The sequence below is a fragment of the Marmota marmota genome, unplaced genomic scaffold (genome assembly GCF_001458135.2).
Source record: "Marmota marmota marmota unplaced genomic scaffold, marMar, whole genome shotgun sequence".
In the NCBI taxonomy this organism is placed as follows: Eukaryota; Metazoa; Chordata; class Mammalia; order Rodentia; family Sciuridae; genus Marmota; species Marmota marmota.
In genome coordinates this window covers 14,997,859-15,067,535 of record NW_026000026.1, presented here as the reverse complement: position 1 = coordinate 15,067,535, position 69,677 = coordinate 14,997,859, and the positions used below count along the sequence as shown (strand labels likewise).

The window sequence follows — 69,677 nt, the reverse complement described above, 5'->3', positions numbered from 1 at the left end:
CCCAAGGTCGTGTCCCCTCTCCCTGCCACTAAAATTTCCTGCCTGACCCCACCCTTGCCCATGGTCATCACATGAGGAAACGGAGTCAGGGGTAAAGATGGGCCATTGTGAATTACCACTGCAGGGTTTCTTGGGTTGAGTCACCAGGTCTGCCTTCTCCCCATCTCACAGTTCAGAGACCTCACAGATGATCCAACAAGCCTTTCCTTCCCTAAAAATGCAAGTGCCTCTGTCTGAGATGCCTTTTACATGACCATGACAAGTTCAAGCTCTTTACTGAGCACTTACTATGTCCCAGCTGCAGGGAAGGGCTTGACATAGCCTAACCCCTCTGACCTTCAGAACACACCTGTGAGGTAAGTGCTCCTGTCCTCATTCCCATTTTAGAGAGGAGGAAACCAGGAAGAGAAGCAAAGTGACTCACCCAAGGTCACCAAGCAAGTCCTGGGCAGTTGGCGGTACAGTGAATTTTCCATTCTCCCCCGCAGCTTCCTCCATGTTCTTGGCCTCCCCAGGTACCGCTCGGTGGTGGATCTCGTGAAGTCTTGGTCAGAGGAGAAGCAGCATTTCTTGTTTCCATCCCCAAAGGACTGTACCCCGCATTGCCCCTGGCACTGCAGTGGCCCTGTCTGCTCCCACTACACCCAGGTACCCCTCCTTCGGGGCTCAGGGCAGACACAGAACAAGCCCTGGTACCTAGAGGGAGAAGGATGGGTGGAACAGAAATGAGAATTCAAGCAGGGACCTTTGGAGATTCTGGAAAGTTCTGTGCATGTTGCATTGAGGTGAACCTTGTTTTATTCTGAGTATCTTGGGAATTTTCCATTTTCTTTCTTTTTTTTTTTTTTTAGTTTTTCGGTGGACACAACATCTTTATTTTATTTTTATGTGGTGCTGAGGATCAAACCCAGCGCCCCGCGCATGCCAGGCGAGCGGGTTACCGCTTGAGCCACATCCCCAGCCCGAATTTTCCATTTTCTAAGATTCTCACTATATCTCTTCCCCCCGCCCTTGGTTCTAGAAATCAAATCAAGGCTCTGTGTCTGCTAAGCAAGTGCTCAACCACTCAGCTACATCTCCAGCCCTTTTGTTTTTTGAAACGGCCCCATTAAGTTGCCGAGGCTAACCTCAAACTTGTGATCCTCCTGCCTCAGCCTCCTGAGTCTCTGGGATTGCAGTTGTGTGCCATCATGCTCTGCTTTGTGTCTACTATCTTCAAAAAAGGGAAATGTCCCCAAATATTCCAAATACTATGGAACATTTTGAGAGATAATATTGAATACTGTGATACTAGGCAGAACGATACAATGCTATATTTGTTGTAATAGTATAGAAGCTTCCTACCATGTGACAGTTGGCTTCTTTCAGCTCCGTCCGTCTCTCTGGGACCCATTTGGAGTTAAATTCAAAACCTAACTTTGAGACCCTCTACAACATGACACCTAACCCAAATGTCCTTTCTAACTTCCTATGACACATTATTACTTCCACTTTACTAATGAAGAAATCAAGGCACACAGAGATAAAGAGATTTAGTCAAAGTCACACAGCAGGCAATATTGGGATACTAATCCAAGTGTATTTGATTCCAAAGTTTGTCTTGAATCTCTAACAAACACATCAATGATTTTCAAAGGTTGGTCACTAGGAGAAAATAAATAAATAAAATGAATAGAACAACGTAGAAAATATTAGCTTATATTGCACACAATAAAACTAAACATTGGTTCAAAACCTTTTGTTTCAATTGTGTGTATGTGTGCATAACAATATGAAATTTATTCCTTATGGTTGGGTGTAGTAAAACAATATTTTGAGAAACATTATATTATAGTCTGAATGCCTCTAGCCCCCCCCACCCTGCCTCTACCTTGGGACATGTGGCCAACTCCCCAAGAAGACCTTACCTAATGCACCCACTGGACTCAATCCCAAGGGCCATGCACCCCAAGGAACCTGGGCCCCACCCAGTCCCTCTCAGCATCCCTTGTCTTTGTGCCTCCTCAGATGGTGTGGGCATCCTCCAGTCGGCTGGGCTGCGCCATCCATACCTGTGCCAGCATCAGTGTCTGGGGCAGCACCTGGCATCAGGCGGTGTACCTGGTCTGCAACTACGCCATTAAGTAAGTGCCCATGCCAAAAGGGGGCTCCGGAACAGGAGGGGTCCTAAGAATTCAATGATGAGAAAGATATACACAGTATCCCTTCCTCTTTTCTACATACCCCATACAAGTTTGGTATTTCAGAGGCCACTAATAATCTTTTTTCTTGCTGAGCGCCTTGGCGCATGTCTGTAATCCAGCGGCTCAGAAGGCTGAGACAGGAGGATCGTGAGTTCAAAGCCAGCCTCAGCAATGGCGAGGTGCTAAGCAACTCAGTGAGACCCTGTCTCTAAATAAAATACAAAATAGAGCTAAGGATGTGGCTCAGTGGTTGAGTGCCCCTGAGTTCGATCATTGGTACCCTGCCCCCCAAAATAGTAATAATCCTTTTTCTTCACCCAAGTTTCAAAATCCCTTGGGAGAGGCAGAGACCCCCTCCTCCCCATGCTCCAGTTACACTCAAGGGCTAATTATGTAGCCACATCTGCACAGTGTTCTTAAACACAAGGTTTTCTCACATAATTTTAACAGGCACTATTTCGTTGATTTAGTTTATGCAGAGGATAAAATCAAGTTTCAAGAAATGAGGTGGCTCAGCCTGTCACCAAGACCAGAAGCCAGGACCAGAACTCAGATCTGCTTCCTCCAGGGGAAATGGGGGAATAAGGAGATCAGTGCTTGCAGGGACTCTCCTTTGCCAGGCCTGATGCCCTGACCCGTATGTGTTGCCTTGTCCCCGATGCCAATCCAGTAATGAGGACATGGTTTTAAGAAAAAGGAAAAAGAAAAAGCAAAGGAGAAGCACAGAGGAGTCCTGCCCCAAAGACAATGATTTTGTCCATCTACGGGAATAGGGGGCTTTTATAGAGGTCATTCAGAGAAAATGAGATTAGGGAGGAGAGATCAGGAAGGAGAAGTTCAGGGAAAAACAGATCAAGGAGGAAAAGGTCAGGGAGAAGAACATTGGGAAAAAGAAAAAGGTGAGTTTCAAAGCCACAAGGGGTGTAGTCAGCACCAAAGTGAGCACCTGTCACACATGCTCACAGCCCTCCATCTGATCCTTGCTGCACCCCCAAGAGGGAAGGGCCTTCTGGTGGCTTTGCAGATGAAGACTTGCCCAGGGTCAGAGAGCCCCAGTGGCTGGGCTGAGGTTTTGAAGTCTATGAGCTCCTGTCTCCTAACCCTTCTTCCCTGGGACATTTTCTCTTCCAGGGGCAACTGGATCGGTGAGGCTCCGTACAAGATGGGGAAGCCATGCTCTGCCTGTCCCCCAAGTTACCAAGGCAGCTGCAATAGCAACATGTGCTTCTCTGGGCTCAAATCCAACAGGCTCCTGTGGACCTGAACTCTCCTGGGGCTCTGGGGCACCAGCTGGGCCCCATCCTCCAAGGGTTGCCCCCAAAGACAGTGTGGAGGAACAATTATTTCAAAATGTTTTTGCTAGTGCATTATAATTATACAGTGGCATTCATTGTGACATTCAGACATGCACACATCACAACTTGATCAATTTCATTCTCTAGTTCCTCCCTCCCCAACCCCCTTGTTCAACTCTACTGGTCTCCATTAAATTTTTAAAATCGGTGCTTTATTTTTATACCTAAAAGTGAGATTTGTTGGGATATATTCATACATGCGCAAGGAATCAAAAAAAAAAAAAAGAACAGGGACAGGAATTGGGTTCCCCCCAATGAAGAACTGGCTTTTCCCTCCTAGATTCCCTTTGCTCAATGTCCAGCCTATGTCAGAAGAAAGGGACCTTCTTGCCTTCCTCCTCTCTTTAGTCACAGCTTTCTTTTCTCAGGTCTCAGGGGAGACCCTCTTTTAGAACTCGAATCTCAGAGAGCTGGGGCCGCGTGGAACAGAACTACTAGCTCATTTTGACTCTCTGGCTTCCAACCCAAGACTGTCCACCCAACGAAAGGCACTTATTTGACAATCTTTATCTTGAAACCCACCTTCGCTCATCCCTTGCCAGCAGCTTGGGCTGTCTTGAGGGTTTGCTCTTCCCCCCTGTGCCACGTGTGTTTGGGGTCCAAGATTTTGAAAACCAATGAAATTAGTTTATGGACACCCCCTCCCCAGGCCCACAGGGTCCAGCCCCCTTTGTCAGATGGGGAGGTTCAGAGAGGGTGGATACCAAGCTGGAGCTCGGCTTCCCCCCTCCTCAGGTCTCCTGGACTGAGAAGCAGAAGCCACAGCTGGCCAGGAGCTCTCTTTCTGGGCCTGTCCTTTCTCTGTGTCTCTGTCTCAGCCTCATCCCTCTTTGTGGGCTCTGCCCTGTTTTTCCTATCCAGTCTCCGCCTCTGGAGTCTCTTTTTCTCCCCTACAATCTCATTCTCATTCCAATAAACCATTTCCCTCTCCGCACCCATCCCACCCAGAGATCACAGCACACAAAGGCCCTTTTGTCTCCAAAGATAGTAAAATCTCCTCCCTCAGGCCTTGTCCTCCAGCTGGGCCCAGCCCTGAACAGGCTCAGGGACGGAAAATAGACCCTTTCTGCACAGGCCCTACATTCACCTGGATGGAGCGTGTTTTCTTCCCTCTTGATCATCCCTACCAGGGCTGGACCTGAATACGCCACCCACCCCCTCCCCGACGCTCCCCATAGTAAAGTCCTTAGAGATCCGAGGCAGTGGACCTTTCTGACCTCTGAGCTTCCAGGAGGATCAAAAGACAAGGGAAGGCGAGTGGGTAGGAGGGGTTGGAGTGGCGCGAGGGGAAGCAGCCTACAGGAAGAGCAGGGGAGGGGCTGACAGCCAGGGACCTACTAGCAAAGGTCAGATCCATGCGCTGGGGTAGGTAGCTATGTCACCCCATTTTGCAGAAGAGAAAAATGGGGCTTAGAGTGAGTCTCAGTTTTTCAAATTCTGGAAAGGATTGGAATAAGGGAATCAATGTTGCAGGTTCATTATTCACAGGTAATGTCCTTCTTCTTGGGAGGGGCGGAGTTTAAAATGTTCTTTCTTTTAAAAAACAATGGTGATAGTAAATACTAGATTTAAAAATATATACATGGACCCTCATAAGGGAGAAAAATGGTTTTCCAACTCTATATCAATTTCCCAAAATGTTCTGGAGGTGTAAGTGACAGGGAACCCTCTGGGGTAAGTGGCATAATAGACTCACACAGCAAGTAAGGAGCAGAAGTGGGATTTACATTGAGCCTCATCTGCTTCCAAGGCCTGTGTTGTCCTGGGTCCTGAGTACCCAGATAAGGAGAATGACAATCCCTGGCATTTATGAAGTGCTTGGATGGGAGTCCCCTGGGCTCTTGATCCCACTGCATGATCACAGCCACTTTAAGTGACAGGTAGTGTTCCGATCCCCATTTTACAGATGTAAAAACTGAGTCCCAAGAAGCTACATCTGATTCTATTCCCTATGAGGTAGACAGGCCATGTTTTAAGCCCCCACCCTCCTGCCTCTCAGCTAAGAGACACCTTGGCGTTTCACAAATGTACAGACAATTCAGCAAAAAAAAAAAAAAAAGGCACTGTAGCATTGGAATTCAAGATGATCTCCCGGATTCACCATTTCTGATACACCTTTAGGAAGAGCCTGGGCCAAAGGAGGACTGGAGCTGGGTGCAGTGGTACTGTAACAGAGGTTCACTTGATGCTGTGACTATATTTATTTTTTTTAGTTTTCAGCAGACACAACATCTCTATTTGTATGTGGTATGTGGTGCCGAGGATCGAACCCTCGATTCTCGAACCCTCGATTCTCGAACCCTCGATTCTCGAACCCTCGATTCTCGAACCCGGGCCGCACGCATGCTAGGCGAGCACGCTACCGCTTGAGCCACATCCCCAGCCCCTGATCGTCACTTTTCTGATCTCTCCTCCCTAATCTCACTATCTCTGAATCACCTCTAATAAAAGCCCCCTATTCCTGAGGATGGGCGGAATCATAGCCTTGGGAGAGGAGTACCCAAGCAATAAACCTTCTTTTTTTCTTTTTTTAGAGAGAATTTTAATATTTATTTTTTAGTTTTCGGCGGACACAACNTTTTTTTTTTTTTTTTTTTTTTTTTTTTTAGTTTTTCGGCGGACACAACATCTTTGTTTGTATGTGGTGCTGAGGATTGAACCCGGTCCGCACACCGCCAGGAGAGCGCGCTACTGCTTGAGCCACATCCCCAGCCCAACCTTCTTTTTTTCTTTTTCTAAAAACCATGTCCTCTTAATTGGATAGGCATCAGGGACAAGGACCAAGCTTTCAGCAACAGTACTCCTTGTAATCTGCCAGCTTCTTGGGAGGCTGAGACAGGAGGATCACAAGTTTGAGGCCAGCCTGGGCAATTTGGTGAGAATGTGTCTCAAAATGAAAAATAAAAAGGACTGGGGGTGTAGCTCGGTGATAGAGTGCCCCTGATTTCCATCCCCAGAGTGGAGAAGAAAAAAAAAAGTTTTTAAATACACAAAGAGGAAATGAGCAAGTTGGCTTCTTTCATGCTGCTGTGCCTTGGACATTGCGGACTCAGATCCACAGAGGGGAAAAGGACTTGCCAGTCTGGCTTATTGCAGGGCTTTCCCAGTGGAGGGGGAAACCTTGGTGTAGAGAAAGATAACATTTGAACCTCTGCAAAATGTTGAAGTGTTTGAAGACCTTCATGGCCACTCTCATCTGATCACTCATTGACACAAGTCTATTCTGCAAGAGGGTTGACCCTGGAGCCAGACTGCCTGCATACAAATTGTACTTAGTGGCTGCATGTGGTCTCAGTGATTCAGGCTTATCTGTAAAGGGGGACACTGATAGTTTCTGCCTCATGAAGTCATTCAAAACATTGCACAAATGAATACACAGAAAGCACTTTAAGTGCACCTGGCACATAACTAAATGAAAGTCTCAGCTCTGGCCAGGCATGGTGGTGCACACCTGTAAGCGCAGTGACTCAGGAGGTTGAGGCAGAAGGTTTTAGGCCAGCCTCAGCAACCGAGCAGGTCCAAAGCAACTCAGTGAGACCCTGTCTCAAAATAAGAAATAGAAAGGACTGGGGATGTGGCTCAGTGGTGAAAAGCTCCCTTGAGTTCAATCCCCAGTACCCCCGACCCTCAGCTCTGAGCATAGTGGCCCTTAATATACACAAGGGGTGGGCAAACAACAGCCCATAGCCAAATCAGGCCCATTCTGTAAATGATGTTTTGTGTTGAAGTGTAGCTGTGCTTCCTGGTCCTTGCTGCCCACAGCTCCCTTGGTGCTTCAGTGGCAGAGAGGAGGAGTTGACACAGACACTGTGTGGCTCTCGGAGTCCAAGACATCTACTACATGGTCCCTTGCAGAAAAGGTTTGCTGATCCCTGAGATCAGTAACAGTCCAGTTCTCCAACAGGGGCTGCCAGGCAGTAAACGGAAGATGAACATAAATGCTTTATTGGAACTGAAATGCTACCCAGGAGAAGAACAGGGAATTATTTTATTTGTTTTTTAATATGATGCATTTATTTATTTACTTATTATTGATTTTATTATTATTTTTTAAATGCACGACAACAGTGGAAGGCATTATAATCCTTATTATACATATAGAGCACCAGAACAGGGAATTGTAAGATAAGAACACAGTCTAAACTAGAGTGGATGGTCTGGTGGGTCTTCCTGCAGAGGGATTTATTTTTAAACAGACTGTATTTCTTTTTCTTTTCTTTTTAAAAAATATTTTAAAGTTGTTGATGGACCTTTATTTTATTTATTTGTATTCGGTGCTGAGAATCGAACACAGTGCCTCATGCATGCCAGGCAACGTGCTACCACTAAGCCCCATCCCCAGACCCAAACGTATTTCTTTTAGAACAGTTTTTGTTCACAGCAAAATGGGGAGGAAGTGCAGAGAGTTCCTGTGCACCGCTCATGTTCACCTATGCATAACTTTGCTCCATTATCAACATGAGAGGCGTGATTTTGGATGAAGAGAAGCTTGTCAGGCTCTGGGGAAGAGAGGGCCGTGTGGGTGGAGGGCTGGGGAGAGGGTGCCCAGCAATTCCAGGGATGAAAAGATCTCCTGGGTGTTGGGGGAAGAGAGTGAGATGACTCACCCTCGGGAGGGAGGTGGTGGCCATCCACAATCTTGGAACCTCAGTCAAGGGCAATGGCCCAGCAGGTGGGGATTCTAGCCCTAGAATGACATGATGGAGTTTTCACTGCATAAGAAAGATCTGACCTCATCAATAGAGAACAAATTTGGGGAGGGCCAGAGAAGATGCTGGGAGTGGACAAGAGGCCTTTCACGAACTCAGGTAAGAGGAAGATGGCTTGAGCCAAGCTGAGAAGGAGACCGAGAGCCCAGGTGTTAGGAATGGGGATCAGGGCTGCAGACACAGGTGCGCCCCTGAGGAAGGAGGTGAGGGAAGTGGACGGACCCAGGTGAACTGTTGCCTTTGCCAGTGAGGCTCTGGGAGGTCTGGTTTAGGCTTCTGTTTTCTCTACAAGGAAGGTCAAGTGGATTGAAGTGGAAAAGTGTTGAGGAGAGCGAGGTCTGACATGGAGGTAGAGAGGGAGACAGATGGAGGAGCAGGGAAACCCCGTGGGAGTTCTGGGAGTGGAAGGGCCCTTCCCGGTCAGCGATCATGAGCTGCTGATGGGCCATCCCTCCTTGGTTTGGTCTCAGCAGCAATTGGCCGCCTGGGTCCAGGTTTGGAGGTGCAGGAATGACATCTGCTTGCTCATGGCCATGCCACCAGAGTCTAGTACAGGGCCTGGGATGGATGGTTCCCAATAAACCTGCCAGAAGAATGGGAGCCCAAGGGTTGTCTCCTAGCAATTCTCTGCACCCACCCTGAGACACCAAGAGCACCTTCTCAGGCTCAACTCCTCATCTCCATGTCTAGTGAGGCAGGGCAGGGCCTGCGTGCAGCCCCCAGCACCCAGCAAGACACATTAAACTCAGCGCTTCCCCCTTCTCTCCTCTCCCTCAGCCTCCCCCTCTCCTGCATCACGCCACGCCCACAGTTCGGAGCCATAAAACTCCACCCAACCTGGACTCTCACCTCAGGGCCCTCTTGCCCAGTTCCTTCCCTCAAGTTGAGGACTGACCCCCTTACTTCTGGCCCCAGGAGCTCCTACCCCCAGAGAGCAGGTCTGGGGCCTGAGTGGACCTCAGGTCTGGCCAGGTCGCCGTTGCCATGGCAATAGCGACAGTCCCCAGCCACAGGTTCCCTAAGTGACTGGTTACTCTTTAACGTATCCACCCACCTTGGGTGATTAGAAGAATCAATAAGATAACCGGGTGGTAGCAGCTGGCTGTGCTCACTGCCTTCCTGGTGGACGGGCGCCTGGTGACCGCGCTGCTGCCGTGTGGGGGTACCCCCGCTCCTCCATGCCCCCCGAGTGTCCAGCTGGCTACACTAGGCCATGGTCAGTGTGAATACGCCCCTCGGGGCTCCCGTGGACAGCACTTATGGTGAGTGGGGCCAGCGGCTGGGGCTGGGGAGGACTGGACAGGGTGGGACTGTGATAAGGTTTTGAAGGCCGTAGATCACCCTCCGATGTGTTTCTGACAAAGTGAAGGTCCTCCTAGGGCTCTTCTAGAGTGGCGGGAGCCACGGAGTTGGCGCAGGAGCCGTGGAGTTGGCGCCTGGCTTGCTTCGCTAGGGTCTCCAACAAGGGCATGGCCTGTGGGCGGTGGGAAGAACTCGGTGGGGCGGCTGGAGCTCTGGGCCTGGATTTGGTTCATGCTGCCTAGGAATACATCGAGGGGTCCCAAGACGCCACAGAATGACCCAGACCAAGAACACTAGCTCACAGAGAACCGAGGCCGGGCCCAGCTCAACTTGCCACGCGTGGTCTTAGCTGGGGTGGGGACTTGAGCGAATGATTCCAAAGGGAGGGTCAGCTTGGTTCCTCCCTATCTCTGGAGAGAACCCCAAGGGAAAGAGACATCAAGCCCTGCCCAACGTGGGGTGTCAGGAGCTGAGGATGTTCTCGTGCCTCAAGGAGTGTCACTGTGTTGCAACCAACAGTGGGGTCTAGACTAGAGGTGCCCAAATGTCCTCAGTAGACGGAGTAGAGGTTCGTCTAAGATGGAATGTCATCCCATTCTTGAAGGAAAAAGAGCAGATCTGTGTGCAGATGGGGAAGAACCTCCAAATTCCAATAAGTGGAAAGAGCACGCTAAAGACCAGGGTGTCATTTCTGATTACAAAGCGCATATTGATGTATGTGTGTGCACATGCGCTTGTATTTGCACAGAAAATTCCATGGGAAGACACACAAAAACTAGTGACAATTTTATTTCTGTGGAGGAAATTCAAGAGAATGTTTTTCCTGTGGGGGGCATGTTTTAAAGTTTAAAAAAATTAGGTGCATTTTATACATCTAGTTGTCCCCCCTACCCCATATGTAGAGCTTGACCCTTGGAATGCAATAAAAAGCCATTCTAGTTGTATGATGGAGGTCAAATTGCTCAGCACATCTATGCCTCCATTGATCTCTCTGGAGTAGGGACAATACTGAAGTCCTTGACTCTTTCATCACACAGGGAGGTTATAAAACCCCGGACACCACCCTCCTTAGAAGGAATGATTTAATGTCATCATTAACTGATGACAGAGGCTCTGAGGGACTAACTCAGAGACTTGTCTCTTCACCAGCCTTGGCTAAAGGACTGAATAGCCTGCGGCCAGCCATGACCTGCAGCAGCTATGACCTTGAGAAAGTTACTTCCCCTCTCTGAACCTATTTCCTCTTCTGTAAAATGAGATAATTCATGTATTTCATGGGAGGAGGGGGATTAGAATAGATAGCATGGTCAGAGGGCTGGGCTTTCATTGTGAGTGGTGTGTGTGTGTGTGTGTGTGTGTGTGTGTTGCTAAGAATCGAACCCAAGGCCTCGTGCATGCTAGGCAAATGCTGTATCTCACTAAGCCACATTCCCAGCCTAGCTCTGCATTACTTAATACTTAAATGTCAGACTTGATGGAACCCAGGACCAGGGGAATATTCAATTTGTTTCCAAAGGTGAAGGAGAATCAGCTCCTGGAAAGGACAGTCCAGGCCATTAGCCTAGGCTAGGGGTGAATAGAGGGCCTCCAGAGTCCCTCCCAAAGGGTAATTCAATAACATCATAACCAATAACCTCTCACTGTCTCATCTATCTACATTGGAAGATGTCCACATGTCCTCTTATCCTGGCCCCTGTCAGTGATCACCAAAGAGCCAGAATTTAATGAACAGTTGTTAGAGTGCTTGGATGGATGGATGAATAATGATGGATGGATGGATGATGAACGGATGGTGAATGGATAGATGAATGCATAGTGGATGGATAATGGATGGATGATGGACAGATGGATGGATGATGAATGGATAATGGATGGATGGAAGATGAATGGATATATTGATGAATGATGGATGGATGATGGATGGATGGGTTGATGATGGATGCATAGATGGATGCATAATGGATGGACAATGGATGGATGATGGATGATAAATGGATGGATGAACAACGATGGACCTTAGCACGCTCAGCTTGCGTCATTCTTTATTTATCCTGGGGACAGTCCTGTGCATGGTGGGTGTCAAGCAGCATCCCTGTCCTTGTTCGCCAGAGGCCAGTCATGTCTATCCCCATCAGTTGTGCCAATTGAAAATCTCTCCAGCTGGCCAAATATTCCCCAGAACGTGTGACAGCTGGGAGTTACACAGGAGCAGGAGTAGTGGCTGTGTTGTCTGCTACCATTGAGCACCCTGGGGCTCATGTTTGGTGACTTTGCTTTGGGTGCCAGGATCTGTCCCAGAGCCAGGTCTGGGGCTTCCCTGAGCAGCTGTGAGGAGAAGATGCCGGGTGGTGCGTTCTGCATACCAGCCTTATTCCTGGGCATATTATTTTCTTGCCCTTGTTTTCCTTGCTTATTCCTTTTGGCCCTTTGGTAGATTATCATTTCTATAAGTGCCTCCAATCTCCATGAGAACAATATCCATCGTTGTCTTTTTTGTCAGAGGTTTCTATAGCTTCTGGCCTTAAGTAGCCTTCGGTGGAGGTTAACTGAGTGGATGAATGAGGAAAAGAATGGATGATGTGTTAGTCAGCTTTTCGTTGCTGTTGGCAAATACCTGAGAAAAATAACATAGAGGAGGAAAGATTTATTTTGGCTCACGGTTCCAAAGATTTCAGTTCACAATCAGCTGGCTCTGTTGCTTTGGTCCTGAGGTGAGGTGGGCTCTCATGGTGGAAAGGCATGATGAGGAAGGGTGGTCAGATCATGGCAGCCCAGAAGCAGAGAAAGAGAGATAGAAGGGAACAGGACCAAATACACCCTGCCAGAGAAGGTCCCTGTGACCTCCTTCCTCCAATGAGGCCCCTTCTTCTACAGTCTTCACCATCTCCAAGGAATCTATTTAAATTATTAATCTATCAAGTAGATTAACTACCCATGAGGTCTGAGGCCTCATAATCTAATTATTATGAGTTCTACCTCTGACACATGAAACTTTGGGGACATCCCAGATCCAAGCCATAACTGATGAATAAATGAATAGATGCTGAGGATGATGGATGGGAGGTTGATGAGTGGAGTGATGGCTGGGTGGGTAGATGGATGGGCAGAAGAGGTGGGGAGTTAGGTGGACAGGACAAAGAAATGAGTAATTGGGAGGATGAAGGGGTAGGTAGATGGGCAGATGGATTAACGAGTAGATAGGTAGGTGGGTGATTATGGAGGATGATGGATGGTAAGTGGAGAGATTTGGACACGTGATAATTGAAAGAATAGGTAGTGGATAGAGGGTGGTTAGGGGATGGATGATTCGCTGAATGATGTAATGGGATGGTGGTAGGTGAAAAGATGGATGGATGGATGGATGGATGGACGGACGGACGGATGATTGAGCTGAGATATCCTGGAACAGAAGGACTATCAAGAGCTCAGGACAGGCCAAGTGAGGAGACAGAATGATTTGGCCACAGGGCAATAATCTTTTGTCAAGAGAGTTCATTCTACTTTTCCTTTATCTTTCTTTCTTGTGTGTGTGCGGAGGGGAACTAGGGATTGAATCCTGGGGTGCTCTACCACTGAGCTACATTCCCCAACTCTTTTATTTCAAGTCAGACTCTCACTAAGTTGCACAGCCTGGCCTCAAACTTGCAATCCTCCTGCAACAGCCTCCCAAGTTGTGGGGATTCCAGGGGTGCAACACCATGCCTGGCAGGAGTTTATGTTTGTAAGTGCCAGAGGAGGCTGGTTTTCTGAGGTGTAAAGACCTAGTCCCTTCGCTCTACACCATTTGACTTCAGGCCAGAGCAGAGGTTCTTGTTATAGGCCATCTGATCAGTGACTCTCTGACTTACAGCTATGTGACGGTGGATTCTTTGAGTCACGTTTCCGTTTCCCAATTTTTTTCATCTTGTTTGTTATGAGAATTCCATGAGCTAATGAGGGAGAGTGAGTATTACTACAGCCTGCTTCGTCCCTGCAAAGGGTGGTAGGCCTGGAATTGAAAAGGACCACAGGTGCTGGCCAGCTATGGGACCATATCCCATCTCAGGCCATGGATGTTCCAACCCTTCATTGCTAAAGCACCCTCTCCCCACTTCTTCCCCATCTCCCTCTCCACACATCTTCCCATCCCACCCAACTCGGCCTTCAGTGGTTCACAAACCTAGTTGCTCTTGGGAAACATTCTTAAGCCAACCCATGCTGGGGCTCCACTTCAGACCTGGTGAAGTAATTCTGTAATTTTGTGTTGCATTCCACCTGTGATTTTGGGTATTCAGGTCAGCTGCAATAGGGAAATGGTTGGCTCTCTTTGTAGAGAGAGGAATGGACACCCCAAATATATCCTGTCTGCACCCAGAAGCCTCCCACGTTGATTAACTCATTATTTGCTTGTTCACTTCTTCGTCGACTGTCCACCGGGACGGTAATCCGCAAGACGTTCTGGAAGGCACGGAGGCAGCATAGAAGAACAAAGTTTGCCTTGGAATCTGGGACTGTGCTCAATTTGGTGGGATCACAGACAAACCAGCAACCACCAAGGCAGAGGACTCTGAGAGGGACAGATAGGGCACTGTGGGAACACAAAAGGAAACTTGAGGAGGAGAAAGGACAGAGACCTCTTGTCCCTGGAGGAGCAGACGGATCTCTAAGCTGAAACCTGAAGGTTTAGCAGGCGTCATCCAGGAAAAGAGAGGAAGGGCAAGAGTGTCCCCAGCTGGAGGAACAGCGGTTGCAAAGGCTGCCTGGCCACACTGCATGGATTTTATTGATAATTGAATGCAATTAATTCCATCGTCTATGGAAAGTGTTCCGGTTGTTTTATGATTGATTTACCTTGTCCTATAAACATCCTGAGATGCTCCAGTACAGGAACCATGCTGCCCATTTTATCCGATGCACGGGCCTCTGGCATAAGGATGAGCTTGCAGAGAGGAGAGAAGTGTGTTTCCATGGGAACCCTTCCCAAATAACACCATGATGTCAGCGAATTTAAATGCTTTGTCCATCAAGATGGGAAGTCTTATTCCATTATACACACAAGAAAATCGAGACTCAGAGTTGCAAAGTGAGTTTCCCTGCATCACACAGCAAAAGGCTGATTAAAATCTAGTGCGACCCAATCATCATTCTTCCAGATACACATCTACCCCTCATAATGGCACCCGAGGGACTGTGTGACTCAGTGCTGCACCTCAGAGCCTGGCGTCGGCTGGGTCACCTCCTACCTGTGTGGCTGTGAGTGGGTTCCTTAGTCTTCTGTGCCTTGTGCTCTTCACGTACTGACTTGGGGGATATGGCCAACATCTCTTTCGTAGGGTACCGGCAAGGACAATATGGTTCGTATCTGGGAAGTGCTGAGTGTCTGCAATAGAAAGTGCCATGAATGCCAGGCATACCTGTCATCCCATAGAAAGTGCCACTCCCAGCTACTTGGGAGCCAACCGGGGAATGTAGTGAGACTCTGCCTCAAAATAAAATTTAATTAAGAGCTGGGGATGTAGCTCAGTGCTTGCCTAGCTTGTGTAAGACCCTGGGTTTGATTCATAGTATTGTAAGAAGAAAGTGCCGTGTATATTTGAACTTCTGCATTAGTATTACCTCCACAGAGTGTGCACCTGCTGTGTACAAGGTATTGTGTGACTGTTGTATGCAAGCATCTTTCTAGGTGTTGTGGAGCAAACAGTTCTGAAGGAGGGACAGGCAACTGACTCTAGGATGCAACTGTCCATCTGCAGAATCAGGGCAAGGCCTCTCTCCAAGCCTTCAGATGCTGTGTGACATGTGCAAATTTTAGATTAAGTGCTTTAATAAAAATAGTACATAGGTAGTGACAAATCTATAGAACACCGCCAATTGATGAATTTAGGCGAAAGGATACATAAGTGCTCACTATACTAATCTTTCAACCTTTAGTAGGATTGCAAGTTCAAGGCCAGCCTGGGCAATGTAGTGAGAATCTGCCTCAAAATACCTTACTCTTACTCCTTTCAAAGTAATTTGTTTTAGAAGATGAAACTGTTCAAAGTTGTTAGACCTGTGTTGGTCACAGTGGTGCATGCCTGTAATCCCAGCTACTCAGGAGGCTAAAGCAGGAGGTTCACAAGTTCAAGGCCAGCCTCAGCCTTTTGAGAGAAGACCCTCTCTCAAAATAAATTATTATTATTTTTTTTTTATAGGGAAAGGGATGCAATTCAGGGGTAAAGCACTTGCCTCACATGCAGGAGGCCCTGGGTTCCCTACTGAGCACAACAACAAACAATAAAAGGAAAAAAAAAAAAAAGATAGACATAAAAATGGAATAAAATAAGACAAAGCTAGAAGATTTAACTTAATATTAAGGTCTTTGGATTGTAACTCTAACACAGAGGTTGGCAAACTTTCTCTAAAAGACCAGACAGTAAATATTTTAGATTTTGCCGGCCAGAGGAATCTGTGGCAAATATTCAGCTCTGAGTTGTAGCACAAAAGCAGCCACACACAATAAGTAGATGAATGAGTGTGGCTATGTGCCAATAAAACTTTATTTATAAAGCAGGCAGCGTGCCACATTTGGCCCAGAGGTTATACTTTGCTGGTCCTTGCTTTAATATATTGAATATTATTTACTTAAAGGCCCTTGAAGTACAGTTTTGTCTTTAAGTAGATATATTATTCCTAGTATAATTCAGCAGTCTGCATTAGAAATTGGGGATCTGTTACCATACAGCCTTCCAAAAACTTAATATGCTGGACAAAATCATTTTGGCCTAGTTGCTATTCACATGATTTACTGACTTGCTTTATTTCTTTAAAAAGTACCATTCTTAAACTCCAAAGCAGAAAACATGTATGAATCATAAATGCATATAGCTGTATGAAATTGCACAAAGGTGACAACTTCTTTTTAAAAAAGAAAAATGTAAAATAAAATATATTGTGGGCATCCCATGTAGTAAGAGTAAGGTAAGAATAAGGTATGTGTGTGTATGTGTGTGTGTGTAAAACTTTTGTTTCATCCGTACATGTCTGTGGGTATATATGTGCTTATGGTTGTGATAATAGCAAAAACCTGTAGACTCCTTACAGGGGCTTTACATGAACCAATTCCTAATTTTCAGAATGACCCTGTGAAAGAAGTGCTGCGGTCTTCCCTGTTGTACAAATAAAGAAATGGAGCACAATGAGGAGGTCCTGCAGTCAAAATTATGTGGGCTCACCCAAGTGCCCACTCAGGCAAGTGGGTCCCAGGGACTCACTGTGCCGCCACCCTTTACCGCCAAGGTACCTCAAGTCTGGGAAGCAGAGTGTGTTTCATCCTGAGGGTCATGGTCAAAAGGCTTAACAGTCACTGGACAGAATGTTCCCCAAGGTTCGTTTCAAATTTAAAAATAGCATACCCTCCTGTAAGTGTACCCACAGGGTACAGGGGCTGATTCTAAGTAGTAAGTGCACAAATGCTTTTAAATCTTCATGAATTCCTTTTATAGTATGTTAGAAAAATTCATGGCTAGCCTTTGAAGGCATTAGAATTACGAAATATCCTTCAAAAATGAACAAATGTCTTCAAGGAAAGAAAAATACCAAGTCAATAGTCACTGGTGAATAGAATACAGGCACAGCATCTCTGGGCAGAATCATGACGAGGAGAGCAGAGCTAGACCCGGGGCCAGAGCCTGAAATTGGCACCCAGTTTCTGGCTCAACCATTCTCCAGCTTTTGGGTTTTGTTTGTTTAATTGTTTTGTGTACATGTGTTTTCCTCTTTCTTTCATTTCTCACTTTTTAAAAATCACTTATGTAGTTCTCCAGCACTTACTCTGGCCAACCACTGTTCTCAACACCTTATAAACATTAACTCTTCCAGGCCTCACAACTGCTCATGGAGGGAGTCATCATACCATTTCTCAGGAGAGAAAACAGGCTCAGAGAGGTTAAGTAGCTTACCCCAAACCACACAGCCTACTCAAGGCAGAGCTAGATCTCAAGCCTGGGCACTGTCCTAGGAAGGGTGACACTAACTGCTTTAACAGACATACGACGAGTTGCAAGATGAACACTTCTTTCCTCCCCACAGCCTACCAGGGCTCCAGCGCCTTCCTGCCTAGCTAGGAGGTGGGTTTTGTTTTAGTCTCCACACCACACTGTGATAGGTGGAATTTTCTTTACAGTTCTGGGCTCTGTTTCCTTTCTCTGAAAATGGGGTAAACCTTGCCAGTTCTGCTCACCCCTTGGGACAGCTCTGTGATGAGGGGATGGAGTTGGAGTCTTCCGCAGACCGCTAAGTGGCACACTGGACGCCAAGCCAAGCGTGGGAAGCACTCTGACATAGTGAGGATTAATTGAGGTGATGTGTGGGAAGACCTGGCCTCAAAGCAGATGGTGACAGCTGCCGTAAGGGTGAGGATAAGGACGTGGACAGGCAATTGAAGATAAGGAACGCTGATTCATCACAAATTGGGATATACTTATCCAAGATCCTTCCTAATAGCAAGCTAATGCATTCTACCTAAAGCCAAAAACCAGGAAGCAGCCGGACAGCCATGACCTTTAGAGATGAGAGGAAGATACAGGGAAAGAGCCCAGAGCGCTGGCCCTGGTGACACAGGCTCAGGAGACGGCAGGTGCGCGCTGGCTGTTAGAAGCCTGGGAGAATTCTCTTTCCCAATTGTGACCATCCAAAGGTCAGAATGAAACTGTATTTCAAACACCTGGGAATGTACCTGGAAATAAGAGCCTGGACAGGAAGCCATGGAGGGAGGGCAGAGTTGGAGGACTTGAGGGCATAACTGTTCCAAGCCCCTGCAGAAGACACTCGGGCTGCGCCACACTCCAAATAAGTCCTGAGCTCTTTTCTTCCACCCAAAGGGCCCCCTGGGCTCTCTTGTTGTTCTCCCTGCTACCTCCTCCCTTCAGACACCTCACCCGCTCCCCGGCTCTTCCCAGGGATGATTTCTTCTCATCCTTTGGGTCTTAGTTCAGATGTCCCCCTCTCAGAGGCCACCCACAACTAAGCCTGCCGGCCCCAGCCCATTGTCATCAACCCCATTATCCTGCAGCTTCGAAAATTTCCATTCCACCCTCTGCTCACCCTCTCGGACTCTTTCGCTCTAACTCAGCAAGGGATCAGGCTGTCGTGTTCCCTGCTCATTCCCAGTGTGGACAACAGGCTTGGCACACAGTAGGCGCTCCATAAATATTTGTGAGGGGACAGTTGAGTCAGGCTGCTGCCCAGCTGGATGGCCAGTGGTCTGGGAAGGAAGCGACGGCCTCTGCCTGGGCCCTGCCCTGGGTAAACAGGCCTCCCACCCAGACAGCCACTATTTGACAACTGTCTGCCGTGGGACTGGCCAAGTCTGGCCACACGGCCAAGGCCCCAGGATTCCCTGGGACAAGCAGCAGAGGCAGCCACACCTCAGGGAGGGCTTGTGAAGGCACAGGTTGCAAAGTTATCCAAACAGGCCTGAGGAGGGGTGGAGGAGGAGGTGAGCCGCCAGGGAGCAGTACCCAGGAGCTGCAGGAGGCCGAGGCCCAGCTGCCTGTGGGCTCAGCCCCAGGAGTAGGAGCCCCAGGGTTTAAAGGACAGCTGAGGTTCTATTTTTCATTGTTTAAATCAAATTTAAATTGACTGTTAACTTCTAAAAATCCCAACTTCCAGTTTCTTTCAAAAATTGGAAGCTCTGCTACACTGATTCCCCATACCCATGAGACAATGGTCTGTGGAACTAATTTCAATTAGGTGCGCGTGTGCGCGCGCTCTCTCTCTCACTAGGGATTGAATCCAGGAGTGCTTAACCCCTGAGCCATATCCCCAGCCCTTTTTATTTTTATTTTGAGACAGGAAATTTCCCCTCAGTCTCCTTATCTCTAAAGGCTAAGTTCCCAGGGCCTCACTAAGTTAGTTGCCCAGGGTGGCTTTGAACTCATGATCCTCCTGTCTCACAGCCTCCTAAACTGCTGGGATTACAGGCAGGTGCCACCACACATGCCCAGTGGATGCAATCTCCTGCTTCAGGGAGCCGCTATTTTTTTTTTTTTTTAATGTGACTACTAGAACATTTAAAGCTACATTTGTGGCTCTCTGTTTCTGCTGGATGGCTCTGGTCTAGTCCCTTGGATTCCAAGGCAGTGACCACCGACCTGCACTTACCTCTTCTGTTCTTGAAGGGACCTGTCCCAGCCAAACCCCTGGGGCCTGTGTCTCCAGCTGGGTCTCCCCTCCCCACACTTATCTCTAGCGTCCCCACCCTTATTGCCTGACCACCTATTATCTATCCTCTGGAAGATCCAGGTCCCAGAACTTCAGGCCTGTCTTCTAGAATACTCCACTGTGGGGAGTCTGTCCCAGCCTCCTTTGTGATCTCCTTATCAGATATTCACAAAACAATGGTCAATCTGAAACTTAATTGCACATCCATTCTGTCTCCAGCCTGCCCAAGATCCCAAATCCAGGGACTCGGAGGGTGGAGTTGGGGTGGAGAGAGGATTATTTAAGGTTTCCACTCTGTTTACAGGAAAGACCGGCCTTAGCTCCTCGGAGGAGAAGGCTTAGGAAAGAGGGAGGGGGAGGAATCTTGGGAGTGGTGGACCCACTTCCAATGAGAAGGCCCTGGGAGGGGCTGAGAGCTTGTGCTACAGGGTTAGGAAGAACTGGTTTAGAGAACTGCAGAGGTGACTTGACCTTTCTGACCCTCAGTCTCCTTATCTGTAAAGGCTGCTTCTCTGAATTTTTGGAATTCTTCTGTCATGAACCTGCTTTAGTTAAGTGACAAAAAATACAGTGACGTTCTGGGGCTGCAGCTTGGTAGTAGAGCACTTGCCCAGCATGTGGGAAGCCCTAGGTTCAATTCCTAGCAAATAACAATAATAAATAGCAAAACAGTTATTTTTTAAAAATTTATGTAAGGAGGAATAAAATTAAATGGATAGGGCATCCCATATTGATTATATTTTTATTTTTTTATGACTAAGCAAAGAATTCCCAGTCCCCCTCCTCCCTACCAGTGCTGGGGATCCAACCCAGGGCCAGAGATGAGCTAGTCAAGTGTCTGCTATTAAGCTACACCCCAGCCCTGGTTTATTTTTTGGAGGATACTGGGTTTTGAACTCAAGGACACTCAACTACTGAGACACATCCCCAGCCCTATTTGTATTTTATTTAGAGACAGAGTCTCACTGAGTTGTTCAGCATCTCAACTTTGTTGAGGCTGGATTTGAACTCAAGATCCTCCTGCCTCGGCCTGCATAGTCACTGGGTGTAAATGAAGTGCACCACCACAACCGGCCTTGGTTATTATTTTTTTTTAATTATTTATTTATTTATTTTGGCACTGAGGATTGAACCAAGGGCCTTGTGGATGCTAGGCACGTTCTCTGAGCTACATCCCCACATCCTGGACTTGGCATCTTAGTGTTGGGCTCCAACCTGGGGACTTAGAGGTGAAAACAGGTGAGGATTCTGGCGGTGTCCTCTTTGCATGCCCATTTAAACTGAGGCTCCAGGAAGAAAGGTGACCTGGCAAAACCAGACCGCAAGTGGGTGGCAGAGCCAAGACTAGGAAGGCAGGTTTTTCCCAAGTGACCACTCAGACAGAAGGAATTCTTTTTTATTATTATTTTTATTTTTTAGTTTTCGGTGGACACAACATCTTTATTTTATTTTTATGTGGTGCTGAGGAATGAACCCAGCACCCCGCGCATGCCAGGCGAGCATGTTATCGCTTGAGCCACATCCCCAGCCCGACAGAAGGAATTCTACTGTGAGTTGCTTGAGTTCCACAAAATGGCCAGAACCTTTCTGACATAGAACTTTTCAGAGCCAGGAACTCATGACCAGGCCTTGGTCAATGCAGGAGAGCCGCCCCCCCAAACCCTCCTTCCCCACAGTCCAAAACATTAACTCCTGATAAAGCTCTCCCTGCCCCAAACAGAGAAATGTTTTCTCTTCCATATTTTCCCATTTTTTTTTTAGGTTGTCTAGATATTTAAAATCATAAGATTACTGAATTGTATGTTGCTGGTAATCTGGAAGACGGTTGATTTTAGTGTGAACGTTGATATACCCGCCACTCAGTTCTGTCAAATCCTCCTGGAGGGTCACACTTTCTTTGGGTTTATTTTTGTTTGTCTAAATGAGAAATGATATGTGACACAGAATGGAAGCCCCTGTCCCCACTCGATCCCGTCACCCCTGCCACTCAGCTCCGAGGCGACCACTGTCAAGGTCTGGTGATTGTCATTATAACCAGACACGTTTTTGGACTTTGACTCTACATGCTGTACATGAGCAATAAAAGGAGCACTTTGCATGTTTGGGAAATTTATTCAAACGATGTGTTGCGGGCAGCCTTCAGCAATGTCCTGTGATTCACCCCACATAATGGCTTTTGGATCTTCCTCTACTGATCCACCTAATGCAGTCACTCATTTAAAATGCCTTGTATGTTTATTTCATTTTGTGACAATGGGGTTGTTTCCATTTAGTCATTATCTTTTTTTTTTTAACTGGGGATTGAACCCAGGAGCGCTTACCCACTGAGCCACATCTCCAGCCCTTATCTATATTTTATTTAGAGACAGGGTCTCGCTGAGTTGCTTAGGGCCTCCCTAAGTTTCTTAGGCTGGCTTTGAGCTTGCCATTCTCCTCGGAGGCATGTGCCACCAGGCCCAGCCAGTTTGTCACCATCTTAAAGCCACGAACAACATTCTTCTGTCTGTGGATGAGAGTTTTTCTCTACGGCACTGCACAGTAGTGGGGCCTCTGCATCTCAGGCAGCGGGCCTCTTCCTTCCCATGAGATCTTGGTACATACCCCTCTGTCCACCCCACACCTGTCAGCAGTGTTGAGGGTTCTCCTTGCTCCACATCCTCAAAAGCAAGATGACGAAGGTAAAATGATGCTTCACTTTTCCATTTGTATTTCATCTATTGCTAGAGAGGGAGGGAGGGGTTCTCTCTGTCTTGGGGTTTCTTCCCCTTCTGAGATTGTCTTTATCTTTTCCTGCTTTCTTATTACATTATTTGCCTTATCAATTTGTAGGAGTTATTACTTTTATTATTTTGTCTACTGGGGATTGAACCCCAGGAGTGCTTTACTGCTGAGCTACATCCCCAGTTCTTTTATTTTTTTATTACGAGATAAGATCTCACTAAGTTGCTGATGCTGGCCTCCAGCTCACGGTCCTCCTACCTCAGCCTCCTGAGTCACTGGGATTACAGGCCTGCGGCACCACAGCCTGGCAAGAAAGACCTTTTATACATATGTTTTTAAATAGCACACTACAGGTAAACTTCAGCATGGCCGACACACCGTTCACTGAAATAACATTGTTCTCAACATAGTGTGTGAGTTATTCACTCTTTTTTAAAAAAAATTTGTAGTTGTAAATGGGCAGCATGCCTTTATTTTATTTATTTATTTTTACGTGGTGCTGAGGATTGAACCCAGTGCCTCACACGTGCTAGGCAAGCGCTCTACCACTGAGCTACAGCCCCAGCCCTGAGTTATTCACTCTTGATACTAATCCTTTTTTAGTTATATTAATGGCAAGTACCATTGAACATCTGTAGCTAATCTTTCCACTCCATTTATTTATTCACTTATTTATTAATGTACCATACTGGATACTGAACCCAGCGGCACTTAACTCATGAGCTATACCCCCAGTCCTTTTTTATTTATTATTTTGAGAAAGGGTCTTTCTAAATAGATGAGGTTGGCCTCAAACCTGCAATCCTCCTGCCTCAGCCTCCTGAGTGACTGATATTACAGGCGTGCAGCACTGAGCCTGGCTAGATGCTTAGAGTTTTAATGTAGTTATATTTTAGCTGATTTATAAAGTCATTAAATATAGTATTTTCCTGTATGGTTTGTGCTTTTTGTATATCTTGTCCACTCACTATTCCAGTGCCCTGAGAGCAAGAAGATATTACCCTAAATATTTTCTATAGGCATGAAAACTTTCATTTTCATAATTAGGTCTTTATTCCACAGGGATTGGGTTTTGTGTGTGGTATGAAATGAGAATATTAGCTTATTCAATTTTCTGTTGCTATAACAAAATACCCAAGACTGAGTAATTTATAAAGCACAGAAGTTTAGTTGGCTCAGAGTGCTGTAGGCTGGGAAATCGGGCATGGTACCAGCATCTTTTCAGTATCTGGTGGGGGCCTCCTGGCTGTGTCACCACATGGAGGGGCAGAGCAAGTATGCTTGTGGGAGCCTCTCTTGCCCTCAGAAAGCCACGAACACCCACCTGCATGAGCTCATTTAATCCTAAAGGCCTCACATCTACATGCCCTCAGCCTGTGCATTGCTACACATGAACTCCTGAAGGACACATCCAAACCAGAGCAGAGGACATTTTTTTGTTATCTGAAAAGCCACTTGGTCCTGTACCCTTTACTGAATAGGGCATCTTAATTGCCTGGTATGCAGTACCTACCACCACTTCTGTCTTCCGTTTTCCAATATGTATAGACCTTCTGGGCTCTCCCCGCTGCTCTATTTATCTATTTCCAGCAACAATATTTATTTATTTATTTATTTTTTTAAAGAGATAATTTTTTTTTTAATATTTATTTTTTAGTTTTCAGCGGACACAACATCTTTGTATGTGGTGCTGAGGATCGAACCCGGGCCGCACGCATGCCAGGCGAGCGCGCTACCACTTGAGCCACATCCCCAGCCCCTGCAGCAACAATATTTAAACAATTTTTTTTAAACTGAGCTCAAGTTTGAACTTCTTTTTTTTTTTAAATTTTTAATATTTATTTTTCAGTTTTCGGCGGACACAACATCTTTGTTTGTATGTGGTGCTGAGGATCGAACCCGGGCCGCACGCATGCCAGGCGAGCGTGCTACCGCTTGAGCCACATCCCCAGCCCAAAATATCTTTTTTTTTTTTAATTTATTTTTATCTGGTGCTAAGGATCAAACCCAGGGCCTTGCATGTGCTAGGCGAGCGCTCGACCACTGAGCCACAACTCCAGCCCCTTAAACAATTTTTAAAAGTGAGTGAATCTACAAGTACACCAAAATGAAGTTTCATTTTAAAAGAACCAAAAAAACAGTTGAAATTAATTTGGGGGAGGTGGGTAGTGGGTATTGAACTCAGTAGCATTCAACCACTGAGCCACATCCCCAGCCCTGTGTTTGTATTTTATTTAGAGACAGGGTCTCACAGAGTTGCTTAGCACCTTGCGGTTGCTGAGGCTGCCTTTGAACTCGTGATCCTCATCCTCCCAAGCCACCGGGATTACAGGCCTGAGCCACCTTGCCCTGTGCCACCTTGCCCTGCTTATATTTTATTTTGACACAGGATTTCGCTAAATTGCTCAGGGCCTCACTAAGTTGCTGAGGCTTCCTTTGAACTCCTGATCTTCCTGCCCTCAGCCTCCTGAGCTGCTGGGATTACAGGCCTGGGGCAATGCGCTTGACAAGAACTTCTAATTTTAATCAGGTCCAACAGCTATGCAAATGGTGCCATTGCTATATTTTAATGGCAATGCCTTACCCTCTGTGCTACACTGTGTCTCTCCTCTTTCCCAGGATCCAGGCCAGATGGCCTTTAGCTCTCTGATTGTTTCCCCACCTTGCCCCATCCTAGGAAAATTTTATGTGTCTAATTATAAAATCAGAACCAGGTGCAGCTGTCCCTTTCTGGTCCTTTCTGGGTAGAATGCAGGGGGCCTCAGCTCTGGAGACCCGAGCACTATGTCCTTGTCACTGACACCTGAGTCTAGGTTTGGGCAGTGGTTTCCAGGTGTAGCCTCTTACCTGCTGCTAGGGCAGCTCTGCCCGCCACACTGTCTGGTGGTTTATTTTTGACCACTGCGGAGGGTTTCTTGTTCCTCTCCATCAAGTTCAAACACTTTTCCTGAGTCACTTGGCTCTTGACCCTGCTTGCTCTCCATAGCAGTCACTGTGCAGGGCCAGTTCTGAGCCCTTCCTGTAGATCAACACCTATACCACTCACACTCCCAGTCACACGCTCATTGTCACTCCTATTTTGAAAATAAGAACAAACACACAGAACTGGAGGTCTAGCTCTCGGAATAGCTCACTGTGTGCGCTTAGCATGTGTGAGACTCTGGTTTCCATCCCCAGTGCCCCAGTGTCTTTCCACAGGTGGCTTCCACTGAACTGTGGTCAGTTTGTATGTCTGCTCAGAAGGGAGATGAGGCAGTGTGGGCTTGGCTGAGACAGGTTCTGTGTCTCCTTGGGAAAGTCATCCAGGGAAGGGTGGCTGGAAAGGAGAGGAAGTAAAGGCAGGATCCATGTGGGCGGGGCCTCCCACAGTAGTGCCTGCTTATCAGGTTATCAGGAGGATTCTTGGCAGAGTTTTTAGAGTGGGGTCTGAGAACATCTTGCACCAGAAGCGACTGGAAGCTCACAAAACATCTGCTGCCTGGGCCCGCTGCTGACCCCAGAGCCTGAAGGTAGGACCCCAGGGATTCGGATTTTCAATAATGGCCCCAGATGATTTGTTTGGACACTGAAATTTGAGAAGCTCTGAATTACTGGAAGAAAATTTTCTTGTACATCTAAGAGGTCTAGCACAATAGTTCTCCATCAGGGGAAATTTTGACCCCCAAGGGATGTTTTTAAATATCTGGAGAATTTTTTTTTTTTTTTTGGTGGGGGGTTCACGTCTGGGGAGAGGGGCAAGGTGCTACCGGCATCTAATGAATTGAGGCCAAAGATGCTGCCAAGCAGCCTGCAAACCCAGGACAGCTCCTCCATGCACCCATGCATGAAGCTGACAGCATCAAGGAAACTCTGGTGGACAAACAAGTGCTTCTCACTTCTTGAGCCCTCCTACGTGTAGAAGCACCTATGATTTCAATCTCCACCTTCCAGAACTTCTATAAGCATGAACTCCTTTCTGTTGATTGCCTACTGTTCACCAAGGACGTCAGCATATGATTAGTAGTCTCTCCTTCAAAATCTTTTTCAGAGGGCTGGGGCTGAAGCACAGTGGCAGAGCACTTGCCTAGCATGTGTGAGGCCCTGGGTTCGATCCTTAGCACCATACACAAATAAAATAAAGGCATTCTGTCCTGACCTGGAAATAGTTAACACACAAGTAACCAAACATTTGTGCCATTTCAAATCAATATAAAGTGCTAAGGGGAAATAATAAGTACAGAGATAGAGAATAAAGAGGTGAAGGATGCAGAGACTCTGCATAAACATATAGGAAATTCCTCCCAGATACAATAAAAATTAAGTCCACATCTGAAGGATATTTTTTCACCCAACAGGCATGCAAAGGACCCAGGAATCATATTCCAGGCAGAGGACAAAGAATGCGCAGAGACCCTGAGACAGGAAGGGAAAAAAAAGTGGGGGTGCAGGAGTGGGATGGAATAAGGTTGGAGAGGTAGAGAGGTTAAAAAGGAGGTTGTGTCCTGCCTTAGTCTCTGGCAGGGGTTTTATGAGCTTTATTATAAATGCAAAGGAAGTTGTAAAAGTGTAAGTAGAGGAGGATCTGATCCAATGTAGGCTTGTACAAGATCACCCCTGTCCCAGGCTGAGGAGTGGGTGGTAGGGGAGCCCGAGTGGAAAACAGATGTCCAGAGATGATGGGCGTTTCTGCCACCAATGATTCAGTTGGAGATGGAAAGATGATGAAAACTCTAGATACTGTTGGAGGTGGAAGAACTGGGTTTTCTGATGAAGGGAGAGATAGCAGGTGAGGCGGGACACAAAGATAGTGACTCCTAGTATTTGCCCTTGGATTATTGATGGGGAAGGGTGACTGGTATTTCGTGTAGATATTACTATTGTTCTCATAACAGCTGAGGAAAAGGAAGCAAACCTCCCGCTGCACAAAGCTTCAGTGTGTCTGACTCCAAGGTCCAGTTTTTCCACTGCCCATACCCTCCAATTTCCATAATGGAGGGGTGACATTTAATGACAGCAATGTCATTAAATATGCCTCTGAATGCAAACGTGGGCTTCCGCTGGGAGCCAGCACGAAGCCTGGGACCTTCCTCCAAGGCGCCTGCGCACTGGCACCAGGTGCTGGGAACTGAGGTTTCAGGAACCCTGGAAGGGCAGCGCGGAGGCGGCTGGGGAACCGGTTTTTACATCTTGCATCCTGATTGGTGCAGTAGCGACGAGCTGTTATTGGTGATTGTGTCGAGCTGGCTTCCGCGGGTTTGGAGAGACGTAGACCGACTGGTCTTGTGATTGGTGGGTCTGTGGCGCGGCTCCGCTGTGGTCGGTAAAGGCTCTGTGACAGCTACCAGCTACCTAATTCTGAGCGCCAGTTCCCGCGGGGGCCACTAGGGGGAACCCGGGGAGTGCCAAGCGCGGCAGAGGCGCGTCGCTGTCGCCTCCTCCAGGTCGCCCTCCGGCTTGGGGCTCGCAGCAGGTTCTGCTGCGCCGGGGGTGGGGCGGGCCAGGGAGGGGAAAGTGTGTCAGGGCTCCCAGCTCTGGCCAGGTGGCCACGCTTCTCTGCACAGCTCCTTTGGCCTCTTCCCCTGGCTCCCAGCCCCGTCAGGACATTGGCTGACCCAAGGGGTGGGTCTGCGGGTTCGCGCAGGTTTGCGAAGGCCCAGGTCCAAGCTGCAGACCGCGGAGTCTATCGAGTGAGATTCAGCAGCCCCTTTCCCCGGCTGGCACCCTCTGCCCGCCTCGGAGTCTCCCTCGTGCCCGTTAAGATCCTCAAAGGGCTTTTCCTAAGCAACACTGGGATTAAAAGTGGTGCAGGTGAAATCTTGCTGTCAGATCCAAAGACGCCCCCTACCTGTCCCGGTGTGCTGTCGCATCGTGCTGTGTCATTGTTTAACCACTATTTGAATGTACTTGGTTGTTTATTTACTTGATTTCGGTCCCCACTCCGCCTTTCCACCATGACCCAAGCTGTGTGCCAGGGGAGGGGGGATAGAGCTTCCAGAAACAATCCACGACTCTCATTTGGGTTTGAGATAAACCACAAACTTTTAAAGTATGAGTATGCCCCATGCATTCTTTGGGACCTACTTTAGAAAAGCATTCCGTTTTTCTGGACTTGCAGTTTGCCTGGGCAGCCTTGACCTGGCTTGCTGGTTGCAGCCCTGTGAGGCAGGGCTCTTGCCCAGGATCTTCGCTGTGGCATCTCCTGGGATCGCACACGGGGCAGGTGCTGAATCAGTGTTCAACACTGGGGCCGACGATTCCTTGGTTGTTCGCTCTTTCATTCAGCCAACCGGTTATATTAAGCGCCAATCTGGGTCCTGGGAATGCAGTGGTAAAGGGGACACTGCTAGAGGAGGAGGCAGACAAGCACCACCTGATTAAACTGTGATGATGGAAAGCTCTGGGGCTGTGGGAGGATGGTTGGCAGGACTTGCCAGAGAATGACCAAGATGGGACTTGGAGGAGGGACAGGGTGGCAGAGAGAGATGTGACAGCTCTCTGCCAGGGACAAGGGTGTGGCGTGGGGTCTTCAGGTGATTGGGGAAGGGCAGCAGAAAGAGGTGAAGACACTTACATTCACTGAGTGTCACTACCCACCACACAGACCCAAGAGTGACACCAGGGTGGCATTATGGTGCCCATCCTAAAGATGAGGAAACTGAGGCTCAGAGAAGCGCAGTGCTTGGCCTGAGGCAGTCTGAGACGGAAAAGCTGAGCATCAAATTCAAGTCTAACAGACTCCCAAAGTGGCACTCTTCTAGAAAAGTTGATTGAGGCCCAGAACCCCAAATGGAGGATAAAGAATCTGTCTCAGAAAGGTGACGCAGGCTCCCATGAATGCATCTCACCTGTTCAGCAAAAGAACACAGACAGCAGGAGGGCCAGACCCAGGCCTGCAGGCCCGGCGTCTCCCACTGTTTGGGTTGGGTCTCTAGGGGCCCCTTGCAGAGGCCTGGGGCTAATTCCTTGCGTGGGTCCTGGACAGGTCTTCGGTCTCCATGGAGACCGCCTCCCACCATCCCTGAAATCTCATTGTGACCAGTATTAAGGGATTAACTCTGCCCAGCAGTCCCCACAGGGTCTAGGGTGCCAGGGTGGCAGCAGGGGTTGACTCAAGGATGAAGAGGTTGCCCACTGTGCGGGACCCCATAGCACCGGGAGGAGGATGTCGGACGGGGGCCAGGGCTTCCCCCAGGACCCACCAGGTATGGTCCTGCCTCTGCATTTGCCTGGAAGGAATATGGGGTGGCAGGAGGGAGACACAGAACTGGGGGGAGGAGGCTGGACTTTGAAGCAGTGTGGAGACTTTTATCCCCAGCCCCCATCCAGGAAGGCCAAGGGCCCTGATAGGTGAATGATATTCTGGTCAAAACAGGATTCAGATTCCCTCAATGAGGAGAGGGAGCCCCCAAAGATGCCTTTAGGGGTGCTTCAAGGCTGCCCAAAGACCAGCTGTCTAATCTTCATTTTGCAGCTGAGGCGCAGAGAGCGAGCTTGACTTGCTCAGTCAGTGCTCTGAGCAGGTCAAGGATCCAGGGGGACCCTGAATTCGCCTGCACAGAAAATGTGGGCTAAGCTGTCCTCACCACTTCTGTCTTGAATTCCAAATCCTGCCCTCCAGGAATGGGTCCCCCAGGGCTCTGCATTGGCCGTCCCATTGGCCAGGCTTCCCTTCCTCCCTGCCCCTCCTCCTTTGGACCTTGCTGCTGCCAGCACACTCTGAGCTTGTAGGTTCTACAGTGCTGGATGGCAGGGCCACCAGGCCATGACGTCCCATCCAGGGGACACCCCTCACTGGGTCCCTATTTGGATGACTTATTCCATACTTTAGCCTGTCTTTGGGTCTTCAGGGCCCAGAAACAGGAGGGGCCCTAACAGCCCACCCCACCCCACTTCCCTTATGCCCGGGAAGGCCAGGTCTGTGCTGCACCAATTTATGCCTGGCTCCCAAACTCCTGAGGCCCGGATTCCTGGAAGGCCACTTCAGTTCAGGGGACAGACATGGGCTCTGGAGCCAAGGAGAGAGAGTTCAAACATGACTGACTTGGCTTCCTGGGAAAACAACGCTCCCTCCCAGAGCCTGTTTTCTCCCAAAGCTGGCTCTCAACTGCTATGGGAAAATCTGCAGGCCATAATGGTCAAGGAAACAGGCAGGAGGCAGGACAGTGTGGGAGGCAGGGCTGACGACCTGTGATCTTATAGATTCTTGTACTTCCGTGAAAGACTTTCAAGAAAGATCCATGAGAAAGTAGGAAAATGAGGAAGGGTGGTAAAGAGGTGGAGAGCTCAGGCAGCAGCAGGCAGAGCGGACCGGGCTTCTCAACAGGGTACCTTTTTCACATCTGATTCTGAGCCATGTGAAGGTCCTTAATGATTCAGAAATAAATGTGCAATGTCTAACAAATCAGATCATCATCATCATCATCACCACACAACTTCAATAATAGGACAGGTGGGCAGAGAAGATGGGCATCCAAGGAACAGAGAAAGCCTGGCTCCATGTCCCTGAACTCTTGGCCTGGAAGGGCCTTTTACTTGATACCAATATTTTATTGACAGTAACAATAACAGCCATTGGCACCAAGAATCAGGGACCATCTCAGGATGTCATCCGCTGACTCAGCATTCTGACATTGTGAGGGAGTTGTGGGTCCATTTTACAGATGGGGAAACCAATCCTCCCTGAAGTTCTGAATAGTAAGCTGCACTTAGTTGGAAAACTCGGACCTGTGTCAAGGTCTTTCCACTTCAAAATGTCAAGCCTTCTGTGATGGGCCTGAATCATCCTGGATGATCAGAATCATCCAGGGATTTCAAAAACTACTGAAGCCGAGCACTACTCACTGCTACCCTGAGATTTGATCACTGGCGTATCACCCAGCCTGGGCCTCAGTGTTTTGCTTTAGGGCTGAGAATGGAACAACTTGCTCTCTGCTCTACCACTGAGCTACCCGAGCAGCTGAGCATCTGTATATTTTTTTAAGATCCCAGGTGATTCTGTTTCACTATCTAGATTGAATCTCTGCTTTATGCTAGACACAACTTCCCAAACAGGAATCCAAGGCCAGGAAGGGATGGGCTTTGTCCGAGGTCACACAGTGGCTGGAAACAGAGCTGGGGCAGAGCTCCTAGTAGCTTACATGGATTCTTTGTGCAAATAAGAAAAAGACATCCCCCTCCAGGCAGGCAAAGTTCATGGGCTTTGGAGCAAGGGCTGGATTTCTACCCCCACCCAACCATCTTGGCTAGAGAACATGCGTGTGGGGAGCAGCTTGTACAACTGTACACAGTGATCCTGGCCTAAGTCTCAGGACTTGCAAATCTTTCACCGCAGTGACCTCCAGACAAATCCCTGAAGCCCCTCAGGAGGGATCCAGAGAGGCTAAGGGCGACTTTTATCCCTGAGACGAGGGCCTGGACTGAGCAGGAACTTCCCATCACCCTTCAGGCCCCATGAGGGCAGGCTAGGCCCCATCTAATTCCCCAAGGTCACCCCTGCAGATAAAGTCAGGAACATAAACAGAAGAGATGAACATAAACAGGAGAACAGGAACGCCCCCCTGGCAGCAGGCAGGCAACCCACAGGGCGGCTCCGCCCACACAGACTGGGTCCTGGCTTTCCTCCTGATGGCTCAGCCTCTGGCCATCCTCTCTACCTCAAAGTCAGCAGCTCCTGCAATGCCCTGATCTCTGACCAGAGGGACTTCCATGCCCCTCTACTGACCAGCTTTCCTTGAGCCCTTACTATGTACATTCCTGGAAAGGCAGGGTGCTTTAGGGTTAGGAGCACAGATTCTGCAATCAGTTTGGACTTGAATCCTAACTTATTTCTTATCAGCTGAGTGGGCTTGAGCGCATGACTCAATCATTCTGTGCCCATGCTCCATAAAATGGTGATAAAAACACTGTCTGTGTTAGGGTGGTGTAAGAATTCATGAGCTAACACACGGATGGATAGCCCCCCGAAACAGCTGCATGCACCTTGGCCCTCATTATCAATGAATGCTTTTTACTCCATTCACCCTCCTGACAACCCTAGGAGTTAGGTAGGTATTGTTCCCAATTTACAGGGAAAGAAACTGAGGTTCGGAGGGACCGAGAGTCAGGGCAGGGTTGGCCAAGAGGGGCTGTGACAGAGTCTGGTTTGCAGCTCATGCTGCTGGTCCTGCTCCTCAGAGGACCACAGAACACACTCCAGGTGAAGTCCCCTGCCGTGGGATCTTCCAGGACTCTCAGGACACCTCTCTGCTTACTTCTGCCCTCCAAGAAGAGGGGGATGGCAGGGGAAGATGTGCATGCAGCCACCTTGTTCCCTGATGTTCTTCAACATGTCATTCAGGTCCAGAGAGTACCTGTTATCCCTGTCTTGGCTGGAGACCCAGGATACCTGGGTGGCCTGTGTTCTTGTCTGAGGCACCCACCCCTCCCCTGGCCTCTTTTCCCATCTGCACACTGAGGGGCTGAGGCTGCACCTGTGGTCTCCCTTCTCTCAATGGAAACATTAAGAAAGATCACACCTAAGAGAGCATCAATCCGTGGGCTCCTGGGAACACCAGAAGCTGCTTTGAAAAGTCAAATAAAAATAAAAAGCCCCAGCCCACATCCTCCGAAAGGTTCTCTTGGCTCTGATGCTGCAGGATTCTAGAAACCCAAGCTCAAAGCCACTGCTTCACATCCCCATTTGGAAAGTTCCCCCCACCCCCATTCCGCAGTGTTTTTATCTCTCTCTTTGGTAACAGAGCAAATTTGCTCAGGACCCGGCAGGGGGACAGGCAGACTGTTGACTCTTGAGCAAAACTCCCCTTTGGAGGACGGCAGAGGAGGCCACGGGATGCGCGTGGGGAGGCCAGCGGCCTCTTGCATAACCCAGGAGGCCTCCTGCCCACCCAGGCCTTTTCAGGGTTAGGGGTGAGGCAAACCGCAAACTCATGCCCAGTTAATTTTTTAAGGCAAAATCAACAGTCTCAGCAATGATTAGCAGGCAGGTAAGTTCATCTTAATCATGCTGAGGAGAGGGAGGGAGGAAAGAGGCCTGTGGAGGCCCGGGGATGGGGCCCAGTTATCAGTTAACCATGTGAATAGTGTTTCCTTCCAATCCCACTGGCCTTCAGCCCCAGCTCCCTCGTCTTCCTCTCAGAAATGCTCCTGGGGCAACCTGGTGGCCATCAGTCACTGAGTGAACAAACACACAGGGCCATCCACGGTCTGTAGGAGAGGAAGCGAAGGGGACTGACCTCCTTGTTCAGTCCAAGCTTACCTGCCACCACTGAGTGGCCTGGAGCAATTCCCAAGTCCCTTCCAGCCTCTGGGGCTCAGGGAGGGGCCCCTGGTCTCTGGCCAGCTCCACTCTTCAAACTGCAGCAGCTTCCATTTGCCGACAGCCTCAGTGTCTCCATGTGCCAAAGGAGTGGGTCAGGGACACAGCCTGTCCAGTGCTGTGGGGTCCCTTGGGGATTAAGCCATGGCAGTGTGAGCAGGTGGTCCGTCGGGGGCTCCAGGAGGAGCCCAGAGGCCCAGACCGCCAGGGCGCCTACCTGGCATCTGCTGTTGAGACCAGGAAGCATCAGATCCCAACTCTGGGCAGGAAGCTGTCCTCTCAGGTGGGAGGTGGGGGTCCTTGGTGGTCCCCAGCTGCCCTTGGCCTCCTACCCCAGATCTTGGGAGCTGTCGGGAAGCAGCCAGACTGGGCCAACCTGGGGCCAGGTGGCGGCTAGACTGGAGTTTGGTCAGCAGTTGGGAACCTATATTGTGAGATAGTTAGGACTTTGTCCACAAACTGGAATTTGAAATTTCAAAGGGGCAAAACTGAAGGGCCCTACCCCACAGGGGAGATGGCTCTTGGCTTCTTTCCCCCACGACTTTTGTTCTTTGTCTTGATAAAATCCTGGTTCTCTCTGCCCCACGCCCCACGTGGCTGGTGGAGGAGAAAGAGTAGATGTTGCTGGAGTGGTGAGTCCCCAGGAGAGGACAGGCACCAGGTGGCCCTGGGGTGGCTGGGCACCTGGAGGATGGCTTTCAACCTCCATGTGTCTGGGAATCGGACTGTGACTCCTCAGGCCCTTGGGTGCCCTGGCTGTGTCTGGAACCAGTCCTGAGCTCCAGAATTCTGAAGTTCTTCTGGAGACCCCGGGAGTGGGGCAGCAAGGGAGCTCTAGAGCCAGGTGGTTCAAATGGCAGCCCCTCTGCTGCACTCTGTGGCCTTGGGACAGTCATTTCACCTCTCTGAATCTCAGTTTTGCCATCTATCAGGTGAGGAAGTCTGGGGACGTCAGATAAAATGAAGAGTTGTGGTTCTCAGCACCAGGCCTAGCACATCTCTATAAACATTAGCCATTAGTGTAATTTAAAAGAAAACTCTGCCTTCTATAGTGGCTCGCCCTTACCTGTGCATGGCAGAGGCATGTGATCCGGGCCCACGGGTGGCAGCCTCTCCTTCCCTTCTTAAACTCCTCTCCTGGACCTTCAAGCGAGCTCTGCCGTCCTGTCAGCTCCTGGGAGCTGCTGCCCTTTGGAGCTGGGTCCTGACAGCTCCAGAGGAAGGGGAAGAATCGATGGCTTCAAGTCCAGGGCTCATTCAGGGCTGGGCAGGCCACACCTGGGAGCTTTCCAGAGATAGGGTCCCAATTCCCAAAGATCCTGCGGCCAGCAGCTCAAGGAGTCCAGCACCAACGACAGTGACCCCTGCTATTTTGCCCTTCAAGGGATTGGTTCCAGGACGCTCTCCAAGGCCAAAATCAGTGTTTTAAGTCCTTACTATAAATTGCTTAATACAATTTGCACATGACCTACAGACATCCTCAATCATTACGAGATATACTACCGAATACGTTGTGAATGCTTTGTACGGAGTGGTTATACTGTATTGTGTAGGCAAAGAAATAATGGCAAGGAAAAATCTTCTGTGCTATAGCCAGGTGTGGTCCCAGGTCTTTGGGAAGCTAAGGCGGGAGGATCGCTGGAGGCCAGGCCTTGAGTTCAAGGCCAGCCTGGACAACATAGCGAGACCCGTCTCAAAAACAAACATCCTGCACACGTTCAGTTGTGACACAAATTTTTCCGTCTGAGGTTGGTTGAATCCTCTGATTCAGAAACTCTGGGTCCAGAGGGCCTATATGTGGCCATTCAATGCCTGCTCCATCCCCTGAAGAGGAGATCAACCCCATTTTTCTGATGCTGAAAGTAAAGCCAAGAGAAGTAGAACCTGAGATCCCAGAGTTTGGTCAATTACAGCACCTGGATTTTGACCCAGATCTGTCTGACTTTCAAGCTTTATGGTTTATGCCCCTAAAGGGAAATGGTGGGGTAGAAAAACTGCGAACCATATAGTATTTTCTCATTTAATCTTTTTTAAAAAAGCCCTGTAAGTTAGGCCCATTGTTTGGAAGGAGAATCCAGTGATTCAGAATAACTCACCTGAGGTGCAGAGCCAGGGGATCTCACGGGCAAAGCGTCATTTATGGGAGGAAAGTAGATGTGCAAGACACGGTTCCACGTTGGCTGAAGGTGGGGTGAATTGTGTATATGCTAGAAGATGCAATTTGTAGTTGACGAACAGGTAGATTTACTTCTGGAGTAGATCTCATGGGGTAGGACAGGGATCTGGCCTGAGCCTCGTGGGCCGCGTGCCATGCTGTGGGTAAGTCACATCCACCGTGGTTGGTGCACCTCATAGCTCCCGGCGTCCACCTGGAGTTCTTGTGTGTGGCATGGTGTGGCCTGGCTGACCCTGCTTGATCGTAGACCTTATGTCATTGCATCTCAGTCATCATCTCTGGGAAGATGCATGGTTGTTTGGTTGCCTAATTAAACTCTGACTTGCCAATGATCACACTCCAGTTTTGGAAATCTGGAAGTGCGCCTCTTACTGTTGATGAATCACGGGACCTACGGGACGAGTACCAGTGGACTGTGTAAGGGGAAGTTGTGCATGGGTTGTCACAGGTGGCAGATAAGGTGGCAGGGGCCTGGGTGCCCCCATTGGCCCCTCCCTGAGCAGCTGTGCATCTCTCCTGTGTTTATCCTCTAGCTGGGTCTTCCCAACTTCCCACCCAGTCCAGTGTTGCCCTGAAGGCCACCGGAGCTGGCTCCAAATGTTCTGCGCTGGAGCACAGGAGGAACCGGCCAGCATCTGAATCCCAGGTGTGGGTTGGGCTAACCAGAAACAACTAGACCAGGATTGTCTCCCCATTTTACAGATGAGGTTATTGAAGCCCTGGGACAAGATGTGGTATAAACACAGCCATCCGAATAGTGACAGGGCTGGTTTCTAAACCCCAGTCTCCTGGCAGCCAATCCTGCCTCTGTTCTCCCCCTCTTCTTATGCACCTCCTCCCACACCCCCACCTCCTCACCTCCAGGGATAGAGGGGGAAGGGGGAGAATAAAGCTAACCAGGGCAAAGGAAGGGCTTCTGGTGGTTGAAGAACATGGAGAGGGCGCACCTCCTGCCTTTGCCCCTCTTCCATTCCCCTGCCCATGCGCTCACCCCTAGCTCCCTCACGCTTCACCCACCAGGGCTCCTGGGCTGGCCCTCCCCCTCTTTCCCTGGGTTATTACCACATCCCCCCCTCCGCCCCCGACCTCCCTTCTGACCAGCAGAGCAGGACAGGCCCAGGCCTCCTAAGTCTCTGCATTGCAATGCCATCTCCCTGGCTGGCGTTGGAGCCCTTGAACGCGTCTGTAGAGAAGGCACAGAGGGTTGCAGGGCATGAGAAGGACCAGCGGAGCCAAGAGCTGAAGACAGACCGGGCACGCTGCAGAATTTTGAGAGCCCAGTCCCAAATGAAAGTGCAGGGCGCCTTGTTCAGACATCACAAAAGATGTCAAGAGCAACAGCACAGCACTGACCGCGCGCAGGGCCCTTCTGAAGGTGACCGCACCGCAGGTACAGCCATGAAGCCCCACTGCATGGAGGAACTGTGTGCAGAGTGACAGGGAGACAGGAACGGGGGTTTTTTCTTCTGCCATCTCATTACTAAACTGCCTTTGAGGTTGACTGTACCTTTTACAGAGAAGGAAACTGAGGCTCAGCGAGGAGAATCATTTACCCAGAGTGATGATTAGGGGGTGGCAGGCGCCTGAGTGCTAACCCAGGCCTGCCGGGCTGCAAGCCTTGTCTCAGCCTGTGTCTGGGAGTGGGCGGGGGCCGAGGGAAGCAAAAGATGAGACCAGGAATGAGTGGAGCTATGTGGCTAGTGGTAGCCATTGGGGAGTCATAGAAAGCCGGGGAGGGACCTAGAGTTGAGCCCCATCGTCCCAACACTTCAAGTCTGTTCTGTTCCCAGGACAAGTGGGAAAATGGAAGGGAACTGGAAGGGAGCTCCCAGGATCCACAGGACTCCTGCTTGGGCCTGGGATTAGGTTTCCATTCATGGTCCACAGGGAGATTTATCTCTGCAGGAGCACTGAGGGGTGAAGTCAATGATTTAGGAAGTGACTGAGTTAGGGCATCCTGGAGATAGACTGTCACTGCCTGAGCATCCAGTCTGAATGTCCCACTTGGGGTGACAGTGACTGTGGAGTGGCCGAGTCAGGGGTCAAATGAATGCCAGCACATTCGGCGCCTGCCTTGCAGAACTGATAACTGAATACTGGTGAGGGCCCCGGCCTTGTAATTAGCCCCCCAGGTGTCAGTCAGAAACCAACAAACAACCAAATCCCCGGCCCCGCCCAGCCTATCCACCAGCGGGGGACGATTAACCATTAACCCCCAGCCCTCCCCGGCACAGCCTCCACCCCTTCACAGAAGCTAGGCCCAGACTCCAGGCTGAGCCTCCCAGAGGACAGTTTGAAAGGAAGGAAGGCAGAGAAGGGATCTGGGGGGAGATAGGGGGAGGGTGGAGGGCAGGGGCTGGGAGTGGGCATCCTGGGTAGGGTGGGTGGCCGAGGCGCGGAGGTAGGGGAGAATGCGCCTCTCCAAAACTCTCGTCGACATGGATATGGCTGACTACAGTGCCGCGCTGGACCCGGCCTACACCACCCTGGAATTTGAGAATGTGCAGGTGTTGAGCATGGGCAATGGTAGGTGGGGCAGGTGTGCCCAGGTATGGGAGCCGATCTTTGGCACTTGGCTTTGGGGTGGGAGGAGAATGGTAGAAAATGGTAGGTGGGTCCTGTGGGCTGCACAGATGTTGCCAGGTGAAGCCCAGGTACCACAGCCAGAGGCATTCTGGGTGAGGGGAGCCTGGCCAGGGCAGATTTTCAGCAAAAATGGATCCCAGTATCCCCCTATTCCAGGCCCTTCCACAGTCCCTGTGACCTCAGAGCTGTCCTGCTGGGCCTGCCGCTGGCAACAGAGATGTAAAGAGGAGCTCCTTTTCAGTGTCCAGTTCCAATAATTCAAACCAACATGCCCCCCTGGAGGCCCTTGGCCTAGATCAGAGAGATGGAAAGGTGCTTGTCCCTGGAGACAGTGGCTGGAGGCATAGCTGCATTTCAGAGTGTCCTTGGGACTTTCCCCAGGGAATTGGAGTGTAGAAAGGGAGCTCTCGGGCAAGATTAGCTGGCTGAGAGGCCACCTCAGCTGTGTGCTGTGTGTGATCCTGTTTCTGTGTGTGATCCTGAGTTTCTGTGTAGTGTCTGGGAGGGGCAGACGCGTATCTTTGGAAATACATTGGCCTATTTGTGTTGTTGGCCTGTGTGTGTTCTGCATCTGTTCCTGTTGATATTTGTTCCTCGAGTAGGTCTGTCTGTGTCCCAGGGCTGTCTGTGTGTCTTGTTTACGTAACATAAGCAGCCTGAGTGTGTGTGCAGGTCTGTGGATGTCTGTTCACAAGTGCCATGTTAGCTGGCTACATTGGGGGAGGTGGGCACACGTTTTTGTGCCCTGTGCTTTCTGCCTATGCGTCCTGCGTGCCATTCTGCAGGGCACCCATGTCTGCACCTGCTGTATGTCTGTGCATATCCCCTGGGTGGGGGTCAGTGTGTGACCTTGCAGAACCGTTGTGTGGATCTCTGCTGTAGCCATTCACCAAATGAGCTTCACACCAGCCACATCTCCATCTGCCTCTCAGCAGGTATTGTCGCCTGTGTGTGACTCTCCAGGTTGGTTCTCACATCACTAATGATGCATCTGTAGGTGCTGGTTCTCCGCAGGAGGTGGGAGGAAGCAGAAAGCCTGGAAGCAGGAAGACCCTGGAGGCAAAGGGCCCTAGCAAGTCCCAGGCCAGCCTCAGAACAGAGATGGCAGCTGGCCGAGGTCAGCCTGCCGCTGCTTCCTCCCACAGCTCTGAGCCCCTTGGTGTCAGGCTGCGGCTCTGGCGGAGGGCTGGAAAGTGCTGGTTCATGCAGCTAGAAAGAGGAGGCGGCAGCTGGGTCAGTCTCATTGGTGCTCACCCACCCCTGCCATCCACCATTGTGTGACCTTGGGCATGTCACCTCCTCTCTTGGCCTCTGCATCTTCTATAAAATGGGCTTCTCCACCCCAGGAGAAGCCCATCTGGCTTCTAGGAGGATCTGGGATGTTTCTGTTGCACGAGACAGGGTGTCTTGTGACCTCACAGGGACAGTACGTGTTGTCACACTCCTGGCCTCTACACAGTTCCATCCAGAGCCCAGGATTCGTGTGCTCCTGAGGCAAAGGTTGACTGGGTGTCCCTAAGACACAACACCTCCAACTCTGGAGTCCAAAGGATTGGAGCTCAAATCTGACAGAGATCTTTCCCACCGGTGGGAACCCAGCAAGCTTCTTTCTTCCCTGAGCCTCAGTTTTCTTATCTATAGAATGGGATAGTAGTATCGCCTGCCTCCCAGGGCTAACCAGAGGATAAATAAGATAAGGTTCCTGAGTGCTTAGCCCTGGCCCCAACAGGGGTCATCTCAAGGACTCTGGGCATCTGTAAGCAGAATCTGACTCCTCCACTGGCGCTTGCAGTTGTCTGGGTGTTGGGGTTACGTGACGTTGTCCTCTAAAGATTTGGGGGTATATTCTGAGCTGGTTGCTCGAAGGCTCCAAGGATAGACACCCATCCCCTACCCCAATTCAGAAGCAGCAGCGGGAGGGGTCCATGTTTCATTTTTTTTTTTTTTTTGCAGTACTAGAGATAAAGCCTAGGGGCGCTCTACCACTAAGCTATATCCTCAGCCCATTATTTTTTACATTTTGAGATAGGGTCTCTTTAAGTTGCTGAGCCTGGCCTCCAACTTGCAATCCTCCTGCCTCAGCCTCCCGAATCACTGGGATTTCAGGTGTGCGCCACCACACCACCTGGGGTCCTTGTTTCTTGAGACTCCAACAGACACCCCAGCATAGGCAGCATGGTGGAGCAGTGCAGCACACTCACACCATAAAATGGCCTCTCTACTTAGCATCAGTGTTACGACATTGGGCACGTCACTTGTCCCTTCTGAGCCTCGGTGTCCTCACCTGGAGAATGGGTGTGGTCAGCTGACTTCAGGGGGAAGATGATCTTCCTGATGGTACCCAGCCCATCCTGCCCAGAAGGGGGCCCCTTCCAGTCTCTGCCCGAATGTCAGGGAGTTTCAAATGTCAGGGAGTTTCGGAGTCAGCTCTCCCTGGGGGCCCAGGGAGGAGAGCTGAGGGAGAAAGGGCACCAGACGCAGCTTAACAATTATCCCTGTCTCCAGGAATAATTCACCAGGTGGAGGGGCCACACTCCTGCGCACACTCGGGAGTCCTAGGAGATGTTCAGCCAGGCGACGTCAGAGCTGAGATGTGGTCTGCTTGGCCATGCGGGCTCAGGTCATCTGCGGCAAGAGCCCCCTTCTGCAGAGACACTTTTATTTCACAGTCGCTGATACAGGGCTTTCTGTGGGCCAAGCACTCCACATGTATCAATATGGGAATCCTCAGAACGACTCTAGGGGATCTTATTATGCTGCCTGGTTTACAAGTGAGGAGACAAGGCAGCCAGCATCACATGACCAAGTGGGCAAATTGGGATCTGATTCTGGACCACACGGTTTCAGAGCCTCTGCCCTAACTCCAGCACTACGTCCCTCTCCAGGCCTTAACCCATAGTCCCTTTAGGAGTCCAAGAGCAGATTCAGAGTTTCTGTGGAAACAGTCATGCACTTCTGAGGGAGGATGGTCTTGGGTTTTATTATCTTCTCTGAGGGCTTTATTCTTAGTGGAAGATTTGCTTACAAAAAAAGGGGGGCTCAAGGGCTGAGATTTTTTGAAATCTGAAAAGATCTGGACCAGTTGAACAACTCCCTTTTGTAGCTGGGGAAACTGAGGCTAGGGGAGATTAAAGCAGGAAAAGGAACTTGGCCAAGGCCAGCCTCAGCATGAGGTCCCTGGGACCCTGACACCACCTAAGCCCGAGGCTCCCTCACCTGCAGCCTCCAGCCTCCCCTGCAGCCTCCAACCTCCCCTGCAGCCTCCAACCTCCCCTGATTTCAAACAGGTGTGGAGCCTTTTGCCTCTGGGACAGGAAGTATTTGAGAGGTGCCTAGACCTTGCCATGACCCTCCCAGGAGGCAAAGGAGTGAATGTTTCTCTTGCTCCCTAGGGAGCCTGCAGGGCTTATGGGCACCAAGCTGAGATGTACCCAGCCCTGGTCACTTCCTGGCGAGGAAGAGGGACAGGACCTGGATCTGGGGAGAAGCTGGGAGAATACTTGTCCCTTCCATGTCCCTTCTGCCCAACTAGGAGTCTCTGGGGTCAAACTCATCTCTGGAGTGGCCAGGTTTCATGGCTTCTGGAAAACTGGACTAGAAGCTTCCTTGAGGGGACAGGGCCCTAGCAGATGATTTTATCATTGTTGTTTTCCAAAATGAGATATGTTTTCAAAAGAGAGATCTCCAAACCCTCAGGAAGCAGAAAGGCCATGGGCCAATCTCACCCCACCCCCAGGTGACCCTGTGAAGTTAGAAGACAATAGATGCAAAATGAGGCCACGTGACTTGCCCGAGGTCCATGACGGGTGTTAGGGTAGAAAGAACCTCTAGTCTGGCCTAGGCCGAAGCCCTAGAAAGATCTCCACAAGGTCCTGTGGTTCCTGGCTCTCCAGCCCTCCTGAGGCCTCACTCTTTCTCTTCTGGTACAGAAACATCCCCATCAGAAGGCACCAACCTCGCCGCGCCCAACAGCCTGGGTGTCAGTGCCCTGTGTGCCATCTGCGGAGACCGGGCCACGGGCAAACATTACGGTGCCTCGAGCTGCGACGGCTGCAAAGGCTTCTTCCGGAGGAGCGTGAGGAAGAACCACATGTATTCCTGCAGGTGAGGAGCCCCTCGGCCTCCATGTCTCCAGCTGGGAAATGGGCACACTTGGGCTCTTGCTCCCCAGGGTCCAGCTCCTTCCCAAGTGGGTCCCAGAGGCCTCTGCCCTTTAAGGCCCTCAAGACACCTCTGGTTTCTTGGGCTTTGTGGATCTAGGTGGGAGCATCTACTCTACCAATCCGGCTTATTAACCATAGAGAGAAGAGACCCATCCTCCAAGATGACACTGTTTCTAAGACAAATGTGAGATTGGCCCATGGCCTTTCTGCTTCCTTAGGGTTTGGAGATCTCGCCTTTGAAAACATATCTCATTTTGGAAAACAACAATGATAAAATCACAGCCATGAGCAAATCCTGTGCCAAGCCTCATTCAGGTTTCAGCTCACTGTCCTCTGCCGACAGATACCCCTCTGAGGTGGTTACTATTATTTTTCCCATTTGATATATGAGGAAGCTGTGGTTTGGAGGATTCAGAATTTGCCCAAGATCAGCCACCTTGAATCAGTGATGGCACCCTGGTTGACCCTCAGGTCCTCACCCATAACTACTGTGTGGCCTCACCCCTACCTCAGACCCTCTCCCCCAGAGATGCTTCTGTGGACCAAGTATCGGCTGAGCCCTCACTGGGAGCCTGCTGTGGGCTGTGGGCTCTCACAAGATAGGGAGATAGCAGTGCTCCGGAACTCAAGAGACTAAGGTTCCCACTCAGCTTATCTCCAACCAGCTGGGTGACCAGGGCCCCATGTTGCCCCTCTGAGCCTCGGTTTCTCCATGTTTGGCAGGATAGGTGGTACTCTCAGAAAATCCACATGATCCCTCCATGTCCTGATGGGATATCATGAGAATTCCTGGGGTGCAGAGATAGAGCAAGGTTGCTGGGGTGGCCATATGGTCAGGGTCCCCGTTCTGTCCTAAGATGGGGAAGTCGTGTCTTTTCCATCCAACCATCCCAAGTCCTCTCCAGATTCAGCCGACAGTGTGTGGTGGACAAAGACAAGAGGAACCAATGTCGCTACTGCAGGCTCAAGAAGTGCTTCCGGGCTGGCATGAAGAAGGAAGGTGAGCCTCAGCCCTCCCCTACCCACCACCGCCCCACCTGTGCCCATGGCTCCCTGACCGTCATTTACAACTGTAGCCACACTTTATGGCTCGGTGACAGGCCCCAGGGTGACTGGCTAATGGCTGAGAGGAGGGAGGGCCTGGAAATCTGACCATAGGGAGCGGCTGGGCTTGGTCTTGAGAAAGATTCAGAGATAAGCTCCCACTCAGATACTTGGGCTCCCAGCAACTGCCACCTCTGCCCTCCTGTCCCACCACGAGGGAGCCAAGCTGGGTGTTTCTTCTTAATGTAATATCTCAAACATTACAAAAAGCATAGAGTGTAATACTATAAGCATCTAAGGACCCACCACTCAAACTAATGGGCTCACTATTCCTGGGCTTCCTGTTCAAGGGACAAGTGTCCCAATTCCCCTGGCCCTCATGCTTGGGTATCGGGTGATCTCTAAAGTTTTCCTATTCTAGACAAAGGGAACAAGGTGCCAGCCTCCTCCTGGATGGAGGAGGAGGGGAGAAACAGGGCACGGCATCCCTGATGGTCTCCCCAGGCTTCCTCACAAGCCAACACCAGTCACTAGGCTGACTTTTCCCATAATCCACAGCTCGTTCATTCTTGTGCCCACTCTGGCCCACTCTTTTCCTCAAACAAAGGCTCCCAGTGGGGAAGCACTTGCCTGAGGCCCCACAGCTGGTCAGTGGAAAGCCCAGCTTTGCACCTCAGCTTTGTGCTGTTTGGACAACACCTCAATGCTGCTGCCCCTCCACACCCTCCAGGCCCAAGGGATGTTTAAAAGTGGTTCCCATTTCAAAGTAACTGGAGTCATTTTCAAATCTTTTTGTTTTCTTCTTCTCTTGACTCACCTTTTGCAGCTCTGGGACTAACCTCAGGCCTTCACTTCCAGTCCTGTACAGTCCAGGTCTGGTCCCGTTCTCACACACACACATACATACACACACACACACACACACACACACCCCATCCAGAAGCAGAAACCTGGGACCCAGACTGCCCCAGGTCAACTAGGAAGGAGGTGAAGCTCAGCCTTGGTAGCCTCCTGTCCCCTGCCCCTGCCCCTGAGACCCTGGCTCATCTCTACAGGGCCTTAGTATCAACTTGGAATTTCCACTGGAAAATCTGGGCCTATCGTTACTGCTCCAGACACCACGATTCTAACACTTAGTGGTTCTCCAATGCAGTAGGGGTTTTGCAAAGTGCCAACATCCCCTCTTCACATCACCACCCCAGTTTGCCTGGGGAGTAAGCCCTCTGACCCTCTGTCACCTTCAAGTTCAGGACCATCTTATGGATTGGGGGATATTATGAGAGGGGATGTGGTACACGTGTGAGTTTTGGAGATGAGACTGAACTACTGGCTGAGGGCCTCACATTCTATGGCTCCAGGGAACGGTGATTCTGTGACCCCAAAGGCCTAAGATTTGAGGCTCTATGATGGTCCAGAGGTGATATCCCAAAGACATTGTGTTTGAGAGAAGGAGTCTCATGTAGAACTATCATCTGGTGGGAGAGGGCTGGCAGCCCCCTCAGCTGAGGCCACCTGCCTGGGCTGTCTGTGTCCCGGTCCTGCCTATGGTCAGTCTTTATATATGTCTCTTGTTAACAACCAAAGTAATTTTCACCTGTGCAACTTTAGGGACATTCCCACCTCTTCCGGGCTCCTGTTTTCCATTTATAAAGCAAAGGAGCTGAACTGTCATCCACAGAGCCAGCAACCCCATATGTCCGCTCCCGGGAGGAAAATGGGCCCCAGGCTGTTCAGCCTTAGCTCAGCTTTGAGGATATCTGCCTGCCTCTTGGACCAGGAAAGCAGATATTTTCCAGGAGAACAGATTTGTGGATGGCCAGTGAGGGTGGGCCAGCAAATGCGGATGCTTATCTGCATGCCTGGGTTATGTGGAAGACCATGGCGCATGCTTGGTTGCTTTGAGAATGGGACAGGGAAGCAGCTGTGGTCAAGGCCTTGGAAGTTAGGGTGTTGCTATCTTTAAGTCTTTTAGCCAACGACACCCCTTCTCAGGCTGATGAGAAATTCCCAAAGCCAAGTGGAAGTCAGTGGAAACTCAATGGCCAGGAGAGTTGGGGGCAGTTTTCTTTCCCTTGATGTCTACAGGAGGATTAGGGGACTGAAAACCAAGAGTAGTCCTGGAAGACCAACAGTAGGAGCTGGAAATGGAGGGTTTCTGGACTAGGTGAGTCTAGAAGTCATCAAATCTATCACTCTGCCCTTCATAGGTGGGGAAACTGAGGTGAGGGAGTCTGGCTTAGAACTCAGGCTCCTTGGCATGAGCAGGCACCAAGCTCCAGGGATTGAAATTATAGTGACGTGTTTGGGAGGCATGTTCTGGTCTGGACTCCTGAAACTTCCTCTGGACTACAGGGAAGAGCTGGAAATCACACAGGCCTGTGAGTCTTGGTCAGAAGAAAATTCCACAGTGTCTAGAAAGGGGTTCCCTGGGGGTGCAAAGACTTGGACAGGGGGTCTGGGGAGGAACCTGAGTATCGGTGAGCCCAATAGCAGCAGAGAATGGTGAGCAGCCATCTAGGCAGGGGAGAGGGACCCAGACGCCTGGCTCAGGCCCCGCCCCAGCGTTCTGTAGGAAGATGGGCTCATCTCCTCTCTGCCTCTGCCCTGGCCGGTTAATATTCAATGGAAGTTACATTAGGTCCCCGACCCCTGCTAATACTGAGCAAACATTTGGAAAACATCATTCCGTGACTGAGCTCGCGCCGGGCACTGATAAGGCCAGCTTAACCTTGAGGAGCCCTGTCCGCAGCTGCTGACGGCAGCCCTTTCATTGCACCCGCCTCCCCATGGCGCCCTGTTGGGTGCTGGCTGCCAGGGGAGGGGTGAGGCGCCAGGGTGAGAACCCACGGACAGGGATGTGGGCTAGAGGAGCTCTCCTACCTCAGGATCTCTGCTGCACCCCACTGACTCCTGGGCCCAATTTAGACTGTTTTGACCTTTATTCTCAACACTGTGAAATCAAGAGGAAGTGAAATAGTCTGGGTTGTCCGTGTTCCATGGAGAAACAGGGTGTTAGTAAGAATGAGAGCCATCTCTCCAACACCCTCTTCCACTCACTAACAAATATTTATTGAGCACCTACTGTGTGCCAGGCTGTGTTCCCGATGTTGGGGAGACAACAGAGAAGAAGAAGGCTAAAGTTCTGGTCTTCTGGAATCTTCCATCTCCTAGGGAGGCGGATAATAAAGAAGTTGACAAATAATTCTATAATAATTGCCTTAAGGAAAAATCAAGTAGGGTGAGAGGACAGGGCCTGAGGGAGGGGATGCCACATTGAACAGGGGATTGGAGGGGGAAGGTGATACTATTATGGAGACATGAATGAAGCGAGGAAGTCACTAAGTCCTAGGGGAAAGGGGATTGCAGGCTGTGGGTCAGCAGTGGCGGCCCTAAGGACGAGGGTGATGTGTCTGGGTGCCGAGGGGTGCTGCAGATTTGGTAGGAACTTGAGGGGCAAGGCCTGCACCAGCCCAGAGGGGAGACAGTAGGCCGCTGTGGACCTAGGGATTGCTGACAGTGGGCAGGGTGAGTCAGTATGGGGTGGTGTGAGAGAAGTACAGGACGACTCCCAGGGTTTGGCTGAAGGGCTGGGAGAATCCACCTGTGGCTTCCTGAGATGGGAGGAAATGCAGGGAGCAGGCTGAGGGGCAGAGCTGTGGGTGGGGACACTGAAGCCAGGAGTGGGGATGCCATTCCTAGTAGCAGAGAGAGAGAGAGGGATTCCAGACACAAGCCGAGGTCTCTGCAGCCTCTTTTTCCTGCTTCAGCAAAGCCTCGTTATACAGGGAGGCCTCTGGGACTCCAAGGGATGTGTCTGGGACAGTGGAAGGATAGTCTGATATCTTAGGCTAGACTGACTCTGGTGGTGGTGGGCACAGGCCTGGATCCCCGGTTCTGGAGGGCAGCCAGCATGGGCAGGAGGGAGGCAGCCTTGCCCTGCCAACTCTGAGGTCAGCCCAGGCTCAGGGGTTCCTGCTAGTGGATGAGCCACCAGGGCAGGTGGGTCCTCCAGGGACCCTGCCCAGGGCTAGGCTTCAGCCTGGTCTTCAGGAATCCTTGGCCATCTCTGGATCACCTGGTTCAACTCGTTTTGCTTTTTTTACACACTTTTCATTTGGAGAGAAAGGAACCCTCTTCCAAACCACTTGAAAACCTGTGATCTCTAAGCTCCCCTCCTCAGTGCCCCAGGCCCATCTTCAGTCCTGGTCAAGTCTCCAGTGTCTCACATGCCCCTGGGAATGGGCCATCACTCCTGCAGGCTGATTTAGAACCTGTCTCCCTCATTCCCACATGCTGAGCTGGGCTGTATCCTCTGAATGTCCCACCACCGCTGGCCCTCCCGCTTCCTTCCCCTGGGGGCAGCCCTGAGTTGAACTCTCTCCTCTTGCACCACTCCTCAGGGTCATGGGACATCCACCCCGACCCTCTCTGCCCTCTCCTCACCTCTCCTGCCTCCTCACAGCCGTCCAAAATGAGCGGGACCGGATCAGCACTCGGAGGTCCAGCTACGAGGACAGCAGCCTGCCCTCCATCAATGCGCTCCTGCAGGCCGAGGTCCTGTCCCAGCAGGTACAGGGGTGACACCTGGTGTGTCTCACACTATACAGTAGTCTTACTTCCTCCACCTCTGTCCTCCCCAGCCAGGCTCTGGAATATCAGATATTATGGATGGGAAACTGAGTCCCATGTCACATGGCCCGTTTCATAGCAAAAACAGAATTCGGTGTCGACCTGATGCTGCGGGGCACTGCGTACTTCATCCCACATTCCGTAGGCCAAGCAGAGTCTGTGCTCTCAACTGAGGGCTTGACATCAGTCCCAAGAGAATAGAGGGGCAGACCACTAGACTGGGGTGTCAAACTGGGGCTCAGGTAACCCCTTGCTGTGTGGCCTCAAGCAAATCACAGCTCTTCTCTGGGCCATGGCAGCTCCCTCTATGAGATGAGGTGATGAATTTTTCCCAGCTTCCCCTCTAGGGCTGAGGGATTCCTGGGGCTCTAAGGAGCTGGAGGAGGAGCAGGCAAGGTCCAGAGAGAGCCCTCTCCCTCCTCTCTGTGTCCTCCCTTCTGTCCTTTTCCCCAGAGCTTCCTTCTGAGCTGGAAGGCACCCATTGGGCCCAGTCCCCTCCAGGCAGGGAAGAGTTCTGGGAAGCAGGCTCTGAGCAAGTGCTCAGCACTTCCTTCCTCTCTCCTAGATCACCTCCCCCGTCTCGGGGATCAACGGCGACATCCGTGCCAAGAAGATCGCCAACATTGCCGACGTCTGCGAGTCCATGAAGGAGCAGCTACTGGTGCTGGTGGAGTGGGCCAAGTACATCCCAGCTTTCTGTGAGCTCCTCCTGGATGACCAGGTGAGGGTGGAGTCCTGCGGGTCCCCCTGTGAAAGAGCCTTAAACAGATTCGATTTTATTAAACATAACACATAGTGCTCATGTGTTCAAGTCACTCTACAAAGAATAACTCATTCAATCCCTCCAATGACTATGAGGCAGGTACTATGATTCTTCCCACCTTCTAGGTGAGGAAACGGGGGAATGGAAAGGTTAAGTTACTTGCTCAAGGTCACACAGATGGTCTCCTGCACAACTGGGATTAGAACCAGCCAGGGAAGCTCCAAAGTTCAGGCTCCTAACCACCACAGGACACAGCTCTTCTGGGGGGGTGGTGACAGGGATTCAGCGACAGAAGTCAGGAGGTTTGGGCTTAGGACCAGTTCCCTGGGTGATCCTAGATAAATCACTTCCTTCTGACCCTCATTTTTCTTATCCGTCAAGTGGGAATTCTTCCCATCAGAGCGCTGTCAAGAGGACAGAGGATGTTACTGTTTGATAGGTGCAGGATGGCAGCTGGACCACAGCAGGCCTCCCCACCATCAGATTCTTTCTTGTTTTCAACAAGATGGGTTTCCCTTAGCATTTAATTTCTCAAAATTCCTACTTCCGAACACTGAAAATCTCCCATGGGTGAAAAAGGCCTGGGAATGTAGTGTGTGACTGAGAACAAATGGCTTTCTAAGGTGCTGCATGTGACAGAGCCCCCCTTCCCTACTCCACCAACTGCATTGACCTCACAGACAACACCTGGGGGCTGGGAGAAGGGACGTGGACTGAGCCACTGTCACAGTGTTGGAGGAAGCATCTGGTGCCTTTGCACAAGACAAGCCTTGCAGCCAGGCTGGTCTTTCTCAAAGAAACTTCCCAAACTTCTTTGGCCCCTGGGCTCTAGGGAACCGTTGTAAGATGGCCCCATGGGTGCTCTATGAAAACCCTGATGTGGCTCTTCTGCAGCCTCTCCAGGGGCTGGACCAGAAGCCCTCTTCCCCGGATTCCTCCCGCCCTTAGGAGAATCGACGGGCAGGGATCTTGTCCAAGCTGCCCCCAACTTCTCCCCTAGCCCTCGTGCTCTGGCTGCAGTCCCTCTGCAGTCTTCCAGGGTGTCCGCATTAATGTTTAATCCCCCTGTTCCTTCCCAGGGGCTTAGCAGGGTAACAAGATACCCCGAAGCTGAGCAATTGTTAACCTCAATTTCCCACCCAAACCTCTCTGGCTGGGGCTCAGAGCATTCTCAGAGGGCAGTGATGGGTGGCCAATAACACCAGACAATCATTAACACCCCCCAGCTGCCCGCCCCCCAGCACAGCTGCCACATCAGGGCTAGACCTGGGAACCCATTCATGGTGTAAAAGGAGCCCATCTTGCCCAGCACACATAGGGCCCACCTGGGAGAGTTAAGGTCATTGTACCCCAAAGGACTTGGCATTCCTGTTGACATTGCCCCAGGAACCAGCTTCTGAGTGCGTGTGCTTCTTGGCTTATTTTGGACATTCATCTGCTGAGACCTGGAAGTGGCTGGGGATGAATGCACAAGGAGATTGAGGACAAGAGAGAGAGAGTGAGTGGCCTAAAGCCACAGAGCAAGCTGACCGCAGAACTGGGATCTGAATCCAGGTTCCCTGCCTCACAGTTTGAGAGCCACTGTCTGATTGACACAAGGTCTGCTTGGTGCCTGGCCAACGGGCGATGCCGGGTGACCAGCATCCCTTCCTTCCTTCCTTGGTCATGGAAAGTGGATTCTCACCTCCAAGGTGTCCCATGTTTCCTCTTTTTCAGTTTTCCTTCTGGCCACAGTGGGACAAAAGGGGTTAGGACAGAGGATGCCCAGGAGGGGTTAGATCTGGAGAGGAAGCTGTATGCACATGCCTTCTTCCCTGAACCTGTTCCTTCTTTCATTCACTCAAATGTCTATGAGGAGCTTCCTATGTGCCAGGGACCTTCCAGGCCTCGCAGCACCTTACCTCCTTGGAGAGACCCTCCCCACCTCATCTTTTGATGCTCTACTCACCCCCTCGCCCTGACCACACAGCGCTCAGTTTCCTTTTCTCCCTTCCTATGAAGCCCTGTGGCCCTCTGTCCCATTTCTTTGTCTTGTACTTTATTATCTGGCCCTCTACAGAGAGAGTTAGTTCTATGATCCTAGAGATGGTATCCTTAGATCTTACCCATCATCTAAGGGAGTGTCAGACACTTAGTAGGCACTTACCACTTCATAGCTGAGAGAAAGCAATGCAGCGGATGAGTGATGATAGCACTTCACCCTCCGGCGTGGCTTGCTACAGAGCCTCCAAAGCCCCAAGCCCCACTTTGAAGGCAAGATCCTCAAGACAGCCGGCCTGCCCCTGGATTTCAAGCCCATGTTTTATCCTCATGCAAGGCAGATGACTTTGACAGGACAGACATACCCTGTGAGTCAGCTGGGCCCTGCATCAGACTTCATCCTTCACAGGCTCTGTCCTCCCTGCAGGGAAGGGGCCTGCTAGCTGCCTCTACCATACCTTTGCCTTGGGTCGACCCTCTTCTGAGAACCAACATCCATCTCCAAGTTCTTGAAAAATTTCTCAGAATCCTAGACTTTTCTGATGTCAAGTGGACAGATGCCCTGGGAACTTCCAGACCAGTGATTTCCAAACTCAGCGGGGCTTCTGGATCCTCTGGGGAGCTTGTGTAATGCAGACCCCTGAGCCTGCTCCTTATATAATCAGAATCGCCAGAGTCGGGCCTCAGGATCTGCACTTCCATATAGCACCTTGCATAATTCTTGGCAGCTGGTCCATGGGTAGGAACTTGGGATCCACAATTTTAGAACATTTGGGGCAATAGACTTTTGAAAATCTGATGAGCTTCTTCTGCTCAAAGGGGGATGATGGCAGTGCGGGTCATAGGGAGAGAAGGGACTTGGTCCAATATCATTTTACAGTCAAACCCATTAATTTGTACAATTAATATGTGCCAATAATAATAATTTTTAAAAGAATACACTTAGAATGCTACCTCCAGTTGCCCTAGGCACACAAATGAGGGGTGGGGACAGCAGCTACTTGTTCAATGACAACAGCAGTTCAAGGGCGGAGTCAAGGAGAGGTCTCTCGGCTCTAAGGATCTGTTCTTTCTTCTTCTGAGTTTCTACCAAACCCTAACCAAGCCCCTCATTGATCCACTGTAGAAGGAAAACAGCAGTTTTGTGATGCCCATTTCATAGTTCAGACAAGTTAAAGGCAGAGGGAACACTAAGCTGTCTTTCCCAGGGTCACTGTGTTGGCCAGGAGCAGCCTTACCAGGGGCTCAGATGCTAGACGCCATCCCTTCTCCCTTCCAGGTGGCCCTGCTCAGAGCGCATGCCGGGGAGCACCTGCTGCTTGGAGCCACCAAGAGATCCATGGTGTTCAAAGACGTGCTGCTCCTAGGTGAGAAGCTGCCTGTCCCAGCCAGCTCTGTGCAAGGGGCACACCCAAGCAACAGAGAGCTCGGTGGTGGGGCCCTCGGGGCAGGGCAACAGACCAACACGGCCAGGTTGTCTCTCAGGCTTGCGAGAGAGGGTTCCAGGACTCGGTTCTCTGCTAGATGCCCCACTCAGACACAAGGAAGTGTGGATGCAAACAAGGAAATCTCCCAGGTCTTGAAGATGGAGCTCAGTCAGGGTTACCCCTGGAATTACCCTTGAATTCTGACGTTCTTTCTGGACTAGGAACAAGAAGAGGCCAGGAATGGCACAAACCCCCATCCATGTCTTCTGCCTCCCTGATATATTTATTATTTTAAATGCTTTTAAAAGCACACTTCCTATGCCATGGACTACACTGACTACTTCACCAACTTTATTTATTTATTTATTTAGATACTGGGGAGTAATCCCAGGGAAGCTTCACCACTGAGCTATTTCCCCAGGACTTTATTTTTTATTTTGAGACAGGCTGTTGCTAAGTTGCCCAGGTTGGCCTTCAACTTGCCATCCTCCTGTCTCAGCCTCCTGAGTTACTAGGGTTACAGGCATGGTGGCCCATGCCCAGCACGTAACCTCTTTTAGTACAATAACCCTGAGAAGCTCTATTATCTATCCCTATTTTATAGATGAGAAAACTGAGTCACAGAGAAGTTAAGTGACCCTAAGTGGCAGAACTGCTCAGCTAGGGCAGTCCAGCTCCAGAATCTGGTCCCTTATCCATGGACATTTTTATGCCTCCAGGTGCCCCTTGAATGGACTCAGTCTTGAGTCCCACTGGCAAAGGGAGCTTGGGTGATATGAAAGGGGTCCTAAACATCCCAGTTCCAAGCTCAGCCTACTGACTTCTGGCACCTCGACCTCTTCCCCTTGGCTTCAGATCTTGCATCTGTGAAATGAGCATGACAGTCCCTGCAGGTCCTCCTCCCGGGTACCACTTGCATTGCCACCTACAAACCCCAGCTTCAGGAGAGGGCTCGACCCGAGGTGATTGCCCCATCCTCTCTCCCTCCCAAACCACCCAGGCAATGACTATATCGTCCCTCGGCACTGTCCGGAACTGGCAGAGATGAGCCGGGTGTCCATTCGCATCCTTGATGAGCTGGTGCTGCCCTTCCAGGAGTTGCAGATAGATGACAACGAGTATGCCTGCCTCAAAGCCATCATCTTCTTCGACCCAGGTACCACCCACACTTCCTAACCCATCCTTGATGCCCCAGATACTCTGTCAGACTTCTCCTGCTGGGTTCCTGACCTGTCATGAGAATCAGGAGAGATGCTTTCCATCAGCCCCATTCAATAGATGAGGCAAGTCAAGGTTCAAAGGGATAATGGGACTTGGCAAGGCAAACTGACCCCAAAAGCCTGGGTTTTTTTTCTCTCCCTTCCTTTCTTCCCCTCCTCCTTCTTTCTCCTGATTTCCTGTCTTCCTTCTTTGCTTCTTCCAAAAAATTTTTTGAGATAATATCTACATGATCTACATGTACTGAAAATGCAAATAATCTACCCCCTCAGACCTCACTTTTCCATAGCCCACTCTCCAATAAATAAATTTCTGATTCTTGTAACTGATCCCTGTGGCAGTCATCTCAACAGTCTAAAATAAACCATGAAGCCTTATATTTCCGATTTGGGTTTTGGTTTTTTGCAGTCCTGGGAATGGAATCCTGGTTCTTGTGCATGCTAGGCAAGCACTCTCTCCCGAGCTACATTCCTAGCCCCATATTTCTTGCTTTATGCATTTTAGATCATAGTTCTCCTCCCATACTGGCTAAGGATGCTGCTCTTCTCCACTGCTGTTCCCATTTTTCTCCCCCATCTTCCTTATATATTTTTATTGCTGTGTTCCTGTGTCCACTCATTGCCTTTGGAGCTTTTGGTTGCGTCTCCCCCACCTTTATTTATTGTCCTATCAACTGTCCACAGAATCTTCTGACCCTTCACTTAGCAGGATGTGCTCACCTTGGCTCTCTTCTCCTCTCTCCATTCCATCTGTTGACTTTTGCACATGCATTTTTATAGAGTGTGAGTCACATCTGTGAGCAAGGTACCTTGACATTGTGAAGGTGCCTCAGCCCAGAGACTTGCTTGCATCCCTCCTCTCTTCCATATTAGAGAGTTCCTAGAGGGTGCTGGATCTGTCTTCAGAGATCACCTCTAATCATCACAGCAATGAAGGGGAAAAATTACCTCCATTTATTGAATGCTCACAGAAGCACAGTTTTAAACACTTTATGCACATCACCTTATAACACGGTGTCTGTGAGGTAGGAATTATTACTGCCCTCATTTGCAAATAAGGAAACTGAGACACCAAAATCAAATGATTTCACCAGTCAATCATTTGATTGGTCACATTTCCTGGAGGAAATGGCTGATTTGAACTTTAGACTATCTGTCAACCTCTATCTCTCAAGCCCATGTTCTTATCTTCCACATGCTATTCCCCTTTCCTGGAGGGTGAGAATTCTAATTCTGGTTTTTGTATAGGGCCTAGCCGGGGCTAGAACTAGGCTGGGCAGGTGACATTTACTGGGAAACACAACTGGGTTACTGGTGCCGAGTCAGAAATAGCAGCCTGATTCAGAGGGCAGGAGCTGCTCCATGAAAGTTTGTCAACTGAATAAAAGAATTCACAACCTTGGGACAGTGGAGACAGCCCACTGGAAATGTGGGAAAACTCCTTCTGCCACTTCCTTTGTTCATAAGAGAGGAAGTAAATGTATTACTTCCATGAAGGCTGAGATGAAAGTATTGATGACTTACCTCCGCTTCTAGGATAAGGATCTAGAATTTAATCAAGGATTTTTTTCATTCATCCTTTCCTCCATCCATCCATCCCTTCATTCAGTTACCTACCTCAACAAAGATTGCCTACACATGGTAGTGGCTACTGTGATGGTGGGTTAACATGGCAATTAAGACATGCTTGCCCACCTGGAGCTCAGGGTCTAGTGGAAGAGCGGTAACATCCCATGTGGGCAGTAGTGATGGAGGAGCCACAGGACCTTGGGAACATGATGGACATACAATGTAGACCTAGGAAAGCAGGATGGAGGAGACTTCCTGGAGGAGATGAGACCTTGGCTGAGTCCCCAGGTGGTAGCAGGCAGAGAAGGGGAGATTCTTAATGTAGCAGGAGCTACATTAAGGAGATGGCCCAAGGTCTCCTATTGGGCCTGTTCCTGCAGTCCCACACTCTGTCCCTTATTCCCTATTCCCACAGTTTGCTCTCTTAGGAAATGTACCCTGGTTGTAGAAAACCCCAAATCTTTGCCCCCAAACTGTTAAAGAGTCCCTGTGTGATGTTGGGTGGCTAAGCCCAATTTGGGCCCCACAAGTCAGGGAACATCTGCTGTCCACCCTGACCACCCCTTTCCATTGCAGATGCCAAGGGGCTGAGTGACCCCGGCAAGATCAAGCGGCTGCGTTCTCAGGTGCAGGTGAGCCTGGAGGACTACATCAACGACCGCCAGTACGACTCCCGTGGCCGCTTTGGGGAGCTGCTGCTGCTGCTACCCACACTGCAGAGCATCACCTGGCAGATGATTGAGCAGATCCAGTTCATCAAGCTCTTCGGCATGGCCAAGATTGACAACCTGCTGCAGGAGATGCTGCTGGGAGGTCCGTGCCGGGCCCAGGAGGGGTACTGGGGGCACCTTTCTGGGAGACAGCCTCAGATAGACTTGAGCTCAACTCTGGGCTCCATTATTGATTCAATTGGCTTTGAGCAAGTTGCTTAAACTGCCTGGGCCTCAGTTTCCTCATCAGAAAAATGAGAAGAAACAGAAGTCCATTTGTTCAGGCGCTGGAAGCCTGGCCTTTGTCAGTCAATGTTTGAAGTGCTGGAGACTCAACAAAGAGCAAATCTCTGCCCTCCTGGAGGATGTGCGTGCGTGTGTGTGTGTGTGTGTGTGTGTGAGAGAGAGAGAGAGAGAGAGAGAGAGAGAGCGCTAGCTCAGTGAGTGGGCATATGCTGCTTGCATGCACAGAGCTGTGTGTGTGTACAAAGGCTCAGGGGGACAGGAAATGACCAAGTATGTAATAAGAAGGTAACTATAGATTTTGAAATCAACAGATATATGATAAAGCTTAACTGAAAAGATGCTTTGTAGATGGGTTTGGTCAAGGGTGACCTCACTGAAGTGTGATTTCTGTGATGTAAAAGCTACAGGAACATTCCAGGCAGAAGCTGCCCTTGAGGCAGAAGAGGTTTGTGTGTTGAGAAGGAAGGGCAAGACTGTGACTGGGAACTGTATGAGATGCAGATGGAGATTAGGTAGAAACCAAATCATAAACAGATGGTTGTAGGCAAGTCAGAAATTTAGATTTAACTTTCCTTGCACTTATTGTAAGTAGACTGAAAATCAGACTGATGTTGCAAAAGAAGCACTCTGACTATTGGGTAGAGAGTAAATTTGGTGGTGGGGGCGGTGAAATGGAAGCAAGAGACCCCTGAGAATGTTACTCTCTGCAGTCATGTGAGGGACAGAGGAGGCCTGGACTGTGGCAACAGACAGCAGATATAATCTGGATCATCTATCAGGAGGAAGGACCCAAGCGCTTGCTGATGGATCAGAAATGGGGGGGCGATGGGAACAGGGTCAAGTGTGAAGCCTACATTTTTGTTTTGAGTGGCAGAAATGCTGATGGAGTCATGTTCTGAGATGAGAAGGCTGAAGCAAATGGCTGGGCCTGGTGGGGGTGGGAGGGGTGACCCAGGAGATCCATTCAGGACAGGAGTCGAGTATGGAAGGACTGTTATGTATCTGCTTTGGGTTATTTCAAGGGGGCAGCTGAATGAACAAGTCTAAGGTTCAAACCCAAGGCACAAGGCAGCTCCATGGCTTCCGACATTTAGGAAATTGGACAGGAAAACATGCCTGGGCAAGTATGGGGGAAAGCTCGCCGGGGGTGGGAGGAAACAAGAAGAGTGCCTGAAAAGGAAGACAGGATATTTAATGGTGTAAAATTCTACCCTGGGTTTGTGGGGGGAGGGAGGAAAAGGGAGGAGGGGCAGCATCCACCAGATGGCAATGTGAAGGCTCTTGACTCTTATGCTTAAAGCAATGAGCAGTCTGAGAATGGAATCCACTTGGAGGGGTGGGTGAAGAAGTGGACACCGGGTGGAGAGATTTTGAAAATGCTTTATTCTGAAGGGGAGCTCTGAGGGGGTTGGGGATAATTAAGAAGAAGTGATTGTAATGATAGACCATGGATCTTGGCTGGACTGGAAGAAAAATGGGGTTGTACGTGCGAGACTAGGAGTCAACCAATGAAGAGCCTCAGTAGGGTTGAAATTTTTCAGGGATGGTACCCCATGGAATGAGCTAGAAGGATGGGAGGCAAAATCCAAGTGAGGGCGTCTGCCCTGGAGGTTTGGGAGATGGTGTAGGAGATGCTGCTGTGAGGTCCATGCCGAGCCCAGGAGGGGCCCAGCACCACCATGTTTGGAATTGGATAGTTCTTTGCCTTGAAAGGCTGCCATGTGCAGGGTTGAGCTGCATCTCTAGCCTCTACCCATGAGATGCCAGTGGCACTTCTCCAGTGGTGGCAACCAAAAACATCTTTAGATATTGTCAAATGTCTCCTGAGTGGACAAAAATCAATCCAAGTTGAGAACCACTGTCAAATGGTAGCTCATTCCATTCTCACACTGACCCTGTGGGTGTGGGGTTATTATGAAGCATGGGTTACTGTGATCAGAATCAGGAGCTTGTGGTCTGTTGTGTTGGGTAAAATAATCCCTCTGGCTGCTGTTTTCTCATCTGTAGAATGGGAAGTGATGGTATCCAAACTCCAGGTTTGTTGTGAACAATTAATTATGTAAAATATGAGAAGTGCTTTAAACTAGTACCAGGCACAGGATAGGTGCTCAATAATTATTAATTATAGATCAGATGTGCCTTGAAATCCAACATCAGTCACATTAATGATTATGGCCTATTATGCCACCATACTTTATATATTATTACTCCTCCACTCATTGTTTGAAGCAGTTACTGTGTTCCTGAAACTTCACTAGGCCCTCAGAGACAAAAAAGTAAAGAAATATATACCTATAATTGTAATGCCCATAGACAGAAGAAGTGGTTTTTCCCAAAGTTGAGTTATAGATAAATTACTGTGGATTTGGATTGCTCCCAAATTGAGTAGCAGATAAATTACAGTTAAGGAGAAAAAGAAGAGTGGGGAGATTCAGAAGAATCTTCCCAAAGGAAGAAATATCTGAGCTGGGGTTTGGACTTATGGAACTTGGGTGAAGAAGGCATCCCAGATGGAAGCCACAATGTGAGAGAAAGCTCAGAGATAGGAAAACATGGGGGACACACAGATACTCCAAGTAGGTCAGCTTGGCTGAAGCAGAGTTGGAAGATGAGGCTGACAGGTGAGTTGGGACCAAATGGTTGAAGGACTTGCAGATCAAGGAGCTTTGAGAGTCTTTGATTAAACTCATTCTATGACTATGCAACCAACACCCTCACTATATTTAAGTGATCTCAGAGTTCCTTATATGCTCTTCTTTCAAGTCACTTTTACTCTCTTGGTATTTTGGGTCTTCTCAATCCCATATGAAGCCTGTGGACAGGAATGGTGAGCCCTGGTTTACTAACCCTGGAATACTCAATAGGTACCATCATTGTTGGATGGGCAGGTTAATTGACCACACCTGAGGAGGACGGTGCTTCAAGGCCTGTGGTCCTTATCCCAGCTTCACCGTCCTGATTGATACCCTCTTTACCTGCAGGGTCCTCCAGTGATGCACCCCATGCCCACCACCCCCTGCACCCTCACCTGATGCAGGAGCACATGGGCACCAACGTCATTGTTGCCAACACGATGCCCACTCACCTCAGCAACGGACAGATGTGTGAGTGGCCCCGACCCAGGGGACAGGCAGGTGGGCAACTTGGGCTCTACCCAAGGATGGGGCTAGAAAGGAAGCAGAAGTTTGAGTCTAGAAGGTGAAACTGGGATACAACTGTTCTCTGTGTTCCAGAGCGGAGAATGAGGGGTGAGGTTGTCCATTTGTTGAAGCTGTTTAGTCAATGAGGTGACTGACAACTTCTGCCAAATGAAACTGTCCTGGGAATGAGGCAGTTCATTGGATGAGGTTACCACTGGGTGAGATTTCCATAAGATAACACTGTTCACTGAAATATGGCTGCCCAGTTGGGTAAGGCTACCATTACACAATTGGAAGAGACAGTCCATGGGTTAGGGATGTCCTCTGGGATAGACCATTATCTGAGGTGAGTTTGTCATTGGGTAAAGCTCTCCAAAAAATTAAATTATCAACAGAATGAAGTGGTCCATTGCAATTAAATGGCCTTTAATTGAAATTGTTCTTTGGGAAAGTTGTCCATTGAGTAAAGCTAGCCACTTGGTCAGGTTATTCTCCAACCTGTGATGGAAATGGGGCTAATTAGTTTCTGTTACCCATCTCCTAAATACAGGTGGTAGTTTTTGAGCCATTTATCCCTGGGTCCCATTGACTGCTGCTTTCTCTAAGAAAGAGTACCCCTACCATACATCTCATTTTCCTTGAGGACAGTCAGACCTAGTCCTCCATTTGGGAGAAGCAGCTCAACCCTCCACATCAGTTGGTGGAGGAGATGGGTGGAAGGACCTTCCAGATGTCATAGAATGTGGATTTTATAGTCTGAAATCCATAGAAGGGTTGAGTCATCAGACCTCAGGGATCATCTAGTTTCATTCTCTCATTTTATAGAAGAGGAAATTAAGCCTCGAAGTGAGGGAAGAACTTTCCCAGAGCTCTTCTCATACTCACAAAGGACTGGAATTTTGAGCAGTTTCTGTCTGTTTCTTTGTCCCTTCAGCCACCCCTGAGACTCCACAGCCCTCACCGCCCGGTGGCTCAGGGTCTGAGCCCTACAAGCTCCTGCCAGGAGCCATCACCACGATTGTCAAGCCCCCCTCTGCCATCCCCCAGCCCACCATCACCAAGCAAGAAGTCATCTAGCAAGCCACTGGGAGTCAGGGCTTCTGCTGGCTCACCCCAACCCCCTCAGAGAGTTCCTGGCGACCACTTGATCACAGCAATGGAAGGCGTGACAACAGGGCCAGTCCCAGAGCAGCAATGGAAAGAGCAAAAGACTAAGAATGTGGGCTGAGGGCCACACTCATTGCCACCTTTGACCCAATGCTCTGGCTGACAGAGCTTTAACCTAGAGAGACCCCGGCTGGGAAGTCCTCTGCTGACTTGGATGACATTTCTCATGCTGAAGCCAAACTTCCTTCTCCTTCATCCATATCTACCCCCAAAGAATACTGTCTGAAGATAAGATGGGACCTTTCTTAAACACAGCTCCCCTCCCCCCGGCTGGGACTTCTTCTCCCCTGGGCCTGGTCATGGTGCCCAGACATGGAGCCCTGGAAGTCTTCCTCCCTCTTCTGCTGCCCTCACCTCAAATGCCCCCTCTGCCCTCTGCTGTCACCTTCCTCAGCCATCCCATCTTCTCCAAAGCCACTCTCCAGAGGTGGAGGAAAACTTGAAACCCCTCCCCCAGCCACTCCAGGAACATCTGGAGGCATTGACTGGGGCTAGGCAGAGGGCAGGAGGTGATGGAGCAGGAAGATACCATTCTTCCTCCCCTGACCCCAGTGCACTTCCCTTCTCCAGTGACTGGCATGGGTGTTCGGAGCGATGGTCCCTATAGGTCTTCAACAATGAGAGGACAGTCCAAGATAAGAACTTCCACAGGAACTTGTGGGGAGGGGGCAAGTGGCCAGAGAAAGCATCCAGGAAGAGGCAGATGGGCTATGCACTCGGCCTTTGCAGAAGGGCAGGGTTCTGGCTGGTAGAGCAGGGGAGACAGGATGTTCCAAAAGAGAACAGCCCAAGAGAGGCCCAGAGACAGGGAGGACGGTTTGGGAGAGAGGCACCAAGGTGACTGGGCTCTCTGAGCCAAGAGGGTGCGTTGGGGAGCATGGGACCTTGAATGCCAGACTGAGGGAGTAGCCTGGAGGGACAGGAGAACTGGGCTGTCAGGAGATGAACACAGTCTCTTAGTTAGAAGGTTAGGAGGGAGCAGGGAGGTTAGACAGGAGCCCACCATGTAATCCAGGTGAGTGCTGAGGCCTCAGATGGAGAGGAGGGGGCAGGAAAGCCTCAGGTCAGGGTCTGTTGAGGAGCAAGTACCCTCAGGGCCTAACTCAGGCTCTCCTTACTCCCAGGCACTGTCTTAAGGCATGGGACATCCATCCTCTCATGGAATCCTCCTATGACCTAGAGATTGTTACAGAAGACAAAATTGAATTCTAAGAAGTTAAGGGATGTTTTTTCCCCCTGAAACTCACACAGCTAGTCAGTAACTAGGTCAAGATCCAAGTCCCTCTGGATCAGACTAGGAAAGCTTAATCCACTGAAGGAACCCCCTGCCTTCACTATGATCAAACTGAGAGAACCCCAAGGCTCATTCCAGAAGCTTTTCCTATTACCAGGATTCAGGTTGATTGGAGAATGAACTGAAATCCAGTGAGGGCCCAGAATCCTGTTTGCTGATAAATATTAAGGAGAATTCATGACTCCTGACCCCTTTTTGTTCTTTGCTCCCAAAGCCTGGGGGAGGGGCAGCAGGGGTCTGGTTTCTGGGGGACAGACAAACCTGTCTTCGGTCTAGGGGTGGATAGTTTGGGTGAGGAAGAGGGGAAGGATAAGAAACCCCGGGTTTCAGATTTTCTCTGAGGAACATCATTCGAGATACATTCTGGAAACCTTAAATCCCAGGATGGAGCAACCAGCATTCTCAGAATCTTTATGGCTTTGGGAAGATTCTGGAAAATGCCATTGACTGGTGGGAATAACAGGGATGTTGTCCTGGGGCCAAAAGTGTGATTAGCTAGGAGAGCAAACTATTTGATGGAGCCCACCTTCCACCCAAGACTGACCCTTCTGAGTGGATGGGGATGATACTCCCATGCCCAGAAATTCCACCATATGTGCTTGTTCCTGTTTGCTAGAGAACATGAAGAAGTATTGGAGCCATATGTTTAAGAGCCATCTCCACACCTCTGGGGCTGTCAGAAGCCAAGTCCAGATCCAGGAGGGACCATCTCTTGCTCAGAGCTCTCATGTCTTCCTCAGTCACCCTCACTCCAGTGCCTCAGAACCCCCAGCCAGCTGGCCCCAACAGGTCTGCACAGGGCAGTGAAGCTGGGATCATTCTGGTCATCATGGTCATTCCCACTCTGTTCCTCCCCGCCCGCCATGTTGCTTAGCCTCTATCTTGGGATAGGAAGTTCCCATGGAATGGAGTGGGGTCATGGTAGTCTTTAATGGTAGCAATTTGTGGGGAGGGGGTGGGCAGGAGACCCATCCTTGGCCCCCAATCCACACTTTTTAAAGGAGAAATCCATCCCACATTACTAACTTTATTGCATTGCAGGAAACACAAAATAAAGACACGTTTACTTTCCTTATTTTAAGATGAGGACAGTACATTGGAATTCGTTTTTCTGAGTTGTGGTCCTAAAACATAAAGTCTGATGGACTCGAGAAGGGTTCATGGGAGGCAAATGTGGGCACTATAAATTCTCCTCCAAGACATCTCTTTCAGGAGGTTCTCAGGAGCTTCTAGAATCCACACAGCTTTTCTGAGAGCAGACCCAGGAGAGGAGAGAGTTGAAATGGAGGCTCCCCAATTTCTTGCAATGACCAAGCCAGTTCTTTGCTAGATTTTCCTGTGATCTGCCCCAATTAAGATAAATTGTGAAGTTCACATCTAGCAATTCTGGAAGTGGGCTGGGTCCCATCAGAGTGATCTGCATCTTCCTGTGGGTATGTGGATGTCCTTAGGTCCTATGCTGATCCCCAAGTCCCTGTCACTGCTGCCTGATGGGGCAAAGAAGCAAAAAAAACATTTCTTACTCTTGTGTGTTTTAACAAAAGTTTATAAAACAAAATAAATGGCGCATATGTTTTCTAAGCTCTTGTGTGGGCGTCTTTTTTTTTTTCCAGGTGTTTGAAATAAGAATAAGGACAGTCCTAGAATCCTTTACAGTGGACAAAATGCTTTGATATCCATTATTTTGTTTTCATATCAAGATGTAAGCACATTAGACCTTATGATGACCTCCTATTGTATAGATGAGGAAACTGAGGCTCAGGGAAGTACTTTTCCTTTAAGAGGCAGAGGTGGAAATCTACCTGGGTCTCCTGAACCCAAATATTCAGTATACAGAGAGTGAAAGTTGACCCCTCTCTTGAAGAGGAGAGGGATAAGGGAGAAGGTGATGGAAAGATCTGCAAAAATAACAAGAGGGTCTGACAACTGCCCTGTCATTAGGGTCCAAGATGGAGTCCTTCTCTGGGTCACCTCAATCTGCTGGCCATAGGAGATACATAGACATGGGGACATTTCATAAAAGCAAAACTTGTTTGAAAAAATAATAAGCTCAAGGAACATACCCAAGACTTTCCAGCCCTGTCCGTGACCACTTTGGTCCTTTTCCATTGGGAGATGACTTTGTGTCTTGGCCATCACAGGAAGTGCTGGAACCAGCTTGTGAGAGCCAATTGTTGGCTTGTCCCTAACTCTGTGTTGACAACATGAAATCAGCCACAGCAGAAGGCTTCACACCATAACTGGCAAATGGCACAAACCAAGGCTTTTTTTTTTTTTTTTTCCATAGAGGACCTGTTGTTCTGGCACAGCATAGTGGCACACAATGATGACTGAACTGTGGGATGTCTGCTATGGTGACGCAGAGGGTAAAGTAGAGGGACCCTCCGTTCTTCCCAAAGGAAGGGGACAGCTGTTCTGGTCTGGGAATCACTGGTCAGTGTAACTTGGGCAGGTCTCTCCACTTCTCCGAGCCTCATCTGTAAAATGGGAATGAAATCTCCCTTTAGGGATGTTGTTGGACTTTGACCGAATGAGTTAACTGTAAGAGCTACTGTGATGACCAGCACATGTGAACTTCATGCAGCCATTTTCTGGTGAGAGGCTAACTATTAAGCTCCCCAGCCTCAAGAGCACCCAGTATCTGCTTGCTTGATCCCTAGGACCACTTCTGCCTTCTCTGTCCCTTCTCTCCACTCGTCGGCACCAGGAAACATTTTCCATGATGCAATGGAGGCCCTGGGCCAGAGGAGGCTATTTCAGTCCTAAATTGTGCTTAATAAATCCATATCAAAACCATAAACCCTGGGCTGCCATAAATTCCCCTGACCTTGGCTCTTCCACCTCATCAGCCCTTTGCCCCAGTTAATCACAAATCTCGACGCAGGGCGTCACATTTAGTTTCCATTTCAGTTGCTGAACATCATCAGCTTTCGTGGCAAACGGAAAAATCCCCATTTTAAAGATGATGAAATCTAGACTCAGAAAGATGAGGGAACTTGTCCAAAGCCACACAGCCAGGAGACATTGGGCCAGGACTTGAGCCCATGCCTCGCTACCAGCCCTCAGGGGCTAGTTGAGAATTGGGCTTCCAGGAAGTCTCCTCCTTTCAGCTCTTTTCCACAAGCTGATTCCATGCTTCTAGAAGCTTCTTCTCCCATCATCCCCAGTGGACAGCCCCAGTGCTCAGAGTGGGAGCCAAAAGTAGAGGGGATCCCAGGTGACAGGTGGCTGGAAGGGTCAAAGACTGTTCCATGCAGCGTGAATGATCTGTCATCCCAAATTGGTGAGGTCGCCCTGCTTCCTCATTGGAGAAGCCAGGTCACCTCTGATCAGTAGTTCTCAAATCAGTATGTCATATGTAAATCCCAAGCGGTGATCTAAGAGATCTGAGTCCCAGGATCCCGCTCAGGTGTAGGATCATGAAACCGAACACTGAATCATGAAGCCAAGGACTGTTTATGGAGCGCTTCCTCTTTCCCAAACACTGCTTGGCTCAATTTACGCCCACAACAGCCTTCTGAGGTAGTTATTCTTGTTCTGTGTTACAAACAAGGGAACCAGCCTCAGTAGGAGGAAGGGACTTGCCCAAGGTCCTTCGCTGGTATGACAGCTGATCAGATGCTCACTGTCTGACTCCAGAGGCCACCCCAAGGGGATTGAAGAGGACCCTGATGATTCAGGTGCTGTGTGATGGGCACAGCAGCAAACACAGGGGAAAGTCCATCCTGTAAGAAAGTTGCTGGGCAGAGTTCTGAGAGGAGGCGCCTGGGATTACAAAGAAGCAATACCACGAGGTGTTATGGTTTCCACACATGAAGGGGGAAGTAGCAAGCAGTTGCACCTTAAGAACTAAGGGGGGAAGAGTGACGCCCAGCGCGCTGTCGGAAGGGAGTGGCGTGCACTTGGAAGGCACGTACATGTGCACACGTGCTCTTGCTACTGAGGCCCTCTGGGCAAATTAAATCATAAATGTGAGAGGGATTCTACATGAGGGAGAATCTCTGTCACTGGCTTTGAAGATGAAGGAGGCCCTAGGCAAGAATGTGGATGGCCTCTATAAGCCAAGAGTGACCTGTGGCTGACAACCAGCAAGGATTTTTTGAGCTTCATCCTCCAGCCATAAGAACTTGGATTCTTCCCTAGAGGCTTGAGAAGGACACAGGCTGGCTGACACCTGGATTTAAGTCTGTGCTGAGAACCCAACCATGCTGTGTCCAAGCTTCTGACCCACAGAACTTCAAGATAACCAATGGTTCTCATAAACCACTGTGTATGTGGTCATTTGCAGTAGAAAACACATATTAGGTAGTGGTAGTAAGCAGTGCTCCCAAATGGGATACTTTGGGAGTAGAACTGCCAAGGAAGTGCTAACGAGTGTAGAAAAAAGAAAAATAACCATGGGGTGAATGGTACCAACCGGAGTGAGAATGTGAAGTGTTCTGTTTGGGATGTGTTGCTTGAGAGGCCAAGGAGATATCTGAAGAAGCCTTGGCTATGTAAAGCTGGAGCTCAGGGAAAAGTAGCTGGGGCTGGAGAGGAAAAGTCCAAGTCGTGGCAGAGATGAGGAACTCGAAAGTCAAGTGGGACCCCTGCCCGGAAACGGACAGGAGCCAACTACTGATATGAGCACCAGGGCTCTCAAGTGCTCTGGGCCGAGTGGAAGAAGGCAGACTTGGAAGCTACCTCCGTATGAGAACATCCATCAGATATTTTGCATGTACGGGGGATTGAACCCAGGGGTTCTCTACCACTGAGCCACATCCCCAGCCCTTTTTATTTTTATTTTGAGACAGGGTCTCACTTAGTTGCCCGAATGGCAATCCTTCTGCCTCAACCTCCCAAGTTGCTGGGTTTATAGGCATGCGCCATGCCTGGTTATAAGTTACTCTAGAAAAGACAAAACCATAGGGATAGAACTGCAGTTACCAGAGGCGAGGGGGCAGGGCAGGGGGGTGTGAACAGGAAGGGCACCGAGGAGAGACCTTGGTGATGATGCGAATGTCCTGTGAAATCTCCACCGTCATGTGGTTGCCTGGCTGTATGTACTTGCCAAAACTTGCAGAAGCACGCACTAAGAAGGGTGAATTTCAGTGTGTGGAGATACATAACATACATACATACATACATACATACATACATACATACATAAATAAAAGAAGAAAGAAAGAAAGAAAGAAAAAGTCATCAACTAGTTGCTTGAGGACATTTAAAGAGAGGGCGTGGAGAGCGAACTGGTTAGAGGGGAGGACTCTGCTCTGGGCCAAAACACCATCAGGGCTGGAAAGAAGAGGAGGAACCAGCAAAGAGCGAGGAGGATGAAGGAAGGTGGTGGAAAAAGAGCACCAAGCCCCTTTGATGAGGGCCTACTATGTGCTGGGTGTGCTGGCGTCCTCACAGTCGCCTCAGTGAGGCTGTGGTGGGTCAAAGGAACTCTCCTTGTTTTTACGCCTGGGGAAAGGGACTTGCCCTGGGTTCACAGTTCATTGGAGGCATAATGATGGCTCGGTGAGAAGGTCCACACTGGTGCGTCCCTCACACATTCCCTATTCACTGAATGAGTGAGTGTCATCGAGCTCCAGGTGCCGAGGCTTCACCTGCAGAGTCAAGCTGAGGATATGAGAACATGGCATTTTTAGAGAAATTGGGGCCATAAAACTTGTTCCAGTCCCCAACTCGTACAACGCCCAGCACCCCCACCACACCCCCCCTCCCCCACCCCCTGTGCTGAGATTGTTCCTGGCCTTGGGAAGGGCTCCCTCAGCTTATCTCAGGGAGAGTGAAACCATAAAATGTTTTTATGACTTTGAGATCATGTCTGGCAGGGGCAGTGTTGTCGCCATAAACCTGAGCCTGCTCTGCAACAAGGGCGATGCCCCGGCTGAAAGGAATCAGGGGACAGTTGAGTAACGTCAAGGGAGTGGCCACCACTGGGCTGGGCACTGGGGGCCTGTGGTGTGCAGGGCCCATCACAGACTTATTTTCATTTCATCCTCACATAAATCCTTTAGAGAGAGAGAGAGAGAGAGAGAGAGAGAGAGAGAGAGAAGTTATCATGATATTTTTAAAACTCTACCATGTGCCCTTTTCTACATCATGGTATCTCTGAAATTAGGATGTACGTGTCTCCAAGGTCAAGGGCATCCTGCGTTCCCTGTTGGTAGGATCAGGTGGTGGCCAGAACCTTGTGGATTCTGGTCATGAGTCCTGGTGGCCTAACTGAGCAACTTCTCTTTCTCGGTTTCATCATGAACAACTTAATGACCCTTTGAGGAAGGGGCATGAGCCCTGGTTGTTTCCTGAAACTTCCTGTTGACATCTTCTGATAAGAGCAAGGAAAGAGCTGTGGAGTAGGAGGAGTGGGTTGGAAGAAAGTCTGGAGATGGAGCATTCTTTCAAGAAATGCTGCAAGATGGAAAGGTTCAATGTAAGGAGGCTGACGTGGCATGAAAAATATGGACAATGAGTTGGGCATGGTGGCCCACACCTGTAATCCCAGCTACTCAGGTGTGCTGGCGTCCTCATGGTCAGTTGCCTCAGTGAGGCTGTGGTGGGTCAAAGGAACTCTCCTTGTTTTACGCCTGAGGAAAGGGACTTGCCCTGGGTTCACAGTTCACAGGAGGCATAATAATGGCAGAAGTATCGAAAGTGTGAGGCCAGGCTCAACAACTTGGCAAGACCCTCTCTCTCAAAATAGAAAATTTTAAAAAGGGCTGGGGATGTAGCTCAGTGGTAGAGTGCCCCTGGGTTCAATCCCCAATACCCCCTCCAAAATCTAAAACTATAGAGAATGAAGATTCTAAGAGGAAAAGTGATCTAGCTGGGTTGAACATAAACAGAGAAGGAGTTTGGGGAGTTCTTTAATGAATTTATTTCACTTGTATTTTCCTGTTTATGCATGCACAAGAGTGATGACAAATGGTTTTTAAAAACTAAAAGTAAAGCTCTGTGTTTAATCCCTACTTTAAAAAAACCCACCTAAAGTAGTTTAAGGAATTGTTTTATCAAATATAAAACAAAAATTCTATATGACAAGAAAGTATTAGGTCATCATTTAACTGGCAGAGTTTTCTCTCTGTGTGATACGTCAATGGCTACTCTCTCCTGTAACCAAAGCCTCTTAGCTTAGGTTCCCCATTTCAGAGTTGAGAAAGCAGAGGACACAGAGGGCAAAGGATAAGCAGGTCGTGGAGCTGGGGCTCCCCATGACTGCAAATTGTGTGTTCTTTCCAACCAGCTCTGGGACAGCTGCACTTAGGGGCCAGCAGAGACACCATCTTGCTCAGAAAAAGGAGGCCAAACTACATGAGGCATGGCCACCATCCCCATCAGACTCTCCCCTACTGCTGAAACCTCCCAGCGGCTTCCCAGCATGCTTGGAAGGAACTCAGACCTCTCACCAGGGTTCCAAGGCCGTCCATAACTGGGCCCTCATCACTTCTCCAACATGTCTCCTCACACTGGTCATCTCCCAGTGGTCACCCACACCAGCCCGTTGGCCTCCTCCCTGTTCCGCAGCATGCTGGAGCTGAACATCCTTTCCTCGATGCTCTTCCCATGACTACTTCCTTCTAACCGCCCTGGTGTCTGCTCAGATGTGGCCTCTTGGAGAGGACTTCTTGAAAACTAGCTAAATATATGAGGCTTTGGCTAAACAGTTTCTGTTGCAACTACTTAAATCTGCCCTAACTGCGTGGAAGCTCCATATGCAGTGTATAAGGGAAAGGGCATGGCTGAGCTTCAACTAACTTCATTTGCAAAAGCAGGCAGCAGGTGGTCTTGATCATGATCTTAGTAGTCAACACCCTCTTAACTGATTGTCCT

General features: G+C 49.7%; 3 protein-coding genes across 32 annotated transcripts in view; 2 read left to right on the top strand and 1 right to left on the bottom strand.

The window, feature by feature from the left end:
• Window positions 1–3,447, top strand: part of R3hdml (R3H domain containing like) — a 6,724-nt gene extending 3,277 nt beyond the window's left edge. Inside the window, exons 3-5 of the mRNA XM_015481247.1 lie at window positions 516–648; window positions 2,008–2,123; window positions 3,315–3,447. Coding sequence (XP_015336733.1) covers window positions 516–648; window positions 2,008–2,123; window positions 3,315–3,447 — 382 coding nt within the window. The remainder of the gene's footprint in view (window positions 1–515; window positions 649–2,007; window positions 2,124–3,314) is intronic.
• A 5,924-nt stretch (window positions 3,448–9,371) lies between these two features.
• On the top strand, window positions 9,372–63,437 carry Hnf4a (hepatocyte nuclear factor 4 alpha). Of its 7 annotated transcripts, none has more exons than XM_015480261.2 (10): window positions 9,372–9,509; window positions 42,437–42,611; window positions 43,576–43,670; window positions 48,177–48,283; window positions 48,909–49,064; window positions 52,366–52,453; window positions 53,514–53,669; window positions 55,876–56,112; window positions 59,237–59,389; window positions 60,330–63,437. In XM_015480261.2, the coding sequence occupies exons 1-10, from the start codon at window positions 9,461–9,463 to the stop codon at window positions 60,470–60,472; spliced, it is 1,359 nt and encodes a 452-aa protein (XP_015335747.1). In that variant the 5' UTR covers window positions 9,372–9,460; the 3' UTR covers window positions 60,473–63,437. The 7 variants fall into 7 exon arrangements, with proteins under 7 accessions (XP_015335747.1, XP_015335754.1, XP_015335721.1 ...); XM_015480268.2 differs by lacking the exon at window positions 9,372–9,509 and adding an exon at window positions 33,275–33,413; XM_015480235.2 differs by lacking the exon at window positions 9,372–9,509 and adding an exon at window positions 37,050–37,311 and having other exon boundaries at window positions 59,237–59,359.
• On the bottom strand, window positions 11,575–36,616 carry LOC107137837. Of its 24 annotated transcripts, none has more exons than XR_007350415.1 (8): window positions 35,842–36,609; window positions 34,812–35,601; window positions 33,686–34,342; window positions 14,772–14,908; window positions 14,380–14,621; window positions 13,709–14,116; window positions 13,398–13,537; window positions 11,575–12,163 (listed from the first exon to the last, which is right to left on the bottom strand). XR_007350415.1 is itself a non-coding variant. In XM_048810909.1 (8 exons), the coding sequence occupies exons 2-7, from the start codon at window positions 34,817–34,819 to the stop codon at window positions 13,940–13,942; spliced, it is 582 nt and encodes a 193-aa protein (XP_048666866.1). In that variant the 5' UTR covers window positions 34,820–35,601; window positions 35,842–36,608; the 3' UTR covers window positions 11,575–12,163; window positions 13,936–13,939. The 24 variants fall into 24 exon arrangements, 3 of the variants coding, with proteins under 3 accessions (XP_048666866.1, XP_015335793.1, XP_015335803.1); XR_007350419.1 differs by having other exon boundaries at window positions 13,398–13,478; XR_007350420.1 differs by having other exon boundaries at window positions 13,709–13,986.
• Window positions 63,438–69,677: the final 6,240 nt, after the last annotated feature.

What these genes read in the sequence shown, in the direction of transcription:
- LOC107137837 (XM_048810909.1), bottom strand. An exon ending in ACCCACTCACAGCCACACAG is followed by an intron (nt 14,468 to 14,771) that starts GTAGGAGGTGAC and finishes CCTCTCTGCAAG; the next exon opens with CTCATCCTTATGCCAGAGGC. An exon ending in CAGGATGTTTATAGGACAAG is followed by an intron (nt 13,987 to 14,379) that starts GTAAATCAATCA and finishes CGTGCCTTCCAG; the next exon opens with AACGTCTTGCGGATTACCGT.
- Hnf4a (XM_015480230.2), top strand. Translation starts at nt 37,065, where the DNA reads ATGCCATCTCCCTGGCTGGCGTTGGAGCCCTTGAACGCGTCTGTAGAG. An exon ending in GGCTGGCATGAAGAAGGAAG is followed by an intron (nt 43,671 to 48,176) that starts GTGAGCCTCAGC and finishes GCCTCCTCACAG; the next exon opens with CCGTCCAAAATGAGCGGGAC. An exon ending in CATCATCTTCTTCGACCCAG is followed by an intron (nt 53,670 to 55,875) that starts GTACCACCCACA and finishes TTTCCATTGCAG; the next exon opens with ATGCCAAGGGGCTGAGTGAC.